Source organism: Primulina eburnea, chromosome 8, assembly GCF_022965805.1.
Source record: "Primulina eburnea isolate SZY01 chromosome 8, ASM2296580v1, whole genome shotgun sequence".
Lineage (NCBI taxonomy): Eukaryota > Viridiplantae > Streptophyta > Magnoliopsida > Lamiales > Gesneriaceae > Primulina > Primulina eburnea.
Window position 1 is genome coordinate 13,820,008 of NC_133108.1, and position 72,089 is coordinate 13,892,096.

At 39.3% G+C, this 72,089-nt stretch overlaps 1 protein-coding gene across 1 annotated transcript; it reads left to right on the plus strand.

Moving 5' to 3' along the window:
• The first annotated feature begins 8,991 nt into the window (after positions 1 to 8,991).
• On the plus strand, positions 8,992 to 54,770 carry LOC140839025 (uncharacterized). Its single transcript, XM_073205651.1, has 2 exons — positions 8,992 to 9,644; positions 54,677 to 54,770. The coding sequence occupies exons 1-2, from the start codon at positions 8,992 to 8,994 to the stop codon at positions 54,768 to 54,770; spliced, it is 747 nt and encodes a 248-aa protein (XP_073061752.1).
• The last annotated feature ends 17,319 nt before the right edge of the window (positions 54,771 to 72,089 follow it).

The following is a 72,089-nucleotide window of genomic DNA, read 5'->3' on the forward strand; positions in this document are numbered from 1 at the left end:
GAGTGATGGAGAAGGAGACATATATATAGGAACGGGGAAACGATCTGGGCCGTAGATCTAGCCGTAATCCGAAGGTCCGCATTGGTTCAGAAGAATACACCCGGATCGTGGATCTCCGCCATTGATCTGAATGGATACGGACGAACGGGATGCACCTTGTCAGCTGTGCAGGGCAGGTGAAAGGACGTGTAATCATGAGGGTGTCAGACTGATCGGCTCCTCGGAATATGGAACATCGCCGACCGTTGGGATGAGAGAGATGGGGCACGTGTCATCAGGGCGGTCTGAGTAACATTCCAAGAAGAGAGCCATCATGTCATCTTAAGCCCGGGAGGTTTAAGGCCCCGGCATGTTATTATCTTAACCCCGGGAGGTTTAAGGCCTCGGCAGGTTACCATCTTAAGCTCGGGAGGTTTAAGGCCCCGGCATGTTATTATCTTAAGCCCGGGAGGTTTAAGGCCCCGGCATGTTACCATCTTAAGCCCGGGAGGTTTAAGGCCCCGACATGTTATTATCTTAAGCCCGGGAGGTTTAAGGCCTCGACATGTTACCATCTTAAGCCCGGGAGGTTTAAGGCCCCGGCATGTTACCATCTTAAGCCCGGGAGGTTTAAGGCCCCGGAATGTTAGTATCTTAAGCCCGGGAGGTTTAAGGCCCCAGCATGTTACCATCTTAAGCCCGGGAGGTTTAAGGCCCCGGCATGTTATTATCTTAAACCCGGGAGGTTTAAGGCCCCGGCATGTTACCATCTTAAGCCCGGGAGGTTTAAGGCCCCGGCATGTTATTATCTTAAGCCCGGGAGGTTTAAGGCCCCGGCATGTTATCTTAAGCCCGGGAGGTTTAAGGCCCCGGCATGTTACCATCTTAAGCCCGGGAGGTTTAAGGCCCCGACATGTTATTATCTTAAGCCCGGGAGGTTTAAGGCCCCGGCATGTTATTATCTTAAGCCCGGGAGGTTTAAGGCCCCGGCATGTTACCATTTTAAGCCTAGGAGGTTTAAAGCCCTGTCATGTTACTTTAAGTTCAGGAGGTTTAGACCTCAGTATTTTATCTTAAAAGCCAGTGAAGTTTGAGGAAAATACAAACATGCGCGAAGCAAAATATTATTAATGAAACCGGTCCCATATTACAGCCGCCATCCTAGAGCCTACATGATCTTGCCACTCTGACATCCAACTGTGCAGCTCGGGAAGGGGAATAGAGGCAAAAGGCTCGGTGGCAGCAAGCTTGTTCAGCTGATTCCACTCCTTCCGCAACATGGCCTGTAACAGAACTGGATCGGTGGCCAGCTCTGCCACGTGCGTCACGCGGAGTTCCCGCCTGTATCTCCGCGCCAGTGCCCTCTGGGGCCTGGTGAAAGCCAGGCCACCCTGGTATGATTGTATAAGATCTTGAATCTTATACCAAGTGGACATAACCCTCGTCAGAATAAGTTCCTCAACGGTCCTCTGCAGAGATTCTAGATGGGCACGCGTTGAGGGGGGCAGGTGTCCATACGGGCTGTACGGGCTGTTGCAGACAGTTGACTCACTTGAGCTCGACATGGCAGAATGATCGTTATCCTCTCACCTTCATCTATTTATAAGCAGATGAGATTCGAAACGGAAGAAGCCGAAAAGTTTCTGGGCAGACGAAGCGACTTCGCATTTATGCAGGAGAGAGGTTAAGTGCAGCCATCGATTTGAGCACACGTATGGGGTCAAGAGATGCCTGATAAATTGTTCCAGGTAGTCAAAGGGACGCGAACAAATATCAATGTCACAGTGTCATTATTACCTTGGGAAATGGAGCGTCCCTCGGCGGAACTTTAGTATCAAAAATCGAAATTTGTGTATGGGACACCATACCAAGGGGCGGGGAGTCTTAGGGTATCGGCACTTATCCAAGCCCGGGAAACACGAGTCCCCGGCATTTCATGGAGCCCGGGAAGCACGAGGCCCCCGCAGGTGATTCACAGCCCGGGGAGCGCAAGGCCCCGGCACTGGGGTTAATCGCCCGGGAGATATCAAGTCCAGAAGTTTTTAGTAAATTATTTCAGATGGTTTTACGCAGTTCATGATGTGTCAGTGGATTTACAGTGGTTATAAGCCGAGTGGTGATAGAGAAAAAAGAACTAAAATAAATTCTTATTCAACCATATACAATGGTGCATACTACATCGCCATATTTCTCTTCTATAACAAGTACTCGCATCTTCAACCAAGCAGACAGAGGAGGAGTGGAGCCTTGCCAGAAACTGGGAGAACCGAGGATACTTTTCAGTAGCTTCAATTCTTTCCGGAGCATCAGCTGATAGACGCGGCCATCTGTGAAGATGTCCACCCACTCAGCTATGTGTAGTTGTCGGCGCACTGTCTTTAGTTTGGATACCGGGGCAGGGGTGGTGGCTTCCCCAGAATCATAAAGAAGTTTCAGCTTTTGAAGCTCTTCCCAATAGCGGAGAACTTCGTTGAGCACTTCATTTTCTATTATGGATTTTTGAGCTTCCAGGTATGGTTCCCTAAGCGCTTCAATCATCCCTGAAGTTCTTGAGCTGCTGGCGCCGGCCATGTCTATTGAAGTAATCAGCGAAGGATAATGGAAGGGTGGGAGGATATCATATATATATAGGGAAGAGGAGTGAATCACAATCGTTGGTTCTCGAATATATCAACGGTGGGAATGAATATTGGAAGTTGCACCAAGCAGGCTAAAAGACAGGCGTAAATATCGAGGGAGCATAACAGTCCTCGAAACACGAAACCTTGCGGATAAGTTCGAATTTTAGGGTTTTGTAGCAGGACCAGCAATAGTGTCCATCTCTCTAAAATTTCTATAAGGCTTCGCTCAGGGTGTGTGGACCATTTCTTTTACTAATCGGGACAGCGAGATAGACTCTAGCCCGACTTTTTTAGGAGGGAGTGGTGATACCCCCAAAGGAGCCCGGGCCCGGGTAAAGCTCCGGACGCGGAAGGTTCTTGGACTCGGATAAGTGGAGAGCAGGGAGGAGATACCAAAGTATGGTTACATGCGGCGAGCCGGTGTGAAGGAAGGATCCCGGTTCTTCACTGGCCCGGCGAGTTGTGCACCACGTAGCAAGCGACTACCAGGGGAATAACCAGTCAGTACCCGGGGTTATAGCTTCCCGGTCCCAGAAGTTCCCGGGTAAATAATATCCGGGAAGATAACCCAATCTCTCCCTGGTCACCACGTTCTCCGGAAAACTCGGAACCTGTACTCCCACGTTCTGTGACCAAGCCAACATTCAACACGTGGCCCACTACTTTACAACGTGGCCCACCACCCACAATCGTGACCATCACCCGAACTTTGTGGGCAAGTCACTTACCCGATTCACCTATAAGTACCCCTCGCAGGTATTCTCAAGGGGCATCGATCCTTTTCTCTAAAAAACACACAAGCACTCATGAAGATTCTTATTTTCTTCCCAAGTTTTTCTTTGCGTACATCACTGACTTGAGCGTCGGAGTGGATACGCCGGAACAACTTCCGGCGCTCCCCTAACGTTCTGTGGTTTCAGGGTTATTACTCAAATCATCCCGGGCGTTGTCTTTCAGGTGACAGGGAGCTCAACCACCCCGGGCCATCAGTAACTCGCATTAACATTCGCACATATATCTAAACACTCGACTTGGCAAATCGCCCACCCGGCTACTACCCGATTTGCCCGGTTGACATCAATAACATAAGGCATAAATATGTTTGATTATTTTAAAAAACTACAAGATGTATTAATGTTTGGCAAAAACTTGTGTGAGACGGTCTCACGAGTCGTATTTTGTAGGACAAATCTCTTATTTGGGTCATTCATGAAAAAAAATATTATTTTTTATGCTAAGAGTATTACTTTTTATTGTGAATATCGGTAGGATTGTCTCGTCTCACAGATAAAGATTCGTGAGAACGTCTCACAAGAGATATACTCTTAATGTTTTGTACTTTTTTTATATTTTTAACAAGAGAATGATACAATTAGCCGTATATCTTAGCGTCATATAGAAATATAATGATCCCTCTTTAATTAGTTTATCATTGATGGCAAGCTGGACGGCCGACAGAATCACAATACATTTAAATTTTTAAAATAAAAAAATACACGACTAATTCTCCTCCAATTCACTTCACCAGTCCTTAATTTGATTATTTTATTTCTAAATTTATATGAACAAATTAGATTTTTATCTCCATGAACATTGGTTACAAGTTTATATGTTACTATATTATTAAAGTTGAGTAAATTAGAATAACTAATTTTTCTAATCTAATTTGATGTCATTATATGTTTTAGATAAATTATAAACAAGCTTATTCTCAAATGACAACAAATTACATTTTATTCAATAAAAAATTAATAATAACTTATTTTAATAACTTTTTACATATTTCATCTATATCTACCATATCCTGATAAATTTTGTTATCCATATCTAATTTTTGAAATTTATAATGATAGTATCATCCATAATAACAAATAAAATTATTATACGAAACCATTTAAATTTTAGACAAAATATTAATTGTAAAAGGCCACTAGTATTAATTAAGTGTGTGTCTAATGTGAGACATCTCACGGATCTTAATCTGTGAGACGGGTCAACCCTACCCATATTCACAATAAAAGGTAATACTCTTGGCATAAAAAGTAATACTTTTTCATTGATGACCCAAATAAGAGATCCGTCTCACAAATATGATCCGTTAGACCGTCTCACACAAATTTTTGTCATTAATATTGACAATATCATGTAATCTCTCGTTTGCATTTTCTCAACGTGAAATTAAAACATTCTTAATTTTCAAACCACCTTATTTGTGTTTAATAAAAAAATTTCAAATTAATTTTCATTATTTATGCATATCTTTCACGCTGATCAACGATCAATATATCGATATCTTTTTTCTTTTTTATCAATTTCTGATTACCCCATAAATTCTATCTGACCCATGTCATAGTGTGCCCGACTAGAGTCATCGGATACCCAACTCGCTTAGTAAGATTATGGGCCTAAGGCTAAGGCGACATGCCTGAGTAAAGGCCCAACTGGAATCCAAGAAACCGAATTGAAAGTATACCGACCCGAGTTCAAGTCAGTGTGGCGGTGGGTAAAGTCCTTTTCATATAAAACTCTTGAATGAAATCTTTCATAATAAGAAAAGAAAAATCCCAAGGAAATCGTGATAGAATGTTCAAATTTATAAATTACCAAAGGTAAAGTAAAATCGGCGCGAATCTAGTATTTTGAGAAACTTACTCTGCCAGAGTTCTAATTTCCATATGCAAGACTTGCATTATTAGAGTTCTTGTCATACACGGTACCTTATTTCAACTTTATAAATATCAGATAGTCTCTAAATTTTAGACAATCACTCATTTCTTACTTGCACACCAAAGTTTTCTCTCTCGACAGACTTAAGCATTGAAAGGGCTACATAGGAAAAACTTTTGTTGTCCTCTAAAGTTTTTTCGTTAGCTCAAGATTCAGCTCGTCCCTTTACTGACTTGGAAATTCTGCTCGGATCGCCCTATATCACCAACCAGAAACCAATAGTAATTTTTGCTCACCAAATTGAACCTTAGGTACAAGAAATTTTCGGTATCATCAATTTCCACCATCAGTGGGAAGTTGAAGTTTCACGCCTTGCAACCTGGGTTAGTCAATATCGGTGTTGTTCTACAATCTCAAAATAACAAGTCTCATAGTACAATATAAACCAAGACCATTCTATTTCATAAATATCATAAATAATAGTTTCTTAACAACTTAAATCTTCGAAATAAAATATAATAAAACTAAATATGATGTTGGAATAATTTTACATCGTGAATCAAATAACGAATTACAATGATAAGTCTTCGATAAATGGGGATTTATCAGAATCTCTAAAAGTACTGTAGAGCCCAATTTCGTACACGTAAAACCCATGCATTTATTTAAATTAGTAAAGCATTTAATTTATTTTAAAGGAGTTTAGTCATGCATAATTCATTTAAATGCATCATTTTAAAGTATCTACGTTTATGTGATGCACGTTAAAATGTCTTTCGAGTTTCATGTTTCAGGCGATCATTCGAGGCGGGATTGAGGAAAAGACCCGGGGACGATTTTTGGCAATTTAAAGATGGTATCTTATTTTAGTTGAGTTTGAGGGCATTTTCAATTAATTTATTGAATTTTAGCATTTCAAGTCTAAATCATGTATTTATCAATTTTAAGAGTTTAAAACTTTTAAAATCTAGCATGGTGTGTGTTATATTTTAATTAAAGAATTTTATTTAAAAGATAATTGTGAGTTAGTGTTTTAATTAGTAGACAATTATTTTAGTAAACTAAAATTCAGTCTCCTAATTACACTAAAACACACGCCTCACACACACATTACACGCTTTTACACACACCTGTAACGCCTAAACACACACACACACTCTATCATTCAGTTTTTATTATTTTGAGAGAAGAAAACCTAGGGATTCTCCTTCCCTACAGCAGCCGCCCCATCCCCTTCACGATCCCAGCAAGTTTCGTGAGTTTTTATCGCAAGTTTTAGCGCCACGATCGTCCCGGATCAACCTCGCTTTCATCCCCGCTTCGATATCGCCGGTTCGGTAACGTTTAATATAAAAAAGGCACGTATATTCTGTCCTTGCTGTGTCGATCAAGTCATATATTGTATTGCGTTGTTTTTATGCGTAAAAGTTATGTATGATGTTAGTAGTTTGAGCGGATCATAGATCGGATCAATTTCGAAGGAAAAGTTTTAGATCTAAAACTCGTTTTTGCTGTCTTTTCAAATACTGCGATTTTTCTGTTCATATTTTGAGAAAACTTTCAACTAGAAAAATGTAGAACTTTTCGATGCCTTCGATTTGACAAAAAACTCGAGATTTTTGGACGAAAAATGTGTGAGTTATGATGTTTTTCGTGAGACTGCTCAAACTGTAATTTTCAGAAAATGTGTTATTGATGTGTTTCTTGAAGTTTTACGTTGCAGGCTTCGTTGGGGCTCGACGGGTGATCGCCGCTGCACATAGGTACTTCGGTTATGATGTTGGAATGGTCATCGATGTTTTGTTTCGTGTCGATAGGCACTAAGATGGTTCTAGAGTCGTAGGAACAATCATTGATGTCCAATTCGTTGTTGTGTCGTTGGTTGTGAATTGTTACCCTCGGGGTGATGTTTATGCACTTGGGTTTGGTATAATACCTTAGTGTTCTAAGAAGTGTCTCGTGGTGACGTTCATAGTCCGAGGAATCGAGTCTAGAAGACTAAGCAAAAACATGTTCAGAATCTCGTAAGTTTCGACCGACAGTAGCCACACGGACCTTGCCACGGACCCTGACACGGGGTCCGTCCATTTGTTTTCTCGTGAGTGTCAAATTTGCGCAGATACACGGACCTTTACCCGGACCCTGGCACGGGGTCCGTGCCTTCACTTTCTCACAAGTGTCAAAGTTGCGAGTGGACACGGACCCTTACACGGACCGTGCCCCTTTTTCTTTCCGAGTACATCCTTCACCGTAGGTAGACGGACCTGTACACGGACCCGGGTTAGGGGTCCGTGTACACACTGTTTGGGAGAAATATTATTTTTGGTTTCAAGGTTTGATGCCATGGTTTAGAGCAAGGATTAGTCAGGTCATGTCATGGGAAGTTATAGAAGGTCCTAAGATATGATCGAGCTTGAGAGTAAGTATAATTTTTCTACGTCTAAGCTATGCAAGTTAAGTATGAAATTCATGTTAGTATGTCGCAGCGACGGCCCCAGTCGAAGTCCAACGAATCACTCAACGCCAAGTAAGTATGAATGACGTGCAAAAGAAAATGTTTTAAGTTTCGAGGTATGCTAATTGTCTTGTGACCAAAGAAAGTTAGGATTGGAAAGCGTTAAATCATGAACGGGGACCAATTCGCCCGTTAAATTATGAACGGGTTAGATCGTGGTTGTGAAGCGTTAAATTATAACGTGGATCAACTGGCCTGTTAAATTATGAACAGGGATCTTATGTATGCGGCAGTGGATACGTCCCTGTCAGCCCAGTACTGTGGTGTGTCTGATCAGGCGTTTATCATGTTAAGGGTCACTTGCTTTGAAACATCCTCTACGTAAAATTATGCAGCCAAGTATGTGAAGTATGATAGCATGTTTAAGAAAAGTTTATGATCATGGCACGTCGTAGTATGTATGTTCAAGTTCAAGTTTATTCCAAGTTGAAGTTTATGCAAGTTCAATTTAAAGTTATGTATGTCCTATATTAAAGATGCATGCGATTTTATTATGTAGTACTCGTTATTTCCAGTTTATACGTGTTGAGTCTTTAGACTCACTAGACCTGATCGATGCAGGTGAGTACGATGAACAGGAGACAGGAGGTGGCGACCAAGGGGCAGGCTTGGGCTGAGCGGCAGGCTAAACCCGAGGACCGCAAGTTTATGTTTTTAAGCACAGTTTTAAATACTCTGAATTTTTATGATTTGAATGTGAGATGTTTTGAGACAGCGTTCTTTTAGCAACTTTTTAATTGGTGATGGATTATTTTAAAAATATTTTTATGAATGTTGGGTGACGACCGTATGGATGTTTTTATTTAATAAAATTTTTAATTTTTCCGCAAATTTCAAGTAGTAAAAGTACGGTACGTTACAGTTGGTATCAGAGCGGTGTTCTTGTAAAGGGTTACGCCTACTGCCAGTCGCAAGAAGCTCACAAGGTCACACCTCAAGTCTGTATGTTTTAAAGTTTCAAGATTTATGTTTTGTAGTATGCATTGAGTTACGATTTCAGCATGCCCATGTTTTAAGTTCAGTACGTGCATCATATGTTATGTATATCACGATCATACATGTTGGGTTTACGTGTTGGGTAATTATTGGAACAGTATGCCTCCTAGACGTGAAATTAACCGGGAAGATAGGGAGGAGGACAGAGAGCCTCGAGTCGAGGAGAGGGCCAATCCTTCACCACCTCCACCACCCGACATGCAGGCCCAGATGATGGCTGGAATGACTCAGTTCTTTGCCCAGTTTATGGGTAACCAGACAGTGGCTGATGCAGGGGCGAGACCCAGAGCTGAGGCTGTCTACGAGAGGTTCAGCAGGATGCACCCAGATAAATTCTCAGGGACGACGGACCCATTGATAGCAGAGGGATGGGTTAAATCAATCGAGGTAATTTTTGATTTTATGGAGTTGCAGGATGCTGATCGAGTGAGGTGCGCTATCTTTCTACTTCATGGGAGTGCAAGAGTTTGGTGGGAGAGCGCATCAGTGATAGTTAACCTACAGACTCTCACGTGGAATGGGTTCAAAGAGGTGTTTTACTCCAAGTACTTCACTGAGGAAGTGCGTACGAAACTGATTGGGGAGTTCATGACGCTACGACAGGGAGATAGCAGCGTAGCTGATTATGTGCAGAAGTTTGAGAAGGGTTGCAAATTTATGCCCTTAATCGCCAATGATGTTCAGGCCAAGGTGAGACACTTTCTCCTTGGAATGCGGCCGATCTTGCGCCGTGATGTGAAGGTGGTAGGGCCTATGACCTATGAGGTCGCCGTAGCGAGGGCATTGGAGGCGGAGCAGGATATGAAAGAGATTGAGAAGGATCGACTGGGCAAGAGGCCCTTTCAGGCACCGCAGCAACACCAGCAGTGTGGGGGCCCGGACGCTAATCAAGTTCTTAATCATCATTGGGACTAATTAATCAATAATAAAACAGGGTCTAAATTTTTTTTTTTTTTAAACTGCGGAACGTAGTGACATACAACATATATACATATCAGTATATAAAATACAAATCCTGTATTTCAACATTTATTCAAACTAGGGTTTAAAACTAAAGTCAAGTGTTTAACCCTATATCTAGTCCAAGTCCGGTGCCACCACTCTAATCACGATCTAGCTCTTCATCTCCTCGACCCTGGACCTGTCCCACCTGTTGTCAAGTATACATACAGACAAGACAACAGCCGGATTTACCGGTGAGAATATAATCCCCAATATAAATCAATGAAACATGCAATCATATAAACAATATAAAGCATGTAATCAGGTAACATGAATATGTATCAAAATCTGAAACATAAACAATATCAAATCAAACTGTCGACATCAATCATAATTCAGACTAGACTCAATCCTAGTCTAGGGATCCCGGTTTCCAGATGTGGTATTCCTATATCGAATTCCGTAATAGGAGGAACCATAATTCTATTACTCGATATAACCCTATCCGGTGTTCCTATATCGACTTCCGTAATAGACTAATTCATGTTCCCTGTTACTCGATATAACCAAACATCCGGTGTCCTGACCTAACCGTCATGGACTATAGCTCTATCGCTAATATCCTATCTTGAGACATCGTGCAATGTGCCGTGGCGATACCACCACTATCCGGCACTTCTGTCACAAGAGAACTCGTCTAATACCTGTCATCTAAATTCAAGAGAACAAGTACATTAATCAATGTAATGCAAATATCCATGCAATAAAATAAAGTATGTGATTTAGGGAAACCCAAGTCTCAACCGACTCAAGTCCATCTCCCAATACCACATTGACTTATACCTTTCTTTCGTCGGTTTCTGGCTCAGTCGAAGTCCTGAACTCAAAGCCTGTCTGGTACTGACAATATCAATAATCTCATATCAATATACCAGTCAATTCCATAATAATCTGATTAATCTGGCTTTAATTCAAAAATTGACGGTATAACGGTACAATTTCAATATCCCCGTCAATACCAATACACCAGATAACAGTTACAATCCATAACTCATATCCAGTACAATCTATAATCAATCCATAATCTAAATCTGTCCGATACTCAATCAATATAATCAGAAAATCATAGCAATTCCAGAATCAATCCGTTTTCTGATCTGACTTCGATTCTACGATGTCTAACATGTCCAGAACATCATATATGAATCCTATTAAATTCTGACAATAGCATAATTTCAAAGCATGTCAAAACGTAGCAAAACTTACGTCAAAGTGTAGTCTACGTCGATAGGATTGCAGTACTGAAGTCAGATTACAATTCGGACAGACGGATTGAATTATAAAGGCGTAAGGATTTTTCTATACTTCACAGAGACTTGAAGGAAATCTCAATTCTTACTTCCAAATTCTGAAGAAACGAAATTCAGTTTCCTTATATATATATATTGCATGCAAAATTCCATACGTGTCATCCTCACAATTCGTCCCCAGCCTCTCGCGCATATGCGCGAGACCATTGTCCCTGCGCGTGTATCACACTTCGCCTCGCGCATATGCGCGCACGCTATCGGCGCATATGCGGGGGGCCAATCGAAATTTAGGGGGGCTACTGTCCCCTTCGCGCATATGCGCGCAATCACCCGCGCATATGCGCGAAGCCCCCTGTTCGATGCGCGCATGTGCGCGCATTGGTCCGCGCATGTGCGTGCTGCCTCCTTACACTTACACACACTTTTCACACGTACTTGTATTTCGTGTCCCGATTAATCCTTTCGTAATCATATCAAATTATAATTCAATAATTACAGATTATTAGGATTAAATTTCCGGGCATTACATTTCTCCCCCTCTAAGATACGATTTCGTCCTCGAAATCATCGATAATTAAATCATATCATTAAGAAGGACTGTAATTACAGGCAAGCATGTATTTACATCAGTAAAATAATGCTGGGAATTCCTGTCTCATATCAGATTCAGTCTCCCACGTAGCTTCTTCAGTGCCATGACGAGTCCATTGAATTTTCACAAGAGGAATCGTCTTTGTTCTGAGCTGTTTTTCTTTACGATCAATAATCCGGATCGGTTTCTCGACATAACTCAATGTCTCATCCAGCTCAGTCTCGTCTGGCTGAATCACGTGTGAATCATCGGGGAGATATTTCCGCAGCATCGATACATGAAACACCTCATGTATTCCTGACAATGAAGGCGGCAACGCAAGTCGATAGGCACGATCTCCTATCTTCTCTAGAATCTCATATGGACCGACGTATCGTGGAGACAATTTCCCTTTCTTGCCAAATCTGACAACACCTCTGAAAGGTGAAATTTTCAAAAATACTCGGTCTCCAGCCTCAAATACCAACGGTCGTCGTCTGAGGTTGGCATATTTGGCTTGTCTGTCCTGAGCTGCCTTCATTTTCTTCTGAATCAGCTTTACCTTTTCAGTCATATATCTGATCATGTCAGGTCCAGTCTCAGGAATTTCAGAGATATCATCCCAATACAATGGGGATCGACATTTCTTTCCGTACAACGCTTCGAATGGAGCCATCTCAATACTCGTCTGATAGCTATTGTTGTACGAAAACTCGCAAAGTGGCAACGCATCTTGCCAATTAGTGCTAAAATCCAGCACTACAGCTCTTAGCATATCTTCCAATGTCTGAATTGTCCGCTCGGACTGTCCGTCAGTCTGTGGATGATATGCGGTACTCAAATGTAACTTCGTACCGAGAGCTTGCTGCAAACTCTGCCAGAAGTGTGAAGTAAACCGAGGATCACGGTCTGACACAATCGACTTCGGCACTCCGTGCAGTCTAACAACTTCTCGGACATAGATATCGGCCATCTGATCATATCGGTACGTCATCTTGTATGGAATAAAACATGCAGATTTGGTCAGTCGATCAATCACGACCCAAATCGCATCACAACCTCGGGAGGATCTCGGCAACTGTGTCACAAAATCCATGGAAATGTGATCCCATTTCCATTCAGGAATGGACAAACTCTGTAACAATCCTCCTGGTTTCTTTCTCTCAGTTTTCACCTGTGGGCAATTCAGACACTTGGCTACAAATTCAGTCACATCAGATTTCATTTGTTTCCACCAATACTGTGTCTTTAAATCATTATACATTTTCCGACCACCAGGATGAATGCTAAAACGACTGTTGTGCGCTTCTGTCAGTATTCGCTGTCTCAATTCTGAAACATTTGGCACAACAATACGATTATTCACATACAAGACATTGTCACGAACCTGATATTCCGCTTGATGTCCAGCTCTGACCATTGCAATCGAATTCTGTACCTTCTGATCAACTTTCTGAGCTTCTTTAATTTTCAAAAGTAGCTCTGGTTCAGCTTGAATAGTATATAATCTTATAGGTTGACAATCGGTTTCAAAAGCTAATCCAGACAAACAGCAGTCCTTTATCAAATTCGAAACACCTATCGTCGATAAGGATAGTGCACATACCTTTCGACTCAGCGCATCTGCTGCTGCATTCGACTTTCCTGGATAGTATTTGATTTCACAATCAAAGTCTTTCAGTAAATCCAGCCATCTTCGCTGTCTCATATTCAATTCTGATTGCGAAAACAGATATTTCAAGCTTTTATGATCAGAATAAATTTCAAATTTCTCACCGTATAGATAGTGTCGCCATATCTTCAATGCAAAGACTATGGCTGCTAATTCAAAATCATGAATTGGATATCGTGATTCATGGGGTTTCAGCTGTCTGGAGGCATAAGCAATAACATGCCCTCGCTGCATCAAGACACACCCTAATCCTCGGTGAGATGCATCACAGTAAACGACAAAATCACCAGTACCTGATGGAATCGTCAACACCGGAGCACTGGTCAATCTCTTCTTTAATTCCAGAAAACTAGACTCACAGTCTTCTGACCATACAAAAGGAGCATTTTTCTGAGTCAGCTGAGTGATTGGCTTGGCAATACTCGAGAAATCTTGAATAAATCGACGATAATATCCCGCCAAACCCATAAAACTGCGAATTTCTGGCACAGATGTAGGTCTAGGCCAACTAATCACGGCTTCAACCTTACTGGGATCAACTGATATACCGTCTCCCGATATAATGTGACCCAAGAACACAACCTGTTTCAGCCAAAACTCGCATTTCGACAATTTAGCATACAGTTTCTCTGCCCTCAAAATTCTCAACACAGTCCTCAGGTGATTAGCATGCTCAATCATATTCTTTGAATAAATCAATATATCATCAATGAATATGATAACAAAATAATCCAAGTATTTCTGAAAGACGCGGTTCATCAATCCCATAAATACCGCCGGTGCATTCGTCAAACCAAAAGGCATGACAATAAACTCATAGTGTCCATACCTGGTTCTGAATGCTGTCTTTGAGATATCAGAGTCCCTGACTCTCAATTGATGGTATCCAGATCTCAAATCGATCTTGGAATATACAGATGAACCCTGCAACTGATCAAACAAATCATCAATACGAGGCAATGGATATTTATTCTTTACCGTCGCCTTATTCAGCTGTCGGTAGTCGATACAAAGTCTCATCGACCCATCTTTCTTTCTCACGAACAGTACTGGAGCACCCCAAGGAGATACACTCGGTCTAATATATCCCTTGGCCAGTAAATCCTCCAACTGTTCCTTCAATTCTTTCAATTCGATTGGTGCCATCCGGTATGGAGCTCTCGAAATCGGGACTGTTCCTGGCATTAACTCAATGCTGAAGTCTATCTCTCGAATCGGAGGCAATCCAGGAATCTCATCTGGAAAGACATCAGCAAACTCACACACCACTGGCAAATCCGCCACTGATGGGCTCGTCTTCAGTAAATCAACTGAATATACCAGGAATCCATCCGCTCCCTTCTGCAATAATCGAGTCATATTTATTGCAGATATCAAAGGAATTCTAGCTCTAGAACCCTTACCATAAAATTTCCACTCCTTAGTCATCTCAGGTCTGAATCGAACTATCTTGTGGAAACAATCGACTGTAGCTCGGTACTTGGTCAACATATCGATACCGATAATGCAATCAAAATCAGATAAACCAAGCACAATACAGTCTAAATCAATGGTATGCCCGTCGTACTGCAGTATACACGATTTCACAGATTTCACCGATATCAAACCTGTTCCTAACGGAGACGTGACAGATACTACAGTAGCTAAGGACTCAACAGGCAATGAATGCATTAAAGCAAATTGCTCAGACATAAAAGTATGTGATGCACCAGTATCAATCAATACATAAGCAGGATAACCAGAAATAAAACAGTTACCTGCAACTACATCATCAGGGGCATCCTGTGCCTGCTCCTCGGTCAAAGCAAAAACTCTGGCCTGCTGTCTCGGAGGCTGGCTCAATGTCTGGCTACCTCCTGGCCTCTGCTGTGACTGAGTAGGCGGTGCTGGCTGGAAGGAATGAACGGCAGATGGTCGTCTACCTGCCTGAGCCACTGATCCAGATGACTCAGCTGCATGTGATCCCTGGGCGCCTCGCTGTGGACACACTCGGGCAAAGTGTCCCTGCTGTCTACAGATACGACAGCTGCCAACTACTCCTCGGCACTGATCTGTGGAATGTCTCCCTCCACAAGTACCACAGTACGGTCCTGCATAGCTCTGGCTCTGCCCGGTCTGTCTAGAGCCACTCGAACTGGACGAGGTAGTCCCTGATTTCTTGAATTGCTTTCCTCTAGCCTTCAAGAAATCTTTCTTCCCGGTACTACTGCTGCTGCCACCTTCAAATCGAGGAGGTGGTTGTGGTCCCGGTGCTGGAAGCACAAACGAAGCCTCTCTCTGCCTCATCAGGCCTGCCTCGGCTCCCTTGGCTCTGTTTAGGGCATCGGTGAAGTTGTTGGGCCTCCCAGTATTCACCAGAGTAAAAATTTCAGGATTTAGACCATTTATAAACTGGTCTGCAACGGCCTCATCACTTCCTGCCACATGAGGGGCAAATCGGAGCAGAGTAGAAAACTTAGCCACATAATCCTCAATGTTCAACTGGCCTTGTTTCAGGTTTGCAAACTCGGCTCCCTTGTCCTTCCTATAAGAAACTGGAAAGAACCGTAGATAGAATTCAGTCTTAAACACATTCCAGGTAATGGCCGTACCTCTCTGTTCCAATGCCCTTCTAGTCGTGATCCACCAGTGTTTAGCAACGTCATGCAACTGGTGTATTATCAGTTTCGCCCTCTTTTCCTCAGTATACTCCAAAGATTCAAACAGTGATTCAATGTCGTCCAACCAACTTTCACATTCCACGGAGTTCTCCGTTCCTTTCAAAGTCGGTGGATGAAATGACTGAAACCTTTTCAGCAATTTTTCCATTGCTGTAGGTGTCACATCCATGGGAGGATTCGAGGTACTCCCCTGTCCTGGCATTCTCCTCGGAGGCATATCTGATAACCAAAAGGGTTAGCAATTCCAACAATAATCATGTTTTAAGCCTCCTCGGATCATCTTACAGCTGATCCATTCCAATAATATACAATACCATATCAATATCAGATAATTCAGGTAGCATATATTAAAACAGGAATCATGCTAGCAATCAAAAGCAGGAAAGAAAACACATTCTACCCCGCTCACTATCTCCTATCTCAATCTCAAGGATCTATCGCTCTGATACCACCTGTTGTGGGGGCCCGGACGCTAATCAAGTTCTTAATCATCATTGGGACTAATTAATCAATAATAAAACAGGGTCTAATTTTTTTTTTTTTAAACTGCGGAACGTAGTGACATACAACATATATACATATAAGTATATAAAATACAAATCCTGTATTTCAACATTTATTCAAACTAGGGGTTAAAACTAAAGTCAAGTGTTTAACCCTATATCTAGTCCAAGTCCGGTGCCACCACTCTAATCACGATCTAGCTCTTTATCTCCTCGACCCTGGACCTGTCCCACCTGTTGTCAAGTACACATACAGACAAGACAACAGCCGGATATACCGGTGAGAATATAATCCCCAATATAAATCAATGAAACATGCAATCATATAAACAATATAAAGCATGTAATCAGGTAACATGAATATGTATCAAAATCTGAAACATAAACAATATCAAATCAAACTGTCGACATCAATCATAATTCAGACTAGACTCAATCCTAGTCTAGGGATCCCGGTTTCCAGATGTGGTATTCCTATATCGAATTCCGTAATAGGAGGAACCATAATTCTATTACTCGATATAACCCTATCCGGTGTTCCTATATCGACTTCCGTAATAGACTAATTCCTGTTCCCTGTTACTCGATATAACCAAACATCCGGTGTCCTGACCTAACCGTCATGGACTATAGCTCTATCGCTAATATCCTATCTTGAGACATCGTGCAATGTGCCGTGGCGATACCACCACTATCCGGCACTTCTGTCACAAGAGAACTCGTCTAATACCTGTCATCTAAATTCAAGAGAACAAGTACATTAATCAATGTAATGCAAATATCCATGCAATAAAATAAAGTATGTGATTTAGGGAAACCCAAGTCTCAACCGACTCAAGTCCATCTCCCAATACCACATTGACTTATACCTTTCTTTCGTCGGTTTCTGGCTCAGTCGAAGTCCTGAACTCAAAGCCTGTCTGGTACTGACAATATCAATAATCTCATATCAATATACCAGTCAATTCCATAATAATCTGATTAATCTGGCTTTAATTCAAAAATTGACGGTATAACGGTACAATTTCAATATCCCCGTCAATACCAATACACCAGATAACAGTTACAATCCATAACTCATATCCAGTACAATCTATAATCAATCCATAATCTAAATCTGTCCGATACTCAATCAATATAATCAGAAAATCATAGCAATTCCAGAATCAATCCGTTTTCTGATCTGACTTCGATTCTACGATGTCTAACATGTCCAGAACATCATATATGAATCCTATTAAATTCTGACAATAGCATAATTTCAAAGCATGTCAAAACGTAGCAAAACTTACGTCAAAGTGTAGTCTACGTCGATAGGATTGCAGTACTGAAGTCAGATTACAATTCGGACAGACGGATTGAATTATAAAGGCGTAAGGATTTTTCTATACTTCACAGAGACTTGAAGGAAATCTCAATTCTTACTTCCAAATTCTGAAGAAACGAAATTCAGTTTCCTTATATATATATTGCATGCAAAATTCCATACGTGTCATCCTCACAATTCGTCCCCAGCCTCTCGCGCATATGCGCGCATTGTCTTCGCGCATATGCGCGAGACCATTGTCCCTGCGCGTGTATCACACTTCGCCTCGCGCATATGCGCGCACGCTATCGGCGCATATGCGCGGGGCCAATCGAAATTTAGGGGGGCTACTGTCCCCTTCGCGCATATGCGCGCAATCACCCGCGCATATGCGCGAAGCCCCCTGTTCGATGCGCGCATGTGCGCGCATTGGTCCGCGCATGTGCGTGCTGCCTCCTTACACTTACACACACTTTTCACACGTACTTGTATTTCGTGTCCCGATTAATCCTTTCGTAATCATATCAAATTATAATTCAATAATTACAGATTATTAGGATTAAATTTCCGGGCATTACAAGCAGTATCAGCAGCGACCACCATTTAAGAAGCCCTACCAGGGGCAGCCTGGAAAGAAACCATACAAAGGACCACCTAAGGGCAAGGGTCCTATCCAATAGCAGGGGGCGCCGCAGATGCCCGGTAATTTCCCTGTTTGTCAGAAGTGTAACCGCCAGCATCCAGGACCATGCTTGTATGGGTCAGGCAAGTGCTTTAAGTGTGGTGCTACCGACCACATGCTAAAGGAGTGCCCGCAGTGGAAGCAGCCAACTCAAGGCCGGGTATTCGCCATGCACGCTCAGGAAGCGGATCCGGACACTACTTTACTGACCGGTAAACTTTCCTACCTAAGCTCAGTATTACTTTGCCTTGCAGGTGAATTTTATTTGGGGATTTTTAGGATGCTAGTATTGTTTGAGTATATTTGGGTTACTATCTTGTTAGCATTATTTTTGAATGGCATAGGACATCGAATTTTATTATGCGTAAGGTTAATGTTAGTATTTTGGATATAAGTTGTGTTGTGCTAACGCATCTCAGGGAACATTTTCATAAAGAGATTAGCTACAACTGCACTGATAGATTCAGGAACCACTCACTCCTTTATATCAGAGACCTTCGCTAATCACCTGGACATCAAGTCCATCGGCCTAGACTTGAACTTCTCAGTGACAGTCCCATCAGGGGAAGAGTTGTTAGCTACCAGTGTGATCAGGGATATCGATCTAGAACTGCAGGGCCACCTAGTGTATGCAGATTTGATCGTATTGCCGATGCCAGAGTTTGATATAATTTTGGGCATGGACTGGCTGACTAAGAACCGAGTTCTAATCGATTTTCAGAAGAGGTCGGTATTGGTCAGACCGCTCGGTATGGAGCAGTTTTTTATTCGAGCCAGCTAGATGGAGGAGTTTCCCTCGTATGATTTCGTGCATGCAGGCGAGGAAATTAATTTCAAAGGGATGTCAGGCTTTCTTGGCCAGTGTTATAGCAGCGCCTGACGTGCCCACTCCTTCTATTTCAGAAGTGCCAGTAGCCAGAGAATTTCAAGACGTCTTCCCAGACGACGTCACAGGCCTTCCACCAGATAGAGAGGTGGAGTTTGCCATCGATCTCATGCCTGGTACAGTGCCGATCTCTAAGGCACCGTACAGATTAGCTCCAGCAGAGATGTTAGAACTTAAACAGCAGATTCAGGAGCTTTTAGACAAGGAGTTTATCCGCTCGAGTTTCTCACCATGGGGCGCACCAGTACTCTTTGTGAAAAAGAAAGATGGGAGCATGAGACTGTGCATCGATTACCGTGAGCTGAACAAGGTAACGATCAAGAATAAGTATCCGTTGCCACAAATCGAAAATTTGTTCGACCAGTTGCAGGGAGCTACCTTTTTCTTTAAAATCGATCTTCGATCAGGGTATCACCAACTGAGAGTAAAGGATGCAGATGTGCATAAGACAGCTTTCAGGACCATATACGGGCATTACGAGTTCTTAGTGATGCCGTTTGGATTGACCAATGCTCCAGCTATTTTCATGGATCTCATGAACCGAGTATTTCAACCATTCCTCGATCAGTTCGTCATAGTGTTCATTGACGATATTCTCATATACTCGAAGAGCCATGAGGAGCACGACCAGCACTTGAGGACAATTTTGCAGACTTTGTAGAGCCGTAAGTTGTATGCAAAATTCAGTAAGTGCGAGTTTTGGTTGCAGAAAGTCGCGTTTTTGGGGCATATAGTGTCTAGTAGAGGGATTGAAGTGGATCCAGCCAAAGTGGCAGCTGTCAAGGAATGGGTAGAGCCAAAGAATGCATCCGAGATCCGCAGCTTTTTGGGCTTAGCAGGCTACTACCGTAAGTTTATTCAGGGGTTTTCGTCTATAGCAGTGCCACTCACTTCACTAACCAAGAAGAATGCTAAATTTACGTGGAGTGATGAATGTCAGAAGAGCTTCGACACCTTGAAGCAAGCTCTCATTTCCGCACCGGTGTTAGCCATGCCATCAGGGCAAGGAGATTATGTGTTATACACCGATGCATCTAAGCTCGGTTTAGGAGCAGTGTTGATGCAACAGGGTCGAGTTATAGCTTATGCTTCCAGACAGTTAAAGGTGCATGAGAAGAACTACCCGACTCACAATTTGGAATTAGCAGCCGTTGTCTTTGCATTGAAGATTTGGAGACATTACTTATACGGCGAGAAGTGTCATATTTTCACCGATCACAAAAGTCTCAAATATTTTTTCACGCAGAAGGAGCTGAATATGAGACAGAGACGGTTGTTAGAACTTGTGAAGGACTATGATTGCGAGATTAGCTACCACCCGGGAAAAGCTAACATCGTGGCAGACGCTTTGAGCAGAAAGGTGGCAGTCATAGCACAATTGTCAGTTCAGAGACCGCTTCAGTCTGAGATTCAGAGGTTTGGTCTAGAGATTTATCGTAAGGGCAGAGCTCCTAGACTGTCTAATCTGACAGTCAAATCTGATTTACTAGACCGCATTCGAGCATGACAATCTTCAGATGAGCAACTACAGAAATGGAGACTGAAGGATGAAGCTAAGGGCAGTGTTTTGTACACAGTGTCAGATGGTATCGTGATATACAGAGACAGAATGTGGGTGCCTAGTGTTGATTCGATCAGACAGAATATTCTGACAGAGGCACACACATCTCCGTATTCTATTCACCCAGGAGGTACCAAGATATACAAAGACCTGCAGATTTTGTATTGGTGGCCAGGGATGAAGAGAGACATCCGCATATTTGTATCTGAGTGCCTCACTTGTCAGCAGGTGAAGGCAGAGCATCAGAGGCCAGCAGGTATGCTTAAGCCACTCCCTATCCCAGAGTGGAAATGGGAGAACATCACTATGGATTTCGTCGTTGGGTTACCTAAGTCAGTCAAAGGGTCTAATTCTATTTGGGTTATAGTGGATCGACTCACTAAGTCAGCGCATTTTCTGCCAGTGAAGACGACTTTCTCCATGACGCAGTATGCGGAGCTTTATATCCAGGAGATAGTCCGTTTGCATGGTTTCCCAGTCTCTATTGTGTCCGACAGGGATCCGAGGTTTACATCGTCCTTCTGGAAGAGCTAGCATGCAGCTATGGGGACGAAGTTACTGTTCAGTACAGCTTTTCACCCGCAGACAGATGGTCAGTCTGAGCGAGTGATTCAGATTTTGGAAGACTTGCTAAGAGCTTGCATGATTGATTTTCAGGGAACTTTGGGAGTCTAAGCTACCTCTAGTAGAGTTCACATACAACAACAGTTTCCAAGCATCAATTGGTATGGCTCCCTATGAAGCGTTGTATGGTCAGAAGTGCAGATCGCCAGTTCATTGGGATGAAGTTGGTGAGAGAACAGATCTAGGCCCAGAGATAGTTCAGCAGACTGCAGAAGTGGTGGTCAAGATTCATGACAGAATGAAGACCGTCCAAAGCCGTCAGAAGAGCTATGCCGATAAGAGAAGAAGAGATCTCGAGTTTGCCGTTCGGGATCACGTTTTCGTCAAGATAGCACCCATGAAGGGTGTTACAAGATTTGGGAAAAGAGGCAAGTTGAGTCCAAGGTTTATTGGACCGTTCGAGATTTTGGACAGAGTTGGGACACTAGCCTATCGTGTTGCCCTTCCGCAGAATCTGGCCGGGGTGCACAATGTGTTCCATGTCTCGATGCTGAGGAAATACCTAGCTAATCCTTCGCATGTTCTGAGTTATGAGCCTTTGTAGCTTGCTCCAGATTTGTTTTATGAGGAAAGACCGACTCAAATCCTCGACAGACAGGAGCGCAGACTCCGGAACAAAGTGACTAAGCTAGTCAAAGTTCGGTGGTTTAACCAATCAGTGGAAGAGGCCACTTGGGAGTCAGAGGCAGATATGAGACTTCGCTACCCGGAATTGTTCGGTAAGACTTAATTTCGAGGACGAAATTTTTATAAGTGGGGGAGGAACTGTAGAGCCCAATTTCATACACGTAAAACCCATGCATTTATTTAAATTAGTAAAGCATTTAATTTATTTTAAAGGAGTTTAGTCATGCATAATTCATTTAAATGCATTATTTTAAAGTATCTACGTTTATGTGATGCACGTTAAAATGTCTTTCGAGTTTCATGTTTCAGGCGATCATTCGAGGCGGGATTGAGGAAAAGACCCGGGGACGATTTTTGGCAATTTAAATATGGTATCTTATTTTAGTTGAGTTTGAGGGCATTTTCAATTAATTTATTGAATTTTAGCATTTCAAGTCTAAATCATGTATTTATCAATTTTAAGAGTTTAAAACTTTTAAAATCTTTAAACTCTTAAAATCTAGCATGGTGTGTGTTATATTTTAATTAAAGAATTTTATTTAAAAGATAATTGTGAGTTAGTGTTTTAATTAGTAGACAATTATTTTAGTAAACTAAAATTCAGTCTCCTAATTACACTAAAACACACGCCTCACACACACATTACACGCTTTTACACACACCTGTAACGCCTAAACACACACACACACTCTATCATTCAGTTTTTATTATTTTGAGAGAAGAAAACCTAGGGATTCTCCTTCCCTACAGCAGCCGCCCCATCCCCTTCACGATCCCAGCAAGTTTCGTGAGTTTTTATCGCAAGTTTTAGCGCCACGATCGTCCCGGATCAACCTCGCTTTCATCCCCGCTTCGATATCGCCGGTTCGGTAACGTTTAATATAAAAAAGGCACGTATATTCTGTCCTTGCTGTGTCGATCAAGTCATATATTGTATTGCGTTGTTTTTATGCGTAAAAGTTATGTATGATGTTAGTAGTTTGAGCGGATCATAGATCGGATCAATTTCGAAGGAAAAGTTTTAGATCTAAAACTCGTTTTTGCTGTCTTTTCAAATACTGCGATTTTTCTGTTCATATTTTGAGAAAACTTTCAACTAGAAAAATGTAGAACTTTTCGATGCCTTCGATTTGACAAAAATCTCGAGATTTTTGGACAAAAAATGAGTGAGTTATGATGTTTTTCGTGAGACTGCTCAAACTGTAATTTTCAGAAAATGTGTTATTGATGTGTTTCTTGAAGTTTTACGTTGCAGGCTTCGTTGGGGCTTGACGGGTGATCGCCGCTGCACATAGGTACTTTGGTTATGATGTTGGAATGGTCATCGATGTTTTGTTTCGTGTCGATAGGCACTAAGATGGTTCTAGAGTCGTAGGAACAATCATTGATGTCCAATTCGTTGTTGTGTCGTTGGTTGTGAATTGTTACCCTCGGGGTGATGTTTATGCACTTGGGTTTGGTATAATACTTTAGTGTTATAAGAAGTGTCTCGTGGTGACGTTCATAGTCCGAGGAATCGAGTCTAGAAGACTAAGCAAAAACATGTTCAGAATCTCGTAAGTTTCGACCGACAGTAGCCACACGGACCTTGCCACGGTAGTCCGAGGAATCGAGTCTAGAAGACTAAGCAAAAACATGTTCAGAATCTCGTAAGTTTCGACCGACAGTAGCCACACGGACCTTGCCACGGACCCTGACACGGGGTCCGTGCATTTGTTTTCTCGTGAGTGTCAAATTTGCGCAGATACACGGACCTTTACCCGGACCCTGGCACGGGGTCCGTGCCTTCACTTTCTCACAAGTGTCAAAGTTGCGAGTGGACACGGACCCTTACACGGACCGTGCCCCTTTTTCTTTCCGAGTACATCCTTCACCGTAGGTAGACGGACCTGTACACGGACCCGGGTTAGGGGTCCGTGTACACACTGTTTGGGAAAAATATTATTTTTGGTTTCAAGGTTTGATGCCATGGTTTAGAACAAGGATTAGTAAGGTCATGTCATGGGAAGTTATAGAAGGTCCTAAGATATGATCGAGCTTGAGAGTAAGTATAATTTTTCTACGTCTAAGCTATGCAAGTTAAGTATGAAATTCATGTTAGTATGTCGCAGCGACGGCCCCAGTCGAAGTCCAACGAATCCCTCAACGCCAAGTAAGTATGAATGACGTGCAAAAGAAAATGTTTTAAGTTTCGAGGTATGCTAATTGTCTTGTGACCAAAGAAAGTTAGGATTGGAAAGCGTTAAATCATGAACGGGGACCAATCCGCCCGTTAAATTATGAACGGGTTAGATCGTGGTTGTGAAGCGTTAAATTATGAACGTGGATCAACTGGCCTGTTAAATTATGAACAGGGATCTTATGTATGCGGCAATGGATACGTCCCTATCAGCCCAGTACTGTGGTGTGTCTGATCAGGCGTTTATCATATTAAGGGTCACTTGCTTTGAAACATCCTCTACGTAAAATTATGCAGCCAAGTATGTGAAGTATGATAGCATGTTTAAGAAAAGTTTATGATCATGGCACGTCGTAGTATGTATGTTCAAGTTCAAGTTTATTCCAAGTTGAAGTTTATGCAAGTTCAATTTAAAGTTATGTATGTCCTATATTAAAGATGCATGCGATTTTATTATGTAGTACTCGTTATTTCCAGTTTATACGTGTTGAGTGTTTAGACTCACTAGACCTGATCGATGCAGGTGAGTACGATGAACAGGAGACAGGAGGTGGCGACCAAGGGGCAGGCTTGGGCTGAGTGGCAGGCTAAACCCGAGGACCGCAAGTTTATGTTTTTAAGCACAGTTTTAAATACTCTGAATTTTTATGATTTGAATGTGAGATGTTTTGAGACAGCGTTCTTTTAGCAACTTTTTAATTGGTGATGGATTATTTTAAAAATATTTTTATGAATGTTGGGTGACGACCGTATGGATGTTTTTATTTAATAAAATTTTTAATTTTTCCGCAAATTTCAAGTAGTAAAAGTACGGTACGTTACAAGTACACTTGCTCATATTCTTCAACTTACTCCTCATTCTTATATGAGGGCGAAAGTAAATAGTGAGAATTTTGTGAAATACTCAGCAAGTGGGGGTCGTTCGAGATATATAGAAAACTATATATATAATTTCCAAAATCATAACATATCATTGCATAACTTGAATTGTAAAGAATATTCACATTTCATAATCTTTAAATCATAGCATAATTCATTGTAAACACTAAATAAATTCATCTATTTTCTATGTTGTACTGATATCAATCCCTAATTTTTAATCCTATAAGGGGGCGAGGTCTTAACAACAATTATAATCCCACTGTATAAAGACCATAAACTTATTCTAAGTTTATGGGCCTAAGTCTAAGGTGACGGGCCCGATTAAAGACCAGAGTGGAATCCGAGCAGCCGAATTGAAGGTACATTGTTGGAACATGAATTCTTATGTTTTGGAGTTAACAGATAATAAATGCAAAACTGATTATAGCTAACCTAATCTACACTCACCCTAAACTGAAATATCTCTTATCAGTCAATCAGTTTTCCTCGTTTAATTTTCAACAAAATTAGTTTATGAATAGAATTAGTTTACAACAAAATCAGTTTACACTAGAAGAAAAAAATAATTATTATTGTTCTTATAAAACTGATTGCAACAATATACGACTATCAGAGAATGTTGGCATGTACTAAAGACAAGCCAACATACATTTTTTGTTTGGAACGGATCTATTATAAAACATCTATATATTGAGAAAAGATTCAGTTTAGTAAGGTTACAACTTTTACGGAGAATCAAGCATTCAAATTCCAAATATCCGAACTGAAAAATTTAATCAGTCGAGCACACTTTACAAAAAATTGTATCTTATCATCAAGTATAATTTAGTACTATGATATAGCAAAATTATAAATCATTGTATCTAAATAGCAGTTTTGTACAATGTCTATTATCAGTTGAGATATGTTAGGAGTTTCAATTTGGATGTGTTTTAAGTCTAAATTGAACTGAGATTTTGCAAATTAGTTGTATTGTCTAAAGTCTTCTAATGTGAGCATTCCAAATTGAAGAATGGGTGACATAAGAGCTTGAGTATCTGAATATCCAAAAATATATCCGCGAATTTTTCACTTTCAGTTTACTTAGCCAACCTTGTTTGTGACTTGTTCTAATATGTCAGTTTGGCTTCTTTCCGCACTTATTTGTTAGTCAATTGACATCGACACTCGAGTATATATAATTTAGTTGTCCGACCAGCTAAATTAACCGGAAGAAATAAAATAGTATCGAGTGTTTACTCAACCCCCCTTTTAAACACTCCATCTGAACCTATCAAGTGTTATCAGAGCTTGACTTATTCTCGACTCTACACATCGATTATCAAATGACTTCATTTAGCCAAATTCCGATGTTCTCTAAAGAAGACTTTGATGATTGGAAGAACAGAATGCAGGCTCATTTAGCTACTCAAGACGATGATATATGGTTTGTCATCATATATGGACCAATGAAGATACTAACAGCAAATACAGTTGTAGTCATCACTGAAGGTGTCCTCAAATGCTAAAAAAGCCAAAGTGCGAATAGACGAATTGAAATGTCTGCTATTCGTTTTCTTAAAAAGTACTAGAATTTTTTTCCTACTTAGTCTCCATAATTTGAAATATATATATATATATATATATATATATATATATATATATATATATATATATATATATATACACTTTAAAATACCTTGATGTCATTTTGAAAATAAAACAACCATTTAAAAATCCAAAAGAAAGTAGTTTAAAGCATAAAACCATCAAACGTTTTACCGACCTAAAAACATTATTTGAAAAGTATAGCTCATACTATTACCTCTCAAAAATCACTCATAAACATAAATAAAAGTCATAAAATATCTTTAACATACTTAAAATCATAAATCATAAACTAGTGCGGAAACTAGCGTCAGTCCTCGGGTTATGTGCACCTTCAGTCCAGCAAAGTCAACCATCAAGACCTCCATAAACATTATTATCATAATCACCTGCATTAATCACACCTAGTGAGTAAAGATTCAACACACAATAATCTTGATAACAAGTACTACATATACATATCACATACAACAGTTAAATACTTGTACTTAAAATATCGTTTTCATGAAGATGTATAAACTTTAACTATAAACGTTTTCAAAAACCTTTTCATGATGCATAAACTTTAAACATAAACATTTTCATGTCATCTTCAACATATTCATATACATATTATCATCAACATATTCATATACATATTATCATCAACATATATCTATTCATTTTTCGTTTCGTTGAATTCAGATCTTGAATTGTGATTTTCGTGTTCATCTATGTCTAGGTGTTGGGCGATGGATCTATCTACATGTAATCACAACACTGGGGAGCGGGGATATCAGCAACACTCTCATCGGTCAATTGAGCCTTGGCCAATCATATCCTCATATGGAAATACGATTTTCGGGGCTCCCTAGGGGGCCTTCTCCCATAGATGGGCTACCTCTGGGGGTCTTTTCCCATAAATGAGCTCCCTCTGAGGCCTTCTCCCGTGAATGGACTCCCTCTGGGGCCTTCTCCCCTCACGACATCCTCATTCATATCATCATATTCGTATCAATGGAAATACGATCGTCAGGCTCCCACTAGTAACTTCACCCTCACGACATATCCAACATATCATCGTATTAGTCACAATTATTTCACTTCCTTCAACGTTTCATATTCTCATCACTTTATAAAATTAGACGTGCATATAACGTTTTTCTTTTAAACCAAGCATGCAACATATCTTTAACGTTTTCGTTTTATCATAAAAATCAATAATCGTTTAAAATAAAAAATTTATCATATTAAAAATCCATAAACATTTAAAATAACATTTTAACACCAAAAACATTTAAAATAACTTTTTTGACATATTAGATCATAAACATTTCAAATAAACCTTTTGACATATTAAATCATAAACATTTAAAATCAACATTTTAACATCATAAAAATTCATAAACATTTAAAATAACATTATAACATCAAAACATTTAAAATAATCGTATTAGCATATAAAACATCATTCAGAGCACTCTCATGACGTTTACTATTTTCTAAGAGTAAAATGACCGTTTTACCTCTAGAAGCATATCTTTTGTATTTATCCTTAGACCTCAGAACGACGTCCCAAATCGTCCCAAACTTATCCTAATACCTTAAAACACTCCCATAAATATTTCTTAGGCTTAAAATTTAGCTTTTTGATAGGTTTCCCAATTCTTTTTTAAACTTAGACGTACAACTCAGTTTTAAATCGTATGGACTCGAAACTTAACCAAACTTGAACCAAAGATTAATAACACCTAAATAACCCATATTCAGCCCAAATCAAGCTAATTATAACCCTTGAACAAGCCTAAAACCTTGCTGGAAAATTATACTCATTTTTGGAAAACCATAATCTATCCTACCATGGTTTCCTTCAAGCCTAGGCCATAACCATCACATCCAGACCCTAACCAACCATCCTAGAACCTAGACCACACCCTAGAGACCCTACTGGAATGAGCCTAGAATGCCTTGAACCTCCAGCCCTAAGCCGCTCCACTTCATGCACTATACGCCCCAAAAACGACATGCAGCCTATGTGCCCCATGTCCAGCCCTTGCACCGCCCATCTAGGACCATGACTAGCCTCCCTTAGGACCTTGAACACCTCCAAAACAGCAGCTAGCAGCCTCCCTTGCCTAGGATGAAAAAAGCAAACCCTAGCCCACAGAAACCCAATTTTCGTTCATCCTCCTACCCTAACTTTTCCAGCCTTTAGACGTACACCTAGAGACCCTTAAAAATGTGGAACAACATCCTTTCAAGTACCCCTACCATGGCAGCCCCTATGTGCATCGTTATGAAGAGTTTTAAAAAAGAAAACTGAAGGATAGTGTGTTTTACTGCCTTCGAAGGCATTTTGCACATAACAGTCTCCAATGAGCTTCAATAGCTCGTGTTCTAAGAATATTAACACCGATGAATTAAATTGAGTTTGGTTAAAAACCAAGCGGAAGAAACTCGAAATAATCCTTCGTGAAGAATACTGTTATATTTAGAAACGTTTTAACTTATGTAAACTGACTAACTGAAATAAGACAGATTAATTTTTGCATTCTTCAGTTTAGTTACGGTGACATCTGAACTGACGAATACTCCAACTGATCAAAACAGTTTGAAAACGATAGTTAATCAGTTAAATACACAAGATTTGTTTATGGATGTTCGGAGACTTCAACTGCTTCTACGTCACCCCTTCTATCTCCACGGCTAGGATCCATTAAAAGACTTCGATTTATACAACTACTTGTACAAACCCACTCAGCTAGGACTTACACACTGCCTAAACTGAACTCCTAGCTACGACTGAAGGCAGCACCTTCCAGCCAACTCTTCTTAAGCGTTTTGTCTTTAATGCTTTGATGCAACGTCCATTATTATCCTTTGACTGGATAATGGCTTTGTACCTTCTCGCACAACTGGAATCCACTTGAAAGAGTTTGTCTTCATCCATAAATGAAAGATTCTAACTGATGCTTCGAACTGGTCAGTTGAACGGATCTTTCAGTTGGGCTGGTGAAATCAGTTGACTCGTCAGTTGAACTGATTTCACACTCGTTCGGTTGGACTGATCAGTTGGGTTTCTTCATCAGTGGAACACTCCTTCGGCTGGCCAGGCTTCTAAGGTTTTCCTGCTGAATCACCTATCAACTGGACAATCAGCTGAACTGCTAAATTGACGTAACCGGTTAGACTGATTCATTTTGTGCGATCAGTTGGGTCTTGAGTTTTGTGATGTAAACATCTCGAGAGTGATCCTAGATGTTGCACACTAAGGTAGATCATTATTAACACAATTAACAAGTTTTGTTATTTTCAAAATCAAGATTGCGAACTTGAAAAGTTCCAACCATCTCCCCCTTTTTGATGGTTACAAAACTTGAGAAGTTAAGTGCAATATATTCAGTTAAAGAGTTAGTACATTCAAATTGTCAAAACCTCCCCATTATAAACTGAATTAAAGAAATTTAAAACAACTTTTCAGTTGACTGAGGGAGTAACAAGATTTTAAGCTAAATTTTGTTACAAAGGAAAGCTCCCCCTCAGAAACTGAATAAAACCCGTATTTGAGAAATATTTAAATTGGTCAATTAATCATTCAAGCATCGTAAGCAAGATAACTGAGAATATCTGTTCAATCCCAACGGAACACAATTGGATAAGCATGATGTTTTATTTAAATAATTTTTCAAGAATTTACATCTGAGTGTATACATCAGTTGAAAAAGAAAAATTGCTATAACAATAGCATATTTTAAACAGTATCGGTATCAGTCGGTTTCTGTGACAGAACTGAATATACCATCAGCTAGTTGTCTTGATAGCTTGAACTACTGCATCAGTTGTGAGTTCCATTTGCTAGAGAAACGAGTTAAACTGCTTTGGACTTGTCCTCTGTGCTCACCCAACTGGCCGAGCAGACTTTGACTAGGCTCACGTGGAGTTCAGCTGGTGATTAAATCAACCAACATCCCAACATAGATGAGTTTCGTCTGAAGAACAACTGACTTGGTAGGTTTGCAACTGATTTCTTGTTCAGTGAGCAATTTAGCTGTGCATCTTTGCATATGTTCCTCAGTCCCCTGCAACCTCAAAGTTAAGAAATTGGAGAAGTGGCCATAACGAAATTGCAAGACCAATCCTCTCAACTCTTTACCAAAGAGCGACATATAATTATTTTCAAATAGTTTTGAAAATTGTATAAAACATTTTAAATAACTTTTAACACTATTTTAAAGTAACACATTTTTCTTCAAATGTTCCTTCTTAGAACAACCCGCTCCAATACCAAATTAAGGATCGTGTGTGTTAGTGCTTTCGAAGGCATTTTGCACATAATAGTCTCAAATGAGCTTCAATAGCTCGTGTTCTAAGAAAATTAACACCGATGAATTAAATCGAGTTTAGTTAAAAACCAAGCGGAAGAAACTCGAAATAATCCTTCGTGAAGAATACTGTTATATTTATAAAACGTTTTAACTTATGTAAACTGACTAACTGAAATAAGACAGATTAGTTTTTGCACTCTTCAGTTCAGTTATGGTGACAACTGAACTGACGAATACTCCAACTGATCAAAACAGTTTGAAAACGATAGTTAATCAGTTAAATACAAAAAATTTGTTTATGGATGTTCGAAGACTTCAACTGCTCATACGTCACCCTTTCTATCTCCACGGATAGAATCCACTAGAAGACTTTGATTTATACAACTACTTGTACAAACCCACTCAGCTAGGACTTACACACTGCCTAAACTGAACTCCTAGCTACGACTGAAGGCAGCACCTTCCAGCCAACACTTCTTTATCGTCTATGTGTCAAAGACTACATACACAAATTTAACGTCTTTGTACAAGACTGGTTTTGAGTGTTTTTGAGAGCGAGTGTTTATGTGAGAACTGAACAAAAGTGTTCTCACACACTGAGGGACAATGGCTTCTAAACTAAGCAGATCAGCGATAACGAGTTCCCTCTGGGCTTGAATGCTTCTATAAGCTGATTTGACTTTGAAGTGTGCCCTACTCTCTTTCTCTCTTGAGTTGTATATGTTCTTTGAGTCTTCACCGATCTTCTCTTTATATAGGCGGGAAAAGCTGATAGTACATTGAGACTAATTTATTGTATCTGTTGCATTTGAATCGACTTCTTGGACTTTGTGTCTCATCTTTTGGACTGCTCTTCTTAAGCGTTTTGTCTTTAATACTTTGATGCAACGTCCATTATTGTCCTTTGACTGGATAATGGCTTTGTACCTTCTCGCGTAGCTCGAATCCACTTGAAAGAGTTTATCTTCACCATAACTGAAAGATTCTAACCGATGCTTCGAACTGGTCAATGGAACCGATCTTTCAGTTGGGCTGGTGAAATCAGTTGACTCGTCAGTGGAACTGATTTCACATTCGTTCAGTTGGACTGATCAGATGGGTTTCTTCATCAGTTGAACACTCCTTCGGCTGGCCAGGCTTATGAGGTTTTCCTGCTGAATCACCTATCAACTGGACAATCAGCTGGACTGCTAAATTGACGTAACCAGTTAGACTGGTTCATTTTGCGCGATCAGTTGGGTATTCAGTTTTGCGATGTAAACATCTCGAGAGTTGTAATGCCCGAGAAATTAATTATCGTAATCTGAGATGATTATTGATTATGAATAGATATAATTATAACCGGGCTATTACGAGATCAGATTGGCCAAATCATATGAAGGGTGCATTTTTGGACAGAACAATTGGCGCCCGAGCGGTAGAAAATGACCGCCCGAGCGCCAATGTTCAACAAGGTAGGCATTTGGGCAGAAAGTATGGCGCCCGAGCGGTAATATTTAACCGCCCGAGCGCCAAAGTGCATTCGGAGAATTCTTGGACAGAGAGTGCCGCGCTCGAGCGGTATTTTCTTACCGCCCGAGCGCCGACCGAAAGTCAAGAAAAACAAGCCACGTCGCTTTACATGCAAACTTGATATATATATATATATATATATATATATATATATATATATATATATATATGTATACAAGCAACTTAATCCTTCAGAAACGAGAGAAAAGGGTCGAGGGAGGTTTAAGAAAATCCTTACGCCTTTTGTGAGAAATCCGTCCGTCCGAATTATAATCTGACTTCAGTACTGCAATCCTATCGACGTAGGCTACAACTTGACGTAAGTTTTGCTACGTTTTGACATGTTTTGAAATTATGATATTGTCAGAATTGAATAGGATTCATATATGGTGTTCTTGACATGTTAGACATCGTAGAATCGAAGTCAGATTGAGAAATGGACTGATTATGGAATTGTTATGAATTTTTAAGGGTATATTAATGTATACCAGACATATTTGAATCGTGATTGAATTACAGATTGTAATGGATATGAGTTATGATTTGTAATTGATGTCTGTTGATTTGGTGTTGACGGGGATACTGAGATTGTACCGTTATGCCGTTGATTTTGAATTAAATCAAGATTGATCAGATTGTTATTGATTTGAAAGGTATATTGACATGAGATTATTGATATTGTCATTGCCAGACAGACTGTGAATTCAGGAATTTGACTGAGCCAGAAACCGACGAAAGAAAGGTATAAGTCAATGTGGTATTGGGAGATCGACTTGAGTCGGTTAGACTTGAGTTTCCCTAAATCACATATTTTACTTTATTGCATTGATATTGCATTGATTTGATTGATATACTTGTTCTCTTGATTATAGATAGCAGGTATTAGACGAGTAGTCTTATGACAGAAGTGCCTGATAGTGGTGGGATCACCACGGGCACATTGCACGATGTCATGAGATATTGTATTGGCGGAAGTGCCATAGTCTGCTACTGGATAATTGGCTATCGATGTGGATAGAATTATAGCTCATTCTATTACTGGTGATCAGTATTGTATCGATGTGGATAGAATTATAAATTCTTCTATTACTGTTGATCGATGTTATATCGATGTGGATAGAATTGGAGTTTCTTCTATTACTGGTGATCGATACTATACTGATGTGGATAGAAACAGAGCTTCTTCTATTACTGGTGATCGATACTATATCGACGTGGATAGAACTGGAGTCTTTTCTATTACTGTTAGTCGATATGGAATGCCAATGTCTGGAAACCGGGATCCCTAGGCTAGGATTGAATCTAGTCTGAGTCGTGGAGTCACGAGCATTGTCGACAGTTTGATATTGATTATATTCAGATATTGATACATATCTTTGTTACCTGATTACATGCCTTATATTTGTTTATATGATTGCATGTTTCGTTGATTTATACTGGGATTATATTCTCACCGGAATTATCCGGCTGTTGTCTTGTCTGTATGTGTACATGACAACAGGTGGGACAGGTTCAGGGTTGAGGAGATGAAGAAAGATCGTGATTAGAGTGGAGATTCCGGACTTTGATTTTGATGTATAATAGGGTTTGAACACTTGACATTAGTTGTTAAACCTTAGTTTAGTTTGAATGCATGCAGTACAGGACTTGTATTGTATTTTATATACTGAGATGTATATATGTTTGATTTCACTACGTTCCGCATTTAAAAAAAAATAAAATTTAGACCCTGTTTTTAATTGATTAATTAGTCCCAATTATGATTAAGAACTTGATTAGCGTCCGGGTCCCCACAAGAGTGATTCTAGATGCTGCTCACTAAGATAGATCATTAGTAACACAATTAACAAGTTTTGTTATCATCAAAATCAAGATTGCGAACTTGAAAAGTTTCAACAAAAACTCTAGTTATATGCATAATAAGCCGTAAAAACGAAAAGACAAGGTAGTGTTTCATATTTTTCATGCAAAGATGCATCAAACATATATATAATATGGAGTGATAGATGAGAAAAAGAAATATTAAGGTCCGTCTTTGCGTTTAAAACGCTCGAAATACAAATACCGTGGCGGTGAAAGTCGAGGACGAACGGAGGACGATTTTTATTTTTTTTCTACCCTTTTCTCTTGTCAAATCCCCACCAAAAACCCACCTTGGGATGCATGGAAGTCGGGTGATCATTGTTGGAAGGAAGAAAGTCGAAGAACGAAGGAAATAAAATCAAAAACTTTCTCCTTGCAAGTCCCTCGAAGGTTTGGCCGATTCCTTCTTCTCTTCTTCAATTTTCGTGAATTGTGTGTGTGTTTTTGTGTCTAGGTGTATGTATGACTCTTTTAAAAATAATTTAAAAAGGTTTCCTAAACGGTTAATTAATGGGCTTAATTAAGCCAAGCTTTTTAAATATTTAATAAGGCCCATTAAGATTAATAAAATCATTAGGCCCAAATTAAAAAGGTTTAAAAATACATATTTCCAAATATCCCCTTATAAAATTCATTGCTCCTCCTAATTAATTTAAATTTGATCCTAAAAATGCAATAATTCTTAAAATATTAAAAATAAATATTTTCTTAACTAAAATAAAATTTTAGCATTTAAATCTTTAACACCTTAATCATCTCCAGTCCTCCATCCCCGGCCAACCACCGATATTCGTTTGAAAATCTTTAAATCATGAAATCGAACAAAGTTACACAATTAATCATTTAGTCACTCAAAATAAATCATTAAAGCATGAACCTTATTTTAAATAATTAAAAAAATTATTTAATAAAAATATTTTCCCTTATTCAACCATCAGTCTCCGTTCCTCGATCGCATATCGAATAACCTTTAAAAATACAATTTTTTGCATCCATGTAGAAAAGTACATTTTAAATGTGTAAACATGCACACCATATTTAATTCATGCAATTAAAACCATTTAATTAAAATACATAAGAAATTTAATAACTTGAATGCATGTGGTTCACGTGGGACTTCAAATTTTCGTGACGTTGCACGAATAATGAAAAGAAAAAAGCTAATGCTGATAATGTATTGAAGAATATTTTATATAAAACTCTTGACAAAAATACATTTTAAAAAACTAAAATGTGTAAGAATTCCAAATAAATTTGAGAAAAATTGATTTAGTTATCCGAAGGTAATGAACAGACCAAGAAAAACAAATTTATGTGGTCATACAGAAGTTTGACAACATGAAGATGAAGCCTAGAGAATCAATGTAGCGTCCTTACCCGAGCCACTACTAAACAGACTAATAAACATGCAACATTAAACTTAATAACAACAATTAAACAACGGAAACCAAATACTTAATCATCTTACAACCAAACAAAAATAGAACACTAACAGCAGTCTTAAATGTTAATATAACAAAAACGAAAACATGATCTGAACGAGAAAACGATAAACTACAGAAAACTTCCACTGGATCACCACCGAAAACCCAACTGCTCTGGTGGGGACCCGAACCTAATTTATTTTCTTAATCATTATTAAGATCCAATGTAACAATTAAGTAATGTGGGACATAAATTTTTTTTATAAATTACACGATTGCGCAACAAATGAAATAAATCTTATTTCATTTACAAGACCAATATCCAGATCTAAGGTACAAGTCTTGTACATAAGTGATTCATAATAAACTACTTTTTATTCACTACATGTTAGGTGATGAAACAGATCTACTTCTAAGTCTGGATCTCCACGCTAATCTTGAATCTCTCATCCTCTTTTCGAACCTGATCCTGTCCCACCTGTTGTCATGCACACATACAAACACAGCAAAATCCGGATAACTACAGTGAGAAATACATCCCAGTATAAACAACGTATACATGCAATCATATAAACGAATATAAAGCATGAAACACATATCAATAACATGTATCCAAATCTGAAAGACATATATTGATATAAATCTGTAAATCAATTAATGACTCGTCATCTCAGACTCGACTCATCTCTACTCTAGGGATCCCGGTTCCAGGACATTGGCAAAATATACTGAATCTCCACAATAGAGGCCGATCCGCTCCTACGCAATATCGATATAAACCAAACATCCAGTGTCTTGGCATATCCGCCAAAGACTTGGCATATCCGCCAATGACTAGGCTTCTCCGCCCATGAATCAATACAAGCTTTGCTATAAATCAATAGACTAAGCATATCAATCTCATTCAATTGCAAACATCAATGCAATAAAGTAAAGTATATGATTTTTGGGAAACTCAAGTCCAATATGACTCGAGTTGATCTCCCGGATAACATTGATTTATACCTTTCTTTCTGTCGATCTGACGAAGTCGAAGTCTCGAATTCAAAGCCTGTCAATACTCAATCTGGCAATGACAATATCGAGGAGTATAATATCAATATACCACTCAAATTAATACTGGATATAATAAGAACTTTATCTAAGTCTGTTCCAACGGTATAACTGCACAATCTCAATATACCCAGCAATACAAATCTACATATATCAATTCACACAACTCATAATCGATAACAATACAAATATGATATCAAATCTCAATAAAATCCATTCTGAAAATCATAACAATTTCATATGGTATCTATTCTTCAATCTGGTTTCAATTATACGATGTCTACTATGTCAAGAACATCATATATGAATCATATCCTATTCCTTCAACATCATATTTTCAAATCATATCAAAACGTAATAAAACTTACGTCCGATTGAATCTCTCGATACAAACACGGTATTGAAATCGAATTGAAAATCTGACGTACGGATCTTTCACAAACTTTAAATTTCTAAAATAAAAGACGTAAGGATTTTTCAATACTCCCTCGGTTCTCCTTTTTCCTGAATTGTGAAGGAACCACCAAATTGTGGCATATATATATCTACCATGCATGACAAGAAAACGTGGCATTATTCTTTGCACTGCACGTCTCGCGCATATGCGCGACTTTACCCGGCGCATATACGCGAGACCTACTGGTCTTGGCATTTCCCTTCTCGACAGCTCGCGCATAAGCGCGTCATCCTCCGTCGCATATGCGCGAGGTTCTCTGGACTTGACATTGTCAAGTGCACATGCTCGCGCATATGTGCGCACCTCCTTCGTGCATATGCGCGAGGTTCTCTGCCCAACTCGCGCAAATGTGCGCCTCCTGGTCGAGCATATGCGCGGGGGGTACAGTCCATGCACATAATTCATGTCTTTCCTCGTCTTTCCCAGTACGATCCTTTCCGTCTATAATCACATCAATTATCAACAAATCATTTCAAATTACAATAGCAAAATTCTCGGGCATTACAGCTCTAGCCACTGCCTTGCTCGTCCGAACCGTCCAACCTAAGACATGCCCAGTGGAATGGGGTGCCCAAGATGAAAACAAGGATGTCAGCGATGTAATGCCCGAGGATTTGATTATCGTAATTTGCTATGAGATTAGTGAATTAAATAGATATAACTGTAAACGGGCCACTACGAGACCAGATTGGATAAAGAATATAAATTTCACCAATTTCGGGCAGAACTAGTGGCGCCCGAGCGGTAGAAAGTGACCGCTCGAGCGCCAATGGTCAATAGAATCACGTTCGGGCAGAATGTGTGGCGCCCGGGCGGTAATTTATGACCGCCCGAGCGCCAGAGTCTCACACTTCGCGGCAGAACGTTCCGCACCCGGGCGGTAGAATTCGACCGCCCGAGCGCCAACAAGATTTGGCCAAGGGAAGCCACGTTTCGGATGCATGCAAGTGGTAATATATAAACGATTTTCCCTCAGAAATCTGATAAGAATCAGAAAGGAAAAAGCTTCGAGAGGCTTTTGAAATCCTTACGCTCGCATCTTTCAATACGTCCGTCAGATTTGAAATCCGACTTCGGTACAGTGTTCCTATCGTTGTAGGCTACGCGTGGACGTAAGTTTTAAGATGTTTTGGCATGTCTTGAAATTATGATGTTGTAGGAATCAGATATGATTCATATATGTTGTTTCTGACATATTAGACATCGTATAATTACAAACGGATTTAAGAACGGACACCGTATAGAATTGTTATGAAATTTAGAATTTAATTGACTGGGTTTTGATACCAGATTTATACCATTATCAGTTATAAATTAGGGGAATTGATGTAGATTGTTTAATATGGAGATTGTGCAGTTGAAATGATACTGAGATCAAGTAGTGAATTGGATATGTGTTGATTGAGAATAGGAATTGATAGAAAATGTATCAATGTATCTCTTTCAGATTGATTGACAGACTTGATATCAACTTCGAGACTTCGACGACAAGAAAGGTATAAGTCATGTTTTGTTTGGGGAGTTGTAACTCAAATAAGATATTATTTGAGTTTCCCAACCAAAATCACATACTAGTATTATTAGATATATTGTAACATGTTTATGAATTGTGTATAGCATTATATTCAATCTTTTAACATGTTTATGCTTTGATTTCAGAATTGTATTCAAGCATGTATGATCATTATGATATTCAGATATGAATATGATTATACTTTGTTTACATATTGATATTCATTGCATCTAAGATAGGAGAGTCTTTGACAGGCATTGTCAAACAGCTAGACGTTTCGGTGTATCTCAGCATAGGAGTAGGTATTACTCTTATTGCCGCCGTTGATACAGCTCAGACCGAAGTCTAGGAATGAGACGTTCATTACCCCGATTGGAGGGTAGGTAGTGACGTCTTATTCACACCGGGATCCCTAGAGTTCTAGTCGAGTCGAGTCCAGACATGGTTTGATTCGCATTTCATTGCATGTGCATATGATGTCATTCATGATAGCATGTTTCATGTTTAATTGATTGTATGCATGTATACATGTTTATACTGGGATTTATTCTCACCGGTTTTCCGGCTGTTGTTATGTCTGTATGTGTGCATAACAACAGGTGGGGCAGGATCTGGGTCACGCAGAGGATGAGAGATGGACTTAGCGTGGTGATCTCGGGCATAGCAGAAGAACTAGTAGTTGTACTTTTGGCATGTACTGTATTTAATTACTAGTTGTCGAATATGGTTTGGAACCAGACATATTTGTATCTTATGTTTGTATATTATGTGTTGAATAACATAGAGACTTCTAATGTTAGCTTTCATTTGAGTTAATGTAAAAGCAAAAATTTGACCCACTTTTTATATTAATGATCCGTTTTAATCCCAAAGAAAAGAATTAGAGCCCGGGTCCCCACAACAGGTGGTATCAGAGCAATAGTTCCTTTAAAGTAAGATAAGATAGAATGAGCGGGGTAGATCGAGTCTTCTTCCTTGCGTGATGACGTGCTAGCATGATTATTGCTTTCCTTATTACATGTTGTTGTTATTTGATTTCTTTCAGCATGTGATTGACTGAATCAGAACTGATTCTAGATCAGAGGTAACTGACTAGAGGATGGCTGAGACAGTAGTATATCTTGTTTACTAATCCGTTGGTTCATTAGATATGCCTCCTAGAAGAGCAGCCGTACCTCTACGACCAGCAGCGCCAGAACAGGGGAGCACATCCGGAGATCCTATGGATGTTACGGCGACCCCTATGGAGACGTTGCTGAAGCGATTCCAATCCTTTCGACCTCCCACCTTAAAAGGTACCGAGAATGCCATCGAGTGCGAAAGTTGGCTTGAGGACATTGAAATGTTATTCGACTCTTTGGAGTACAGTGACGAGAAGAGAATAAAGCTAATTGGCCATCAATTACAAGATATAGCAAAGAATTGGTGGTTGAACATTAGGAGAGCTTTAGAGCAGCAGGGTACCGAGATTACTTGGAAAGTGTTCAAGACGGAGTTCTATCTGCGTTTCTTTCCCATATCCTACCGTAAAGATAAAGGCGCTGAATTTGCCAACCTGAGGCAAGGGCCACTGAACATTGAGGAGTACGTTGCCAAATTCTCTTCTTTGCTTCGTTTTGCACCCCATGTTTCAGGTAATGATGAGGCCATGGCAGATCAGTTTATAAATGGCTTAAATCCTGATGTCTTTACATTGGTCAATACTGGGAGACCTAATAATTTCGCTGAAGCATTGAATCGTGCCAAAGGAGCTGAAGCAGGATTGCTTAGGAAACGGAGTGTTCCGTATGTGGCTCCGAGTCCAAGACCGCCATTACCTCCAGTACAACCTCCTCCTCGATTCGAAAGTGGTGGTAGCAGCAGCGGACGCAAAGATCAGTTGAAAGCAAAGGGTAAACAGTTTAAGAGGGCAGGGAGCAGTTCTTCGAGCTCCAGCGGGTCAAGACAGAGAGGTTTTGGCCAGAGTCTAGAGGTGGCAAGTGGATATTGCAGTACTTGTGGAGGTAAGCATGCCACAGAACAATGTCAAGGTGTAGTGGGCAGGTGTAACGTATGCAAACAACAGGGGCATTATGCCAAGGTCTGTCCTCAGAGGAGTGGTGCATCGAGATTTCAGGCTGCAGGATCGTCTGCCTCCGTGACTCAGCCTGAGAGGCAAGCTTCATCTGTTCACTCATTTCAGCCGCCACCAGCACAGACCCAGCCTCGAGCCAGAGGTGGCCAGCCAGGGAGTCAGCCTCAGAGACAACAGGCTCAGGTGTTTGCCTTGACTGAAGAGCAAGCACAGGATGCCCCAGATGATGTCATTGCAGGTAACTGTTTCCTTTGCGGTTATCCTGCTTATATATTGATAGATACGGGTGCATCGCATACATTCATATCAGAACGATTTGCATTATTGCATTCTCTGCCTGTTGAGTCGTTACTAGATGTCGTGTCTATTACTTCTCCGTTAGGAAGTGGATTGATATCGATAACTACGGTTAAACATTGCATTCTACAGTTTGAGGGGCATAAGATTGACCTAGATTGTATAGTATTGGGTCTAGCTGATTTTGATTGTATAGTCGGTATCGACATGCTAACAAAGTACAGAGCCACTGTAGATTTTTTCCATAAGATTGTCAGATTCAGACCCGAGATGACAGACGAGTGGAAATTCTACGGGAAGGGTTCCAGATCTCGGATTCCCTTGATTTCGGCTCTTACTATGAACAGATTGTTAAAAAAAGGAGCAGATGGTTTCTTTATTTATGCTGTAGATGTGCAGAAGTCGAGCCCGGCGTTGGCAGATATACTAGTAGTGCGGGAATTTCCAGATATTTTTCCAGATGAGATCCCAGAATTACCTCCGGTTCGTGAGGTAGACTTCAGTATTGATCTTACACCAGGTACCGTCCCTATTTCGAGAGCTCCGTATAGGATGGCACCCATCGAACTAAAAGAATTGAAAGCACAATTAGAAGATCTTCTGGCCAAGGGATATATCAGACCTAGTGTATCTCCTTGGGGCGCTCCGGTGCTGTTTGTGCGGAAGAAAGACGGTTCGATGCGATTGTGTATAGATTATAGGCAACTGAACAAGGCAACGATCAAGAATAAATATCCTTTGCCTAGGATTGATGATTTATTTGATCAGTTGCAGGGATCCTCTGTGTATTCGAAGATTGATTTACGTTCTGGGTATCATCAGCTCAGAGTTCGAGATGTAGATATATCGAAGACAGCATTTCGTACCAGGTATGGACATTACGAATTTATTGTCATGCCTTTTGGTTTAACCAATGCTCCTGCGGTATTTATGGGCTTGATGAACCAAGTGTTTCAGAGGTATTTGGATGAATTTGTTATTGTCTTCATCGATGATATTTTGGTGTATTCGAAGAACAGAAATGAGCATGCAGAGCATCTCAGAATTGTTTTGCAGACGTTGAGAAATGAGCGACTGTATGCTAAATTGTCCAAGTGTGAGTTTTGGTTGAATCGAGCTGTATTCTTGGGGCATATCATATCTGGAGATGGTATTTCTGTTGATCCGAGTAAAGTGGAAGCGGTGATCAGTTGGTCGAGACCGACTTCTGTACCAGAAATATGTAGTTTCATGGGCTTAGCCGGATACTACAGAAGATTTATCAAAGATTTCTCCAGCATTGCAAAGCCAATAACTCAATTGACGCAAAAGAATGCACCATTTGTTTGGTCAGAGGAGTGCGAGTCTAGCTTTCTAGAGTTGAAGAGAAGGCTGACCAGTGCTCCAGTACTGACGATACCTTCAGGTACGGGTGATTTCGTTGTATATTGTGATGCTTCTCATAGAGGTTTGGGATGTGTTCTTATGCAGCGAAGCCATGTGATCGCATACGCCTCGAGACTATTGAAGCCACACGAGATCCGATACCCCATTCATGATCTGGAATTGGCGGCTATCGTATTTGCATTAAAGATTTGGCGTCATTATCTCTACGGCGAAAAATTTGAGATATTTTCCGATCACAAGAGTCTAAAGTACCTATTCTCTCAATCAGAACTGAATATGAGGCAGCGTAGATGGCTAGATCTTCTGAAAGATTTTGACTGTGAAATCAAATATTATCCAGGGAAGTCTAATGCAGCAGCAGATGCCTTGAGTCGTAAGGTATGTTCTTTGTCCTTATCGACGATAGGTGTTAACAAGTTAGTTGAAAATTGTTGTACATCTGGATTAGAATTTGATACAGATAGTAAGCCACTACGACTGTTTACGATCCAAGTTGAGCCCAATTTGATTATAAGGATCAAGGAAGCACAAAGAACTGATCAGAATGTGCAGAAATCAATCCAAATGGTCAGATCCGGGCATGTATCAGAATATCAGGTACGAAATCATGTGTTGTACGTGAATAACCGTCTAGTTGTGCCAGATGTTGCAGATTTGAGACAGCAGATTCTGACAGAGGCACATTGTGGTCGGTTCAGCATTCATCCGGGTGGCAGGAAGATGTACAATGACTTGAAGACACAGTTCTGGTGGAAACAAATGAAGTCAGACATTGCCGAATTTGTGTCTAAATGTTTGAACTGCCAACAGGTGAAAGCTGAGAGGAAGAAGCCTGGTGGATTACTTCAAAGTTTAGCCATTCCAGAATGGAAATGGGATCACATTTCCATGGATTTTGTGACGAAGTTACCACGATCATCCAAAGGCTGTGATGCGATTTGGGTCATTATTGACAGATTGACCAAATCTGCATGTTTCATCCCATACAGAATGACGTATAGACAGGATCAGATGGCGGAGATTTATATTCGAGAGGTAGTCAGATTACATGGAGTGCCGAAGTCTATCGTATCAGATCATGATCCACGATTCACTTCACACTTCTGGCACAGTTTACAGCAGGCCTTAGGTACGACATTACACTTGAGTACTGCTTACCATCCTCAGACAGACGGACAGTCAGAGCGGACTATCCAGACTTTAGAGGATATGTTGAGAGCCGTCGTGCTAGATTTTGGCATTAGTTGGAAAGATTCTCTACCTCTTTGCGAATTCTCTTACAATAATAGCTATCAGACGAGCACTGAAATGGCACCGTTTGAAGCTTTGTATGACAAGAAGTGCAGATCTCCGTTATATTGGGATGACGTATCAGAAGTACCAGAACTTGGGCCAGATATGATTCGTGACATGACAGAGAAGGTGAAACTCATTCAGAAGAGGATGAAGACAGCACAAGATCGACAAGCAAAGTACGCCAATATCAGACGTAGACCGTTAGTATTTGAGGCGGGAGATAGAGTGTTTTTGAAAATTTCTCCGTTCAGAGGCGTTGTTCGATTTGGCAAACGCGGAAAATTATCTCCTCGATACATTGGTCCTTACGAGATTCTTGAAAAGATTGGCGATCGAGCTTATCGACTTGCACTTCCTCCTTCTCTATCTGGGATACATGACGTCTTTCATGTATCGATGTTGCGAAAATATATGCCAGATATTTCTCATGTCATTCAGCCTTACGAAGCGGAGCTTGATCAGACCTTGAACTATGTTGAGCAACCGATACAGGTCCTTGATTGGAAAGAAAAGAAACTCAGAACGAAGAATATTCCTCTAGTGAAAGTTCAGTGGAGTCGTCATGGCGTTGAGGAAGCAACTTGGGAAACAGAAGCAGACATGCGACAGAAGCACCCCGAGTTATTTATATGATGTAAGTATTAATCTAGCTTTGATGTCATTACTTTGATGCTTTCAATGATAGAATGATGTATGAGTTCGAGGACGAACTCTTATTTAAGAGGGGGAGAAATGTAATGCCCGAGGATTTGATTATCGTAATTTGCTATGAGATTAGTGAATTAAATAGATATAACTGTAAACGGGCCACTACGAGACCAGATTGGATAAAGAATATAAATTTCACCAATTTCGGGCAGAACTAGTGGCGCCCGAGCGGTAGAAAGTGACCGCTCGAGCGCCAATGGTCAATAGAATCACGTTCGGGCAGAATGTGTGGCGCCCGGGCGGTAATTTATGACCGCCCGAGCGCCAACAAGATTTGGCCAAGGGAAGCCACGTTTCGGATGCATGCAAGTGGTAATATATAAACGATTTTCCCTCAGAAATCTGATAAGAATCAGAAAGGAAAAAGCTTCGAGAGGCTTTTGAAATCCTTACGCTCGCATCTTTCAATACGTCCGTCAGATTTGAAATCCGACTTCGGTACAGTGTTCCTATCGTTGTAGGCTACGCGTGGACGTAAGTTTTAAGATGTTTTGACATGTCTTGAAATTATGATGTTGTAGGAATCAGATATGATTCATATATGTTGTTTCTGACATATTAGACATCGTATAATTACAAACGGATTTAAGAACGGACACCGTATAGAATTGTTATGAAATTTAGAATTTAATTGACTGGGTTTTGATACCAGATTTATACCATTATCAGTTATAAATTAGGGGAATTGATGTAGATTGTTTAATATGGAGATTGTGCAGTTGAAATGATACTGAGATCAAGTAGTGAATTGGATATGTGTTGATTGAGAATAGGAATTGATAGAAAATGTATCAATGTATCTCTTTCAGATTGATTGACAGACTTGATATCAACTTCGAGACTTCGACGACAAGAAAGGTATAAGTCATGTTTTGTTTGGGGAGTTGTAACTCAAATAAGATATTATTTGAGTTTCCCAACCAAAATCACATACTAGTATTATTAGATATATTGTAACATGTTTATGAATTGTGTATAGCATTATATTCAATCTTTTAACATGTTTATGCTTTGATTTCAGAATTGTATTCAAGCATGTATGATCATTATGATATTCAGATATGAATATGATTATACTTTGTTTACATATTGATATTCATTGCATCTAAGATAGGAGAGTCTTTGACAGGCATTGTGTGGGGACCCGGACGCTAATCATTTTCTAATCATCGTTGGGATTTAATTATCAATTAAGATAAAACAGGGTCTAAAATTTTTTCTTTTTAATATACCATAGCGGAAGGTAATGGAATCTAAATACTACACATATCTGTATAAAATACATTTCAGTATTAAAAGTACAATAATCTAATCTAAAGTTCCACTACTAAAGTCAAGTAATAAAACCACGTCTACTGTAAGTCCGGAATCACCACGCTATACTCGTCTTCTCTCATCGTCTTCTTGACCCTGATCCTGCCCCACCTGTCGTCATGCACACATACAAAACAAGACGACAGTCGGATAACTCCGGTGAGAAATAAATCCCAGTATAAAACATGGTAAACATGTATATACATAAAATAATTCATGAAACATGCTGTCACGACTCAAATCAAAACATTAGATTTCATAAGCTATGAAATCTAATCACAACAAGCATGCACTTCAAATCAGCTAAACATACATATAACCCATCTAAATCATAAAAACATGCTAGCACAACTGGAAGCAATAACGATGGGTCCCATGATCTAGGAGCCACATCTATATAAGCATGCAGTCCTAAATAAATCATGTCTAGACTTGACTCGATCTGAAACTCTAGGGATCCCGGGGTGAATAAGACGTCACTGGCTGTCACCTACCCTACCAATCGAGGTGCTGTACGTCTTATTCCTAGACTTCGGCCTGATCTGTATCCGCATCTACAAAGGGGCGGTGATCTTCCCCAGAGCTGAGATATCGCCGAACGTCTAGAGTCTGCCTGATCTCCAGACTGTCCTATCTTAATGCATGAATAACAATATATAATCATAGCATAATCATATAAAAACATAACAAGAGTATAGTATGTGATTTAGTGGGCAACTCAACGCGATCTCAATTGAGTTGTTCTTCCCAAATATCACATGAATTATACCTTTATCTTCCCCGTCTGAGGAAGACGAAATCTCGAAGTCCAGTCTGTCCATATTCAATCTGAAATGACTAGAACCAATACACTGTATCAATGTATAATCCAATTCAAAATCTGTCTGGTCAATATCTGAATAAACTACAATCTGATTCATATCAACCATATCACAAGATAACAGAAACCAATACTGAATTTGATCAATCTGTACCAACTGATGTTTCGACGGCATAACAATACTGTCTCGATAACCCCGTCAGTCTAAACATCACAAATATAATACCAGACTTCGAAATCAATACTGATACAAATGATAATCTCAATAACAATACGAATCTGATATAAAATCTCAATCAAATCAACTCTGAAAATCATAACAAATACATAAACAATCTGTTCTTCAATCTGACTTCAATTATACGATGTCTACAGTAGCAGAAACACCATATCTGAATCATATTCAATTCTAACAACATCATAAATTCAAATCTTGTCTAAACGTAATGAAACTTACGTCCAGTTGTAGCCTGCGTTGATAGTAACACAGTACCGAAGTCGGATTCCAATTCAGATAGACGGTTTACTCGCAAATCAATTTAAGAAAATAAGAACGAAGCTTTTTCCCTCAAAACCGATTTCTTCTCTCCAGAAATTCTGAGAAATTTCGATTCTTTACATACATATATATATATGTTTCATGCATGCAAGACAAGTGGCGTACTTCTTCACGCAGCACGTCTCGCGCATATGCGCGGCCACTACTCGCGCATATGCGCGAGACCTACTGTCTCGGCGAAACTGCTACTCGCGCATATGCGCCATTAATTCCGCGCATATGCGCCACCCCTTCTGGCCCTCCCGCGCATATGCGCCACTCTACTCGCGCATATGCGCCACTGGTTCTGGCCTTGCCGCGCATGTGCGCGCATTATCTTGCGCATGTGCGCGCAAGCCTCGGCCAGCTCCGCGCATGTGCGCCAATCCATACAGCGCATGTGCGCGGACTCTTTCTAGGCACACACATTTACACCTTTCTCATGTGTTCTAGTCCGATCCGTTCCGTCTATAATTATCTTGATTAATTTAATAAATCATTCCAGATTAATCCCCGATTACAGTAATCATATCCAAATCATTTCAGATTACGGTAATTAAATTCTCGGGCATTACACATTGTCAAACAGCTAGACGTTTCGGTGTATCTCAGCATAGGAGTAGGTATTACTCTTATTGCCGCCGTTGATACAGATCAGACCGAAGTCTAGGAATGAGACGTTCATTACCCCGATTGGAGGGTAGGTAGTGACGTCTTATTCACACCGGGATCCCTAGAGTTCTAGTCGAGTCGAGTCTAGACATGGTTTGATTCGCATTTCATTGCATGTGCATATGATGTCATTCATGATAGCATGTTTCATGTTTAATTGATTGTATGCATGTATACATGTTTATACTGGGATTTATTCTCACCGGTTTTCCGGCTGTTGTTATGTCTGTATGTGTGCATAACAACAGGTGGGGCAGGATCTGGGTCACGCAGAGGATGAGAGATGGACTTAGCGTGGTGATCTCGGGCATAGCAGAAGAACTAGTAGTTGTACTTTTGGCATGTACTGTATTTAATTACTAGTTGTCGAATATGGTTTGGAACCAGACATATTTGTATCTTATGTTTGTATATTATGTGTTGAATAACATAGAGACTTCTAATGTTAGCTTTCATTTGAGTTAATGTAAAAGCAAAAATTTGACCCACTTTTTATATTAATGATCCGTTTTAATCCCAAAGAAAAGAATTAGAGCCCGGGTCCCCACAAGCGACAATCGCCCAAAACGATAATCTACAAGTATACAAACTGATATGATGCATGCAAAATACAATATGCTCGGATATCAAGGATCAAGTCAAGAATCTCATGCTCAGTCTAGAGGCACTTGAGTGCGTAGTCTCTGATCTACCATAGGCATATTTTGGCTCCCACACTCATCATCAAGACGTGGATCTACAATGTCCAGGTCATCAGAGCCCGCGGGTCCCGTCAGACACTGTAGCTCTCGATGTCCCATCGTCCACAATATAGAATAGGGCCAAGCGGCCCCAACAAACAAGGTATATCTCAAAAGATATCAGGCTCCACATGATATGTCATGCATAATATGCCAATGCAGTAAAACATGTATCATGCAATAGATAAATATGCAGCATATAAGTGTGTATACTACGACTGGATATCTTAGTCAGTACATCATGTACCTCACTAAAACAATCTGACAGAAAGCTCTGAACTTAAACAATACCAACATAATGAAATCACTATCAAACCAGATCAAACATGCTACAAGTTCTTCTTAATGATCCTTAAATCACTATTTAAGGCTTTAGGATTATACCTGCGTCCGTCTTCAGCCCGCTGATGATGTCTCGATATCAGATCACCGACCCTTCCTCGAGTCGACACTAGCTCCGAAACTTCCCGACACCAAAGTGCCCTAGAAACTGGCTAGAAAACTTAAAATATATGGCTAGAACTCTCTCTCTCTCTTTCTCTGAAGAATGCAGTGAAGAAAACAAAAGAATTCAGCTTTTATTTATAGGCTGCATATGGACTACTTCAGAAAATCCGAATCAATCTTGTTTGCCACGTGTCAGAATCTCATTTTTCAAGTTGGATTTCTCGAGATAATGAAATCTGAAGTAGATCGGGTTATCCATTTTTAAATCGGTGGATCCCAATAGCTTGATCCCGAATTATCAATTCCTTAATAATACTTAATTAACAACTCATTAATTTTCTCTTAATTAATACTTCATTCAAAACAAGGATTCTGGTCATTACATCCTCCCCTCCTTACAAAGATTTCGTCCTCAAAATCAAAACTGAAGTACTGTACAACTGAATAAAATACAACTCAAAAAATGTGGATACACTGAGCGCATACGACTCTCTAACTCTCAAGTCGCTTTTGCAGTATCTCGGCGTTGCCATTGCTTCAAAACTGAAGTACTGTACAACTGAATAAAATATGTGGGGCCCCGGGTCCGACATTAATACTAATAATAATAAATGTAACAAACCAATCAATTTAGTAAAATATATATTTTGTTGTTCACAAACTGACATAAACATCGTCAAAATAATTTAATGGTCTCAAATGTTTGAAATATAATTTTCAACATGCCAACATAAAGTAGTGAACCAAAGAAATCCAAACATCATCACATAGTTCCTAAGACCCGAGAATCCCACTCTAACTCGTATCTCCTCGCCTGGAGCTGGACTCTGGCATCCCAAGCCTCGCCTCACCTACCGTCAAGCACATGAAAACAAGAGGTACCGGACATGCCGGTGAGTATAAACCCAGTATGATACAATCAATAACATATGAGAATTAAAATTTCACGAAGTTCATATAAACTCATAAAGATGTAATATAATGCAATGCATGATCAGAAGCTGTGGGCTATCAATAAATCTCAAGATCAAGTGAATCATCTGGTCATAGGGTACCCAAGGGAAGAGAATCCCCCAACAACATCCACCGACTCATCCGCTCGAGGTGGTGTGTTGTCTTCTACAATCCCAAGACTATGGTGCGCCTATAGAGAGTGTTCATGCCATAGCAGCGACCTCCGCATACACTATGCCAACTCAACTATAGCCCCATACGTCCAACAAATCAATAAATCAAGGCGACCTCCGCCATATCAAATCTGAATCAAAAAGTGGCTCAATATGCAATGCAATGATGCATTTCAATCTCATCAAGTCAATATCATAATAAGCTCATATCAAAAGATCAATCATCAACAAATTACAAATAATACATCCAGTCATCGAATTTTCAATTTAAAATAAAAATGATACTTTTACCTCGTATGTTACCGACCGTAATATACCTTTCAAATATTACCAAAAGAAGATCGAAATATGTAGGTGAGAAGTCTTGAACCTCGGAATTCTACTATAACTCAAGAACTCAGATCATTTATCAAAACAGAGCAATTTCTGTACAAAATTCATAATTAATTCAATACGGCTTCAAATTAAAATCCGCAAATTAGATATTCAAGAAAACTCAAATTACAACAATTGTGTAAAGAAGTAATCCGTATCATTTCTTAGCCGTAATATGCCACAAAAACATTCATTGAATCATTTTATCAAACATGTGGCGTGCGTGCTAAAGAGTTATTGTAACGTCCCGAAAATTTGAAAGTCCACGGGAACCACATGCATGCAACTTATTAAATTTTTTGGTATTTTATTAAATTGTTTTAAAGCAGTAAATGCATGTTTATTTCATTAATTATGTGTTCAATTATTTTTGTGCATTTTATACATAATTCATGCATGATATAATTTAATTCATGAAATTTATGCCTTAAGATTTCTAGATGCATTTCACGTTCGAATGAGGACCGGAGACCGGAGAATTTTCAGGAAAATTATTTTATTACACGATTTATTTTTATAAATTAATTTAAAGCATTTTTAAGTGTATTTTTTTAAAATGGGAATTTTTACACGCAGGATTTGGATTTTTAACGGTACGCAAATTTTATCAAATCGGGGACTTTTTAATGGTTCAGCTAATATTTTCAAAATGTTTTCAACACGAAATATTTTTCGAGAGCGCGTTTGGATTTAGTGGGCTTACTTTTAAGCTTGTTGGGCTTTAAACCCTCTTCAAACCCTTAATTATTATATTAAAGCCCATTAGTCATTTAATTAATCAACTAATTATTATTAAAGAAAACCATTGACATCCCGTAACCCTCATGCTGCCGATACACGTTTTCTTTTCATTCAAAGTCCCTCCCCAATCGGTTTTCAACACTCCAACAACTGAAGGCATCGGTGGTTGGCTTGTCCTTGCAAAGAGAATTTGTTAGAGTCTCCATTTGCATCGTTCTGCTTCTTCCACACAACAAGGCACGCTTTGTATTTTTTTTCTGCATCATACATGATTATTATGCTGGTGATTTGATTTTGTGCATGAAATTTTCGATCTAGACTTATGCATGAGTAATTCTCGGTTTACTGTGATCTTGGTGTTTTCTTGCCCAACTCTCACGTGTGTCTGAATCTGTGCTAGGGAATGTTGTAACGTTGTTGTAAGGGATCTGTACAGATCAGAAGCATTGAGGTTTCGCTGCTGGGATTGAGGGTTGGTCGAGTTTTATTGTTGGGTTGAAGGCTATGCGGTTTGGAGCTTGTGTGAGGGGGCGCGATAGAGAGTTCTGTCCATCCAGCTATGTGAGGGCCTTCTCCAGACCTGGACCAGACCTTGGTGAGTCTGAGATGGGGCTTGGAAGGGCTCGAACCATGCTGGAGTGACAGTTTGAACGATCGGGACATGTTGAGGAAAATTAGACGCGGTAGGTGCTCTTTATGGTTCTCGATTTTTAGAGGTGAACGGCCTGAATGATGCTTGTGGCGTGGGGTTGATAGGTCCATTGAAGTCTTGTCTTGGTCCTTAGTAGGTTGGTTCGGAGCTGGTGCGTCGGGTTTAAGGAGGAGACGTGAGTTTTGGGAAGAAAGACTTGCATGAGGTGGCTAGATAGGATAGGACCGAGTGTTTTGGGCATATTCTGGAAATTTCAGCCGTGAGTGATAGGATCTAATGACATTGAATTAGGACCTTTAAAGTGTTTTAAGATATGACAATAAGTTGGGAGAAATTTGGTTGAGTTTCGGTTCAATTCGGGTTAAAACCGGGACTCCGATCCAAGTTTTAAAACGAATCAATTAAGTTGTGATTTTGGCTCGAATTTATGTCTAGGCATACTTATAAAAATGTTTTGGGACATTTGAAGGAGATTAGTAAGCTTCGGGTCAATTTTAGAGGTCCAGATTTGAAACGATAATTTATGGGTTTCTAGGGGCAAAATGGTCATTTTGCACCAGGTGTGAGAGTTTGGTCCTGGCAGCGCCCTGATTACAAATTCATGATATTTTAAATGTTCATGCATCATGTTCACGATTTTTACTCGATTATGATAAATACGGTGCATGCTTGGTTTAAAGGAAAAATTACGCATATGCATGTTTTTATTAAGTGATGAAAATGATAATATTTTTGAAGGATGAGAATTGGTTGTAACTGACGATGTATATGTATACAATGACATGAGATATGATGAAAGTGATAATATGCGAACGTGGTAAACTCGAAAGTTGTAGCCCTATGTCTTGGCTTGCATCTCCCAAAATTTCAGGTCATTTGGAGGTTTGAGTAAAAGGTTATGCCCATTCTCCCAACATGTGTCAGTGCAGGAACGACGATACACACGACAGACTTCGGGCCACTTTTGTCTCATCTTCCCTAATGATTTGACCAAAACTCAAAATAAGAAAGTTATAGCCTTATGTCTTATATTTCTAATAAAAGTGGCCTCACATCAATTGGATCAATATACAAAACATTATGCCAAAAACCACAACTACTGTCACATTTTTCATACTGTTTCTGCACTTCCATTACCTATTTATCTCAAATTCCACCTTTGATTCTACCCATCCATTATCTATTCCATTCTATAACATTCATTACCATTCATATCATAATGTAAAGCCAAGAACCATCACAACTACTGCCATATTATTTCAAAATTCGGGCATTACAAAATACAACTCAAAAAAATGTGGATATTCTGAGCGCATACGACTCTCTAAATCTCAAGTCGCTTCTGCAGTATCTCGGCGTTGTCGTTGCACTAGAACAAGTGGAATAGTCTTGTTTCTGAGCTTTTTCTCTAGCCTGCCCAGGATTAAAAGCGGCTGATCGACATAAGTCAAGTCTTCTTCAATTTGAACATCTATCAAACCAAGAACGTGTGATTCATCTGCTACATACAGTCGTAGCAACGATACATGAAAATCATTATGAATTCTGGACAGATACGGCGGTAAAGCCAATCGATACACCAAATTTCCAACACATTCCAAGATCTCAAAAGGTCCGATGAATCTTGGGGATAATTTCCCTTGAGTCCAAATCTCATCACCCTGCGGAATGGTGAAACTTTAAGGAAAACTTTTTCCCCTGACTGAAATTGTAGAGGTCTACGTTTGGTATTCACGTAACTCGATTGACGATTTTTTGTAATATTAATTCTCTTCTTGATCAATTCCACTGCGTCAATCGCCTTTTGCACTAATTCAGATCCTTTCACTTGTCGTTCTCATACTTCGTCCCAAAACAATGGATTAAGACAACGTCTACCATACAATGCTTTGAACGGAGCCATACCAATGCTGCTGTGGTAGCTATTGTTATATGCAAACTCCACAAGCGGCATATGATCATGCCATGCTGGTCTAAAATCCAAAGCACAAGCACGCAACATGTCCTCGAGTGTCTGAATTGTCCTCTCAGACTTACCATCGGTCTCTGGATGATAGGCAGTACTCAGACTCAATGTCGTTCCCCACGCTTTTTGAAAACTTCCCCAGAACCTTGAGGTAAAGCGTAGATCTCTGTCACTGACTATACTTGTTGGCACACCATGATATTTAAGAATCTCTTGGATGTATAGTCTTGCCATGCGATCGAAACTAAATTCCCGACTATACGGAATGAAATATGTTGACTTATTCAGTCGGTCCACAACAGCCCAAATTGCATCACAATTCTTAGAAGACAGCGGCAAGTGGGTGACAAAATCCATCGTTACATGCTGCTACTTCCACTCAGGGATAGGAAGATTCTGAATTAATCCTCCTGTTCGTCGATGTTCAGCTTTCACTTGCTGAAAAACCAAACACTTGGCTACAAACTAATAAACACTTTTCTTCATACCTTTCTACCAAAATCTGGTCTTCAAATCCTTATACATTTTCATGCTTCCAGGGTGGATACTCAACTTACTCCTATGGGCTTGAGATAAAATCTCGTCTCTCAATTTAGAATCTTCTGGAACTATGATTCTTCCTGACAGAGACAAGGTTTCATCTGTTTGGAACGCAAAGCCAGATGTGTTGTCTCTGTTAGCTAATCTTGCTAAATTTTTCACCTTCGGATCAGAAAACTGAGCTTCTATGATTTTGGCATACAACATCGGTTCAGATAAAATACTCGTTACTCGAATGTGTTCCATTATTTTCTTATGATGGAAATGAAATCCTAGAGAACAACAATCTTGGATTACACTTGATATGAACTTTTCTTAAGTTCAGATAATCTCACCTTGCGACTAAGAGCATCAGCTGTAAGATTCGCTGATCCTGGATGATACTTGATTTCGCAATCATAATCCTTTAACAAATTCATCCATCTTCTTTGTCGCATATTCAACTCTGCTGGAGTGAAGATATACTTCAAACTCTTGTGATCTGTAAAGATCTCAAATCTCACTTCGTAAAGATAGTGTCGTTAGATCTTCAAAGTAAAAACAATCGCTGCCAATTCCAGATCATGAACTGGATAATTCTCTTCATGCTTCTTTAACTGTCTGGATGCATATGCAGTCACATGACCATTCTGGGTTAAAACGCACCCAAGTCCTTGAAGTGATGAATCAGTGTACACAATGTACCCTCATGATCCAGATGACAGAGCTAAAACTGGCGCAGTTGTCAAACGTTTACGCAATTCATTGAAACTATTTTCAAAATCATGTGTCCATTCGAACTGCACGTTCTTACACGTCAGTTGTGTCAATGGTTTGGCAATCTGAGAAAATCCTAAGATGAATCTCCGGTAATAACCTGCAAAACCTAGAAAATTTCTTATCTCTTGAGCTGATTCCGATCGTGCCCAACTCAACACTGCTTCGATCTTGCTAGGATACACTGAAATCCCATCTTTGAATATAACATGTCCCAAGAAGACAACTCTGTCGAGCCAAAACTCACACTTGTTCAACTTGGCATACAGTTGGTGATTCCTTAAGGTTAACAACACAATCCTTAAATGTTGTGCGTTCTATTTAAGGCTACGAGAGTATACCATTATATCATCAATAAAGACAATGACAAACTTGTAAGATACTCTTGGAATACTCGGTTCATCAAATCCATAATTACTGCTGGAGCATTCGTCAAACCAAACGGAATCACTAGAAACTCGTAATGCCCATAAATTGTTCGAAATGCAACCTTAGGGATATCACGTTGATGAACTCGAAGTTGATGATACCCAGACCGTAAATCAATCTTCGAATATATTGAAGTACCTTGCAGTTGATCAAACAAATCATCAATCCGTGGTAACGGATATTTATTCTTTACTGTTACTCGGTTCAACTGTTGATAATCTATACAAAGTCGTATAGATCCACCCTTCTTTTTAACGAACAATACTGGTGCTCCCCAAGGATACACACTGTGTCTAATGTACCCTTTGTCAAGAAGATCTTGTAACTGTTGTTTCAACTCTTTCATCTATGTTGATGCCAATCTATAAGGCGCTCTGGAGATAGGTGCGGTTCCTGGCACCAACTCTATCTCCGCTTCCACTTCCCTCTCCGGAGGAAATCCAGGAATTTCATCGGGAAAAACATCAAGAAATTCATCGACAACTAGAATGTTCTTCGCATCGATTACATCCTTCGATACGTCAACAACATAAATGAGGTATCCTTCTCCTCCTTTCACTAAAGCCCATTGTGCCTTTAAAGCAGACACTACTGGCATTGGAGGTCGAGCTCCCTCACCGAAGAAGAACCAATTCTCATCTCATTCTGGACGAAACTGAACGAGACGTTGATAATAATCTATAGTCGCTCTATACTTAGTCAATAGGTCGATTTCCATAATACAATCAAAATCTTCCATAGCCAATATCATCAAATTGGCAGACAAGTATTTCCCTCAAACTCTAACAAACAGTCTACTACAAGTCGCTTAGCTAAAACCTCTTCTCCCATTGGTGTAGACACCGACATTAAAACATCTAATGACACGTAGGGTAGTTTATGCTTCTTAACAAACATTGATGCTATGAATGATGCAATGCCTCAGTGTCAATTAATACATATGTAGGAATACCATGTAAAAGAAAATTACCTGCAATGACTCAATCGTTATGCTCCTCATATTTTTCTTGGTTTAGGGCAAACACTTGCCCCTGAACTCGTGGTCGTTGCTGAGATCCTTGTGATATTCATCAACGACGAGAACCTTGAGTAGGAAAACATTTCTGTTGCACAGTGGCCTCAGACTGTTTTCCAATATAAGACCCTGTCATAGAACCTCCGTCTCTACTCTGATTCTCTAAATTAGGGCAATCCCTCTTCATGTAACCAAAACCACCACAATTGAAACAAGCACAGGTTGTTCTTCGACAATTCTCGGTCGTGTGATTTCCTCCACAGTGGCCACATTGCAGCTTTTTTCTACCAAAGCTGTGCACCCCTCCAGAACCAGAAGAAGAAGAAGATGCAGACTTCTTGAAAGACTGACCCCTCGGTCCCAACGAACTAGAACTTTTGCTAGCTTGCATAGCTTTCCTTTTAGCAATGCTGATCTCGGCTTGACGACGACGATTCATTAATCCTTCGTACAAAGTAGGATCGTCACAGACAGAAACTCGGTCAAAATCTCCTGGTTCAAACCATTCAAAAAGTGAGAATATTTTGCTGTAGAATTATCATTGATGTGAGGAGCATATGGCAACAGATCCGTAAAACTCTTCTGATAATCCTCAATGCTCGAATCTCCTTGCTTAATGGTCAACAGTTCCATCTCCTTCGCATGGCGAAGAGCTAGCGAAAAGTGATGATTGATGAAGGCATGACGGAAATGTTCCTAACGAATCTGCCCATGCTGCTGAACTAGAATGGCAGAAACACGTTTCCACCATTTCTGAGCTTTTCCTTGGATCATGAAATCGACTACCTCCATCTTCTCATCCTCGTCATAGTGAAACACTCGAAAACTCTGCTCTATGATATCGACCCAAGCTTCAGCAAAATCAGCATTATCATCTCCGGTCAACGGTGGAGGTCCAATCTTCATGAAATCCATAATATTGACACGAATTCTACGTCTCCTTTCATCATGATCTCGGTGACGTCTTCCGTCACGATCCATATGATGATGTTCTCGGCCAGCCTCATCGTTGCGGTAACGGCCATGTCCCTCACTACAGTGACTGCTTCCATCTCCTGACATCTGAAAGGAAACTAAAATCAACCCCTATATCCTAAAAACAGAATTACTAATATCCCTAAAATCTTTGCATGCTCTGATACCACAAAATGTAGCGCCCTTGCCCGAGCCACTACTAAAAAGACTAACAAACATGCAACATTAAACTTAATAACAACAATTAAACAGCGAAAACCAAATACTTAATCCTATTACAACCCAAACAAAAACAGAACACTAACAGCAGTCTTAAACATTAATACAACCATAACGAAAACATGATTATGAACGAGAAAACGATAAACCACATAAAACCTCCACTAGATCACCACCAAAAACCCAACTGCTCTAGCCACTGCCATGGTTGTCCGAACCGTCCAACCTAAGACATGTCCCGTGGAATGGGGTGCCCTAGTTGAAAACAAGGACGTGAGCGACAGTCGCCCAATACGAGAATGTACGAGTATAAAAATTGATATGATGCATGCGAAATGCAATATGCTCGGATATCAAGGATCAAGTCAAGAATCTCATGCTCAGTCTAGAGGCGCCTGAGTGTGTAGTCTCTGATCTGCCTTAGGCATGTCTTGGCTCCCACACTCATCATCAAGACGTGGACCTACAATGTCCAGGTCATCAGAGCCCGCGGGTCCCATCGGACATTGTAGCTCTCGATGCCCCATCGTCCACAATACAGAATAGGGCTGAGCGGCCCCAAAAAACGAGGTGTATCTCAAAAGATATCAGGCTCAACATGATATGTCATGCATAATATGCCAAAGCAGTAAAATATGTATCATGCAACATATAAATATACATCATATAAGTGAGTATACTACGCTTGGATATCTTAGTCAGTACATCACGCACCTCACTAAAACAATCTGACAGAAAGCTTTGAACCTAGACAATACCAACATAATGAAATCACTATCAAACCAGATCAAACATGCTACAAGTTCTCCTTATGATCCTTAAATCACTATTTAAGGCTTTAGGATTATACATGTGTCCGTCGTCGCTCCGCTGATGATGTCTTGATCTCAGATCACCGACCCCTCCTCGAGTCGACACCAACTCCGAAACTTCCCGACATCAAAATGCCCTAGAAACTGGCTAGAAAACCTAAGATATATGGCTAGAACTCTCTCTCTCTCTCTCTCTGAAGAATGCGGTGAAGAAAACAAAAGAATTCGGCTTCTATTTATAGGCTGCATATGGACTATTTCAGAAAATCCGAATCAATCTTATCTGCCACGTGTCAGAATCTCATTTGTCTAGTTGTATTTCTCGAGATAATGAAATCTGAAGTAGATCGGGTTATCCATTTTTAAATCGGTGGATCCCAATAGCTTGATCCCGAATTATCATTTCCTTAATAATACTTAATTAACAACTCATTAATATCTCTTAATTAATACTTCATTCAAAACAAGGATTCGGATCATTACAATCAATTTTTGACTTTGATGAGAGATTCGATGGAATCACGATAGAACTCAGTGCACTTGGAAAAATGTACAGCAACCGAGAAGTGATTCTGAAAGTAATGAGAAGAACTACAAAAGAATTGGATGTCAAGACTGTTTCAATGCGTTAATCCAAATATTTGATCAAAATAAAACTCTATGATTTTTTTGCAGATTTAAAAGCATATGAATTTGAATTGAAAATAATGATAATGATCAGTCTATCTCTTAGCTAACTAAGGCTCTAACCGCAGTGAAACCGGAGCCATCAGTTTCGAATGAAAAATCAGCTAAACAATTGAACAGTGATATCATGTCACTGTGAAGAAATTTGGCATATTTCTAAGAAACATCAAGACGATTTTCAAAACTCGAACCGAAGATCCTATCAAAATAGGGAGTCAACTAATGACTTCAATATCTGTTTTAACTGTGGCAAGACTCACCACTTCATAGAAGATTGTCTTAAACGTAGAAGAGATGACAAGAGGTCATCTGAGAAGGTCAAGCGATCTTTTGACAAAAAAGAGATTCAAAGATGAGAAGAAATCTTTTAAAAAGAAACATGACCGAAAGTTGTTCGTGGCCAAGAAAAGCAAGTCAAAGTGGACCAACTCAGACTTTGGGTTATCTGAATGAAGATTCAAGTATCTCCAGTGATGATGAATAAGTGAATTGCTTGATGGTCAATGATACAAAGCTGGAATCTACCACTGAACATGGCACAATAACTGGACATATCAAGAATTCAGTTTGATATTTGGACAATAGATGTTCAAGGCACAAATTGACTCAGTTTATTGGACCCAAGATCATAATTGGGGATGCTTCTCAAGGTGACATGTGTGGCAACACATAAAAAATCAGTTGGACCACTCAACTAAATGAACCATTGTGTTTCATGGCTCTAACTTATCAAAGAACTGGTTGTGACACAAAAGTGTCGACTGAACAATCAACTTATCCAACCAAACTTATCAACTGATTCGAAGAAATCAGTCTGGAAGATGAAAATGGAGATGAAATCTATAAAATAACATTTCCGTCGCCAAAACCTAAGAAGGAAAGTATACTAAAACACTGATTTTTTTATAGTAAAAAATAATTCAAGACTTGGACGATTCCAACATACACATAAAACTTATAAAATTCAAAACATGTTCCATAAAATAATTCCAACTATTGAGTAAGATCAACTGCATTTGAAATTTTCAAACATGAATCCAACTTAAAAGTTAAAGTTTACAATAAACACCAAAATAATACTAAAAATCTGTCAACCATCACAACATAAAAATCATGAACATTTTGAAATATTGTTTTAACCATAACCCTTATAAAATCATAATTTGCGGAAGAATCGCAAGGTCCCCGAGCTTCTAGTGCGCCACCAGCTCACTCCACTCAGTCTTCAACACCTTCAGTATCCTCAACAACATGATCACCTACATCAATCACACCTAGTGATTCTAAAGATTCAACACACTTGAACCGTATAAAAAAGTACATATACATATCAAGCAACTGTGAAAAGTATTGTAATTAAATTAAATTTCATGATTTTCATAAACATAATATAAATATAAACATATCCATATTCAAATAATGTCATCATATACTTATTCGTTTTCCCTTTTGTGAATTCAGATCATTACTTGTTACTCTCGTATCAGCTGTTGGCTGATGGATCCATCTACATTTTAACCACGGTTCCAGGCGGCGGGGACACAGGCGACGCTCTTACCCGTCAACTGAGCCTTGACCTTAGATGTTTTTTGTTCGTGTTCGTGTTTGTATTAGTCACAACCAAGTCGCCTCCTTCAAACATGTCATCATATTCATCCCCTATAAAATTTTATACATATACATACAGTAGAGGCCCGTATTTCGTATTTGAAAATTTGCGGGATAATTTAAAATTTTCCTTTAAAAGTAAATAACTTGTCTCATTCATGAAATAAACTGATAAAAAGGTTTAAATGTCAAAATAGCAGCGGTTGTAAATATTGTTTCAAAACAATCACTTAAAAATATTTCAACAAGACAAAATGAGTTTGAGAATAAAAATGATAAATAAACTGAAACATGAGGTCCTTGGGTTACTACTATTGCCAACCCAAGCTAGCTCACTGGTCCCCGCTGTAACGCTCTAGATTCGATGACTGTCCTCACTGTACAAAGACGAGTCTTTCCAGCGTGCTTATGTCATCACTCACATGCACCCTAGGAAACTTCCAAGGAGGTCACCCATCCCAAAATTACCCCAAGTCAAGCACGCTTAACTTTGGAGTTCTTATGTGATGAGCTACCGAAAAAAAGATGCACATTCGTGATATAAGTAGTACCAATCAAATCTTTTAAGCCATCCTCAACTGTACAGTCTATTACATTGAAAAGTCTCGGAATCCCTCTCATTCCGGTGTGGGATCGGTTCATTCATGTTCCCTCCACCTAGAATCATGACAGGAGCCGCTCATTGTCTATGCATACTCATGGCACCGGCGATCACCCCCACCCTCTTTGGCCCCGGGCCTCACATGCCCACCTGCTTCCTCTTGGTTGGTCCCCGAACCACACCGTACTAAGAGAGGCCGGCTCTGATACCAACTGTAACGCCCCAGATTCGACGACTTTCCTCACTGTATCAAGACGAGTCTTTCCATCATGCTTATGTCCTCACTCAATGAGGTACTTTACAGTCCAAGGCCATAGGCTAAAAGCCAACCAAGAACTCAAACATGACCTCTAAACCGAAGAAAAATTTGCTGTAAAATTCCAGCGGCAGCAGCTTCGCTTGAGTTGCTTCGTTTACAAGGCTAATGTCCATTGGGGCTTGAACCACCGACCAGAGCCTCTTCCCAACATCCTAAGGTGTGGTTTGAACCACGGCTAAGGGCCCTAGGCTAACCACAATCCAAACAAACACCTACGACAATCCGAAGCTTCACCCGAGAACGCCACTTTGCACGCGTGGGGTGTATTGCTTCACTCGTTGTCTTGGTCGTTCCAATGGTCATGTAATCGACCATGGCTTGACTTAGACATCATGAGGTATTGTGTGAACCATGGCTAAGGGCTAGGAGCCAACCAAGATCCACACAACGCCCAATAATTCAAAACTACTCATACAAACTCAAAAAATGAAAACCGAAGGGACTTGTCTTGTTTGTTTAAAAATTCGATGGAACATGAACTAAGCCATGAAAGGTCATCTTGGTCACGTCTTAGACATGCTAAGGAAGTGCTCAAACCATGGTTATAGGCCTTAGGCAAACCAAGATCCGAACCCTCGCCTTAGACAAACAAGAAGAGAAATCGAGACTCAACAATTGCAACTATGAGATTTGCTGTCAAATCTCTTCCGTCAGCATGTAGGGGCTGGAACCAATGGACTACTATAACTCTAACATGTCCTAATACATGTCTAGATGCAGCCTTGCACGTCTGGAACCGAGCCAAACCCTGAAATCATCAAAACAATACCAACGTGAAGCACAAGGAAGAGAGCCGAAAATCTGTGCAGAATTTGTCATGTTGCTGTAAAAATTTCGGTTTTGCCTTTTAAATCATGCATAAGTAATGTTTTAAAATAATTATATGACTTGATTGAAGAGCAAAAGATAATATAAACATGCCTTGAATTCTTTTGTTTGAAAAGAAACAACTATACGACGACACGGCGCGGAGGAGACGGAGTTGCTTTACTTTCTTGTTTTCTCTCTTATTTTCCTTGAGCTTCTCTCGATTTTTTTGTGCTGAAAGAGACTGAAATTTTCGAAAATGAGGGGAGGATAATGGCTAGGAAAAATGAATGGGTGGTCTACTAATTAAATGGAGGTTGAATGGCAAGATCAACTCTTTCTATCCTAGAGTTTGAGAGATAAGGAAATGAGGTGTGATTTGATTTGATTGAGGGAGTGTGAGGGCCGATTTTTATCTTTCAAATTAAGGTAGAAATATTGCTTAAATCGTTAATTATTGGTGATTAAAAATGAAGGGATTATCTACCAAGTATGGATAAGAAAGAGAATCAAAGAAAATGAGTTGTCAAACTTGATTAAATCCTACAAGGTAATGGCCGAATTCTTGAAGTAAAATGGAGGGAAATATTGCTTAAATATTGAATTTTTTTAACTCTTTGAAGTTTTAAACACTTATTATGTATTTTAGTTAAATAATAAATTAATTTAGGATAGTAAATATCTTGCATGCATGGCTAATTCTTTAAAATAAATTACTAATATGTTATTACAATTTCTTAAATAAAGTAAGCATAGATTAACTTATCTCAATTGGTCATACATTTTAATTTAGGCTTTTAATTACTTATTAGATATAAAGAAACTTATTTACTACTTATCTCTAATTAATTAATTAAATCCCTAAACATTCTTTTTCATTAAAAATAAATTATTCTTTATCTTAAATAAATTCTAGGAATATTTTCTTATCACTAAATTTTATCTCAATACTCCAACTCCGGTCCGACCTCGCTTATTTATCCGAAAAGATAAAAGCTAAACTACTGCGATTTAAAATAAATGATCATGACTTAATAAAATTTAAAATGCTTTAAATAATAAATAAATCATTTTTAATTTAAATAATAGTAATTATGCATGGCTTAAATAATAGTAATTATGTATGGCTCCATAAAAGTGAATATCACCTCGATGGATTTAATCCATCCCTCAGCTATCATCGGGTCAATAGTCCCCGAGAACTCCTTTGGATCCATTCTCCTGAATCTCTCTTACACCGCCTCTGTCCTGGGCCTCGCTCCCGTATCTACTCCAACATTTTTCCCCACAAATTGTGCAAAGAACTATGTCATCCCTGCAGGCATCTTTGCCTGCATATCTGGTGGTGGACGAGGAGGAGTGGCCCTCTTCCCATCCCGAGCCTCTCTATCCTTTTCACCTGCTCCATGTGCAATCATACGTCTAGGAGGCATATTGTTTCAAAATTTACCCAACGCGTAAACCAACATGCAAGAACATAATATCCATATCATAAGATGAACGTAAATAGAACTTAAACATGTACATGTAGAAATCGTGACCCTGATGCTTAATACATGAAAGAATTTTAAAACTTACAGACTTGAGGAGTGACTTCGTGAGCTTCTCACAACCGACAGTAGGCATAACCCTTTACAAGAACACCGGTCTGATACCAACTGTGACGTACTGTACTTTAAAACTACTTAAAATTTGTCAAAAATAAACATTTTTCTTACATAAGTAATAATCTTTCAAAATGCAATATAAATAAAACGCTTGACTAAATAATTGAAATATAAATGAGTACAAACTATTTTCGTGTCATCAAAGTCACCGTCAAACGAGCTTGCAAAAAGTACTTGTTTAAACAACATGAAGTAATTTCATTAAAAATTGGAGTAAATGAATTCGACATGCATAAAATTCTTGAAAACTTAGGCGTCTCTCGGATTAGGCCTCTGCACAGTCCGAGCCAACTCATTAGTCCTCGCCTCTCACCTCCTCGTACTCGTCCTCACCTACATCAATCATGTCTAGTGAGTCTGAAGACTCAACATGTATAAGCTCAGAATAGCAAGTAATACATAATAAAATCACAGGCATTTTAAAGTCGCACATACATACTTAAACTCTTAAACATACTTACATAAACATAGACGTGCCATCATTTCATAAACTTTTTCGTAAAAGTGCCGCATCATACATACTTAAACATGCATAAACTTCATCATTTTGCATAGAGATATGTTTCAAAGAAAGTGTCTCGTAACATAAATCTCCTGATCAGACTAAACCACAGTACTGGGATGGTAGGAATCACCACAGCCTTTCGACCAGATGCCACTCCCACATACATATATCCCCGGTCATACTTTACTGGGTGGATTGGTCCCTGGTCATGCTTTACCACTTCCCAATCCTGATCAAAACCCGGTCATGCTTTACCGAGGTCCCCAGACAAGTTCTCTGGCTTCCAAACCCGTAACTTAATTGGTCACAAGACAATTCACATACCTCAAAATCAAAAACATAAATTATTTTCTTTTTTCACGTCGAACATACTTACATAGTGTCAAGGGCTTCATTGGATCTAGCTTGGGCAACTGCTGGACAATACTAACACAATACTCATACAACTTAAATTCCAAAACTTAATCGTACCAATCGTACTCACTACCGAAGTAATTAAATAACTTATGCCTTTCTAGACCACTTAGGACTTGACCATGTTTATTCATCATACTAAACCATGACATCGAACCCCGAAACAATCCTGATATGGATTATGTACAATTCCCAAGTAACAGAAGACACAGACCAATAATACCTAACTATTAGCTCAAAAATCCTTGGACTAGCGCATAGGCGCCGTGCAATGTGGCGCTGCGGCATTGGTAAGCGCCTAGGCTCTGTGTACCAGTTTCACTGTGGCGTCACAGGGGTAGCGCCGCGGCGCCCGACCTGCGAAACATTATCCCCAAAATTGACCCTTGATACAAATTCTAAGCCACGTCCAACCGACTCGAACCAACCGTGGACTAACCTCGAAACTCATCCTAGGACGCTATGACATTGACTCAAACCCATAAAATGCCCCAAACAATGACACGCAACCACAATGCGTTTCAATCCCATAAATCCAAAATCCAGCATAATGCGCTTCCCTACGACTCCTATTATAACCAAACCCTTAATGATCTGAAATGAAACATCAATTAATGTCTGATCACGACACACGACATGCCTAAACGCAATAGTGACCATCTGACGGTTCCCAACGGAGCTTGCAACCAATAAACCTCAAGAAAACATGAAGAACACATTTCGATAGCAACACAGTTTGAGCAGTCACACGAGAATGATCATAACTCATTCGTTTCTCGTCAGAAAATTATGAATTTATCGTCAAATCAAATATTTCAAAAAGTACTGTTTTTTTATGTATTGAATGTTTTTCCAGAAAATTTACTGAAAATTCCCAGGATTCGAAATGACAATAAAGTCAATTTCTGAGATCTAAAAGTTGTTCCAAAATCGTTCCAAGCATCATTGCTCAAACTTTGCATAACATACATGGATTTTTACACATCATATGCATCAAAATATTTATTATGACAAGATCGATGCGGAAAAATGAAATATTATACATGCTTTTGCGTTGAAACGCACGAAGATAACGAATACCGACGCGGTGGATTATGGGGGATGACCGGGAGATGCTTGCTGCACGATTTCTTGCTAGAAAATGAACGTGAATCTTCGGAAATTCGCAAGAAATGGTTGTACCGACGCGGTGGATTACGGGAGATGACCGGGAGACGCTTGTTGCACGATTTCTTGCTAGAAAATGAACGTGAATATTCGGAAATTCGCAAGAAATAGGTGGCTGCTGAAAGAAGGCTCAAGAGCCCTAGTTTTCCTCTCAAATTTTCAACGTGTGTGCGTGTTATGTGTCTGCTGATGGGTGTGTGTGTGTGTGATTAGGGGGTTTAATTTGGGCTAAAAAAATACTTAGTTAAATAATTAGTGATAAAATAATATTAATCTAATTATTTAGTCACGCTCAAGGATTTAATAAAATAATTAAGTACCAAATTTACAAAATTAAAATTTCCAAATTCAAATTAGCATTTTTGAAAAGTTTAAAATCTTAAACTCACCTAATAAACTAAATTAGGCTTTAAAATGTTTAAAATTTCAAAATCACTTAAAATACCAATTTTCTTTATTTGAATTAAAATACACCATTATTCATTAATCGCCTAAATCGTCACCGGCTCTTTTCCTGATCCCTCATCGAATATTCACCTGAAACATAGAACTCAAGAAAACTTTTTAACGTGCATCGAATAAACATGTAATAATTTAAAATAATGCAAATCATAAATCATGCATCGTTAAAATCATTTTAAAATTGAATAAATAATTTAAAATTTTAATAAATTCATGGGTTTACGTGTACTGATTTTAGTCTCTACAAAACTATTACATTTTTTTCTTTAAAAAATAATCGAAGCCTTCGTCGAATCCGAAAAACACATAAAACTTAAAAATTCAAAACATGTTCCATAAAATATTTCCAACTACTTAGTAAGATCACCTGCAGATGACATTCTCAATCATGAATCCAACTTAAAAGTTACTATTTAAATAACACAAACATGATAGTAAAAATCTTTCAACCATCACAGCATAAAAATCATGAATATTTTGAAATATTATTTTAACCATAACCCTCATAAAATCATAATTTGCGGAAGAATCGCAAGGTCCTCGGGCTTCTCGTGCGCCACCAGCTCAGTCCTCAGTACCTCCAGTCTCCTCAACAACATGCTCAACTATATCAATCACACCTAGTGACTCTAAAGATTCAACACACCTGAACCGTATAACAAAGTACATATACATATCAAGCAACTGTGAAAAGTACTGTAATTAAATTAACTTTCATGATTGTCATAAACATAATATAAACATAAACATATCCATATTCAAATCATGTCATCATATACTTATTCGTTTTCCTTTTGTTTAATTCAGATCATTACTAGTGACTCTCGTATCAGCTGTTAGTCGATGGATCCATCTACGTTTTAAATATGGTTCCAGGCGGCGGGGACATCAGCGACACTCTTACCCGTCAACTGAGCCTTGACCTTACATGTTTTTTGTTGGTGTTTGTGTTTGTATTAGTCACAACCAAGTCACATCCTTCAAACATGTCATCATATTCATCACTTAATGCGGCAGCCCCTTCTCCTATGCCCGATTGAAGCGTGACCCACTCTAAAAGCTATCGATCCGATCGGTCCTGAAATGTATGCTATTTGTTTTCTTAAAAAGTACTGGAAATATTTTTTTTCTAAGGAATCGGCCGAACTGTAAGGCCCGAGATGATAAAGATGATATTATTTTAATCCGAGAGTATGTAATTGGAATCTTTTGGAGTGTTGAATTATATTCCAAGATGTTTGCAATTATTTAGGATTGAAATGGAATTATTTAGGATTGAATTGAATTAAAAAGATTGAGCGGGGGCCAATTTGCAATTAGTGAAAAGTTGAGGGACTAAAGTGTAAATATGGAAATTTAAGTGGGACACTTGTCTTGGCCGTCCCTTGAACGTGTCATCATTCACTTGAAATTCAGAATTGACATGGGGGAAAACCGAGAGTATCCATGGCTAGCTTCCTTAATGGTTTTTTTAATTTTCAAAGCTTCATTTTGCAACATCCAACCATCAACTTATTAATCCAAGTATAGATTCTTGATCCTTACCTTAAGAGCTTCAAGGGGAGGTAATTTTCATCCATTTCCAACAAGTTTCGAAAATAATATGTTGGGGAATTATGGATTTTATTGGTGCAATGTGTTCTTAAGTAGATAGAGATCATAACACCGTAAATGGATCGTTGACAGAATGTCGTATACAATTTTTGTAAAAATTCAGATTGTGGGCCGGAACTTGGAGGTGTGGATTTATTATGTTTTGGCTTGGTATTGTTGGGAATTATGAGTTGTTGATATTAATTGATTGGTATTTGATTTATCGGGATTCCGAAATTGCACCGTTATGCCACCGAATTTGATATAGAATGAGTTTTAATCAATGTCATGACTTGAATGGAATTTGATATTGATATTTTGCCTGTTTTATATTGTCATTTCCAGATTGGGTATGGACAGAGTTGAAGGTGAGGCTTCATCTTCGTCCGACCGAGAAGATAAAGGTATAAGTCAATGTGGTATTGGGAGATCGACTTAAGTCGGTTTAGACTTGAGTTTCCCTAAATCACATACTTTACTTTATTGCATTGATATTGCACTGATTTGATTGATGTACTTGTTCTCTTGATTTATAGATAGCAGGTATTAGAAGAGTAATCTTATGACAGAAGTGCCTGATAGTGGTGGGATCACCACGGGCACATTGCACGATGTCATAAGATAGTGTATTGGCAACAGTGCCATAGTCTGTCACCAGAGGATTGGTTATCGATGTTGATAGAATTAGAGCTTTTTCTATTACTGTCTATCGGTACCGTATCGATGTGGATAGAATTATAACTTCTTCTATTACTGATGATCGATGTCATATCGATGTGGATAGAATTGGAGTTTCTTCTATTACTGTTGATCGATACTATACCGATGTGGATAGAATCAGAGCTTCTTCTATTATTGGTGATCGATACTATATTGACGTGGATAGAACTGGAGTCTTTTCTATTACTGTTGGTCGATATAGTAACACCAACATCTGGAAACCGGGATCCCTAGACTAGGATTGAGTCTAGTCTGAATTGTAGAGTTATAAGTATTGTCGACAATCTGTGATTAATTATGTTTCAGATTTTGATACATATTGCTGTTACTTGTTACATGCTTTATATTTGTTTATATGATTGCATGTTTCGTTGATTTATACTGGGATTATATTCTCACCGGAATTATCCGGCTGTTGTCTTGTCTGTATGTGTACATGACAACAGGTGGGACAGGTTCAGGGTCACGAAGATGAAGAGAGAGATCGTGATTAGAGTGGAGGCTCCGGACTTGGATTAGAGATAGGGTTGGACGCTTGACATTAGATGTTAAACCTTAGTTGAATAAATGTATGTGGTACAAGACATGTACTTTTATATACGGAGATGTATATATGTTTTTATGTCACTACATTCCGCATCATTTTAAAAAAAAAAATTTAAACCATGTTTATTATAATTGATTAATTAATCCCAATGATGATTAAGAACATGATTAGCATTCGGATCCTCACAACAGGTGGTATCAGAGCGATAGATCCTTTAGACTGAGATAGAAGAGAATGAGCGGGGTAGATTGAGTTTTCTTTCCTTGCATGTGATTGCTAGCATGAGATCATGTTTTACTGCTTTAAAATACATGTTATATCTGATTTGAATTGGTAATATGTATTATTGAGTGTGAATCAGATTTGATTCTTGATCAGCAGTAAGATGATCAGAGAAAGATTGGAACAAATTTGTAGTATTTGGGTACTAATGTTTTGATAAGCAGATATACCTCCACGAAGAATTCCAGAACGGGGCAGTACTTCGGTTGAACAAATAGATGTATCAGAAACTCGGATGGAAATACAGTTGAAAGAGTTTCAGTTATATCAGCCGCCGATTCTGAGTGGTATCGAAACGTCTGAAGATTGTGAGAACTGGTTTGATGACATAGAAATACTGTTCGATTTACTTGATTGTACAGATGAACAGAGAGTTAAAATGGTGCCTAACCAGTTACGAGAAGCTGCTAGGAGTTGGTGGATTACAAGTAAAAGAATGTTAGAACAGAGAGGTACAATGATTTCGTGGGAAATATTCAGAACTGAATTTCACTGAAGATTTTTCTCAGTTTCGTACCGAGAGGATAAGAAAGCAGAGTTTGAGAATTTGAGACAAGGTCAATTGAATATTGAAGAATATGTGGCTAAATTCTCTACTCTACTGCATTTTGCTCCTCATGTAATTGGGAATGATGAAGCTATAGCAGATCAACTCATCAGAGGATTGAACTCGGAGATAGTTGCATTGATGAATATGCAGCGACCTTGCCATTTTGCTGATACTTTGAGTAGAGCAAAGAGAGCGGAGGCAAGTCTGATTAGACAACTAAAAAGGGTGTGTGCGATGCAACCCCAGACACAGCAATCCCCTCTCCGATTTGATCGCGGCAGCACGAGTGGAAAGAAAGATTTGCTGAAAGCTCGAAAGAAGCCATTCAAGAAGTTAGGGAGTGGTTCCTCTAGTTCCAGTTGTTCGAGCCCGAGTTATACTGGAGTTTACTGCAGAATGTGCGGAGGAAGACATCCCATGGAGCAATGCCAGGGAGTGACTGGTAGTTGCCATATCTGTCGACAGTCTGGACATTTTGCAAGAGTCTGTCCACAGAAAGGGTCCCGAAGATTTCAGGGAGCACAACCATCTGGTGGTAGTGATCGAGGAACAGACCCAAGAGGCACTTGATGATATAGTGGCAGGTACTGTTCTTTTATGATTATATTGCATATGTATTGATATATACTAATGCATTTCTTATAATTATCTTTGACTGAGTTGCATTGATATATATGGCACCTGTTGGGTCTGTATTGCTGTAGTATTAATCGTTGTACCTTTTGGGAAAGAAAGATTGATATCAGAGATTTCTGTAAAATATTGTATACTACAGTAAAATGAGAATAAGATTGAGTTAGATTATGATGTACTTGTGTTTTCTGATTTGACTGCATTATTGATATTAATATGCTGAACAAGTACAGAACTATTGTAGATTCCTTTTAGGAGAGTATAAAATTCAGACCAGATAGGACTGTTGAGTAGAGATTTTACGGTAAGGATTCTAGATTTAGAATTCCTTTGATATCTATATTGTTTATGACTCGATTGATACAGAAAGGAGCAGATGGTATCCTTATGTATTCAGTAGATATACTGAAATCGAGCCTAGCATTGGCAGATTTGCCAGTGATGTACGAGTTGGCTGATGTTTGCCCAGATAATATTTCAGATTTGTTTTATATCAGAAGGATAAATTTTAGAATTGAATTGATACCAGGTATTGTTTGTTGTTTTAGAATTCAGTACAGAATGATATTGAATGTACAGAATGACACTGAATGAATTGAAAGAATTGAAAGATCAGTAGAAGAGTACAGACCAGGAGTTACATTTAATTTAGTGTTTCTCTGTGGCATGTTTCAGTATATTCAGAGATATTTAGATGATTACATGCTCGTTGTATCTATGATATTTTGATAT

Excerpts from the sequence above, each read along its gene's own strand:
- LOC140839025 (XM_073205651.1), top strand. The coding sequence starts at position 8,992 with ATGGCTGGAATGACTCAGTTCTTTGCCCAGTTTATGGGTAACCAGACA. Across the intron at positions 9,645-54,676 it reads GCACCGCAGCAACACCAGCA|AGACAAGGTTTCATCTGTTT; the intron begins GTGTGGGGGCCC and ends TCTTCCTGACAG.